Genomic DNA, 72,089 nt, shown 5'->3' with positions numbered 1-72,089 from the left:
CTGCGGTTTCTTCTGCAGTGCAGTGGGGCGTGCGAGTGCGAAGGGAGAGGCATATTTAGGATTTTTCTTGTTCCTGAGGGCTTGACTTCTAAACGTCGGAATCCTAAGGTTCAGCCCTTGGACCTCTTTTATTCTGTCTGGTTCTCTCCTTAGGAGACGATCCAATCCTTGGCTTTAAATATCATCTATACGATAACGACATCAGAACTTATATCTGCAGCTCTTTCTTGCGCACCCAACTCCACTATCACAAACCTTACCTGGTCAAAATAAAACTTTGCATGTGTGTGGGGTTTTTTTGTCTCTCTGAAACATGGCCTTCTTCAAGATGTCCCAGCAATAGCACTCTCCTCTGTTACTCATTCAATAGCAGTATCCACATGCTTGTTCAACGTACAAATTCAGGAGTCATTCTGGATTCTTCTTTCCCTCACTTCTCATGTCAATGATCAAGTCCAATGGACATTACCGGTAAATTATACCCCAATCTACATCCTTCTCTCAACGTGACCGATATCCCTGTGGTCCCAGCAGAGTCATCATCTCCCCCTACCCCTCCCCGTGCCTCAGCATAGCCTCCTGCTAATTTCCCCGCTTCCTGTCTTGCCTCTCCATAGCCCATTCTCCACCCAGCAGCCAGAAGGATACTTTAAAAACAGACCATTGCACCCCTTCTTCTGCTTATCATCCTCTAATGGCTTAGGAATAAACTCCAAACCCGTAGGGATCTGGCCCCAGACCCCCTTTTACTCTCATTTTTATGTTCCTATACTCTGGCTTTCTGGGACTTCCTAACTCATTCCTTCCTCGAGCCTTTGACTTGCTATTTCTTCAGCCTGGGAGACTTCTTTCTGTTCTTAACCTGGTTGGAATCCTTCAGATGTTCCCTCCTCAGTGAGTCCTCTCCAGGAGGGCTGAGCATGGGCAGGAAGAGGGATGATGAAACTTCCTCTACTTCCTTCAAAAGAGTGGTGTCCTCTCTCCAAATAAGTCTTCATAAAGAAGGAATTCACGTAGGAGCTGGAAGGAAGGGAAGGCTGAATGCTGACAGCCCCATAACGTCCGAGTGGCCAGCAGCATCTGTACGTTCAGTGGTAGCTAATGCGTCGCAGAGCAGCCGATGATTACAACCCACTGCTCAGACCTTGTCTGTGACTCTGGGTCCTGGGTCCTAGACACAAAGCATTGCCGTGTGTTGAGTTGTGCCATTCTTTTAAGACAGTTCCAAAACCTCCTCTCTCTTTGCTCATTAGATGATCTCTCGTTCCGCGGCATTTCTGAAGCACATGGGCTCCGATCTTTCTGAGGAGAGGAGGTGTGCATCTTGCTTCTCTCTCCTCCATGCTTGGCACTGTGCCTGCACGCAGTAGGCACTCTGTATGGCAGTGGTGCGAGGCTGCTGGTTGCACGTGTGATTGTGACAGTAAAGATGAGGAGTGCATTGAGGTCAAGACGGGGTCTCATCTGCCTTTCTAGGTATCCTCATGATGCCCGGAACAGTGCGGCATACTTAAGGGGCCTCAACACATTTCTGTTGATCTGCACTCACCCCCAAGGGGTTCAATCCATAGTCATTCTCTCAGTTTAATGAAAAGGACCAGTGATGATAAATGCTGGGTCTGTGTCTCCCAGCAACTTTGCGTCCCAGTGAGTAAAGAGGTAGCTGTGGTCTTCTGACATTTGGGGTGGAACAAAGGGGACAGTTGATATGGCGTTGAAATCTACTTTGGAGGTTTCCTCTCGAGAAGTGAGAGTTTTCTCCTTTTATTGACGATACCAAATGAGGCCTGGCATGAAACATGGATTCATATTTTTGTGTGTGTGTGCAAACAATATGTCCATTATAGAACAGTTTTATATTTCCTCATCTGACTTGAAAGGGTGGTGCTTTGTATAAACCACATTGTTTGAGCTGAAAATTGAATTCTACAGATTTCATTTTGATAAGAGAATTCTGGCTTCATCGCCAACCAACATTTTAAGAAGTCACATAAAGAAGCAATGCCTTAAAAGCATTTTCTTAGCATGCTAATTCTGGTAGGTAGCATCGTTCTCCACACATGCTTAACTTGCTGCCTCCTGAACATTCTTTGTTTAATCAGAAGAGTGTGCCGGCCAAGACAACTGTCTTGGACTAAATACCTGTTTTTTTTTTTGTTTCTTTGTTTTTGATGGCAGCTTCCATGTGTGTGTCACACAGGCTATGTCAATGATGCCAGAACCACCACCATCATCATCATCAACATTCGCACTCATTGAGATCTCTCTATGTGCTAGGCATCTTGTTAAGCACTTTATATGCATTGTCTTGTTTAATACCTCATAAGCCTTATGAGGAGATTGCATTCTTATCCCCATTTTACAGATGGGGAAATGGAGCCCAGTGGGGTTAAATAGCTTACCCAAGGTCATTGGAGCTGCCTGGGCAATGCAAAGCATGCACTCTTAAAAAAAATTTTTTTTTTAATTTATTGATTTTACAGATAGAGGGAGGTGGAAAGGGAGAGGAAGAGAGAGAGAAACATTGATTTGTTGTTCCACTTATTGAGACATTCACTGATTGATTCTTATATGTGCCCTGACCAGGGATCGAACTTGTAACCTTCGTGTATATCAAGATGACATTCTAACCAACTGAACTACCTGGCCACAGCCCAGAGCATGCCCTCTTGAGCACTGCCTAGTATGCAATACAGTGATGAACACCACCCATTCTCTGGGGGCTTTTGATCCTCTGCTTTCTCTTTGGGAGACACCCTGGCATGGTGGAAAGAGCATCAGTGCTGAAGTCAGGCAGACCTTGATCCTATCCCCAGCACTGTCACTGATATCAGTTAGGTGACCTTGGGCATGTTGTTTAATGTAAGGGAGTTTTGCTTTCCTCATCCTTAAAAGGAAGATAAGAATAATATCTGTGAAGTATAAATGCCTGCAATACAGTACGTGCCTAATAATAATATTCAGTTATTGGGCACTTACTATGTGCCAGACTAAGAACTTCATTTTCATGTATTATCCCATTTAATTCTCAAAATTACTCCATGAAATTGGTGCTTTTATTTTATCTTCACTTTATAGATTGGAAATTGTGGCTGAGGGAGATTGTTACTCGACAGATACCAGTGTTTTAATCCTCTTCCAAGGACATGTTTCCATTGATTTTTAGAGAGAGAGGCAGAGAGAGAAAGACAGCGATGTGAGAAACACTGATCGGTTGCCTCCGGTACGCACCCCAACCGGGGATCGAACCTGCATCCTAGGCATGTGCCCTGAGCAGGAATCAAACTGGCAACCTTTTGGTGCATGGAACAACGCTCAAACCAACCAAGCCAGGAAGCCAGGGGGACAGACACCACGTTTGGAGTGAGGTAAACCTGTGCGTGAAAGGTAACTTCGAATTCTCTGTTTCTTGAGCTTGAAAAAAATCTCTTTACATCTCTGAAGCTCAGTGCCCACACTTGATACATGAATTACTACCTCGTTTGGGTGTGGTAGAAACGAAGTGACCTGAGTTAGGTAGTAGTCAGAAATGCTCATTTCTTTCCCTTCCCTCTCACGGGATGCCCGCCACATCACCTTCCTCTGAATTCCATAGTTGCTTTGTCTTTCTCATGTCCAGTGCTACCAGGGGCCTCCAGTGTTGGGTTCTAGTCTCTTAGGAAGAGGGGCTGTGTCTTCTCTGTCTCTGGGTCCCTCGCCACACCTTTCACAGGAGCTAGCCCATTACAGGTATAGACTCACGAACATTTGAATACATGAAATTAATGTGTGAACAAAGAAATAAGGTGGCTCCCCAACCAGGAGGCCCCATGGCTGAGCCTTCGCTGGCTTAGCACACGGGCAGTGGCGTGGACAGAAACCTGTCTCTCCATTACCACTGCTGTGCCCTTACAGCAGGGGGAAATTCTAGCCAGTCCCCCGCCCCCCCCCCCCCCCCCAATAGGAAAGCAGTCATAAAGCCTGAGAGTCCATGTGCCAGAGGAGAAATGATTCACAGTCGTTGCATCGTGTAGGAAGGACGAACTGGGAGGCAAACTGCTAGCATGCTCCAGGGTTTGCCTCTCGGTAATGTGAGCTTTGCAGTCTGGCCAGGAGTGAGCTTTTTACCATAAACATTCAGGGCATGCTGCTTATGTTTTAAAAGTGACGTGTTTTAATTTCCAGCCAAAAATACTATATGTTTGGATTGCAGTTTCTCAAGTTGCTAAAAAATTATTCTGAGGAGATGAAAACCTGCCATGCGGTGGAGGAAGCAGCCTGATGTTTAATGCAAAGGCTAAATCAGTTCTCTGGGAAGCATGGTGTTCTCTTTGGGCCAGACCATGACAGTGAACTGGTGTCATCTCTGGTCAGCTTGGATTCTCGAGGCCATAAAGCAATATCAAGACAAGTTGAATTATTTAATTTGTTAGGGTATACACATATCAGATAAAATAGGGTGGATTAAGCTGCAAACAACTCCCAATTTCTAATGTCGTATGACAATAAAGGTTACTTTCTTGATCACTTACGTATTGCTCAGAGGTTAGCAGGAGGCTCTGCTCCATGTCTCCTCCTAAAGGACCTTGTCTGTGTGGTGGAGCAGCCGCCACTTTGAATATTGCCAGTCACCTCAGCAGGAGAGAGCTCGGGAGGACTCACAATGGTGGCTGAACAGTTCAATACTCTAGCCCAGAAGCCGCATATGTCACTTCTGCTGACCACTCATTGATGAGGACTGGTCACCTGGCTGCATCCAGTCACAAGGAGCCAGGAAATGCAACTTTATTCTGTGCCTGGAAGGAGAACCACACAGCAGCAAGCAGTACCACCTTGTTCCACACTGGGTATTTAATGCACATGAAACCATGGTGAGCGAAGAGAGAAATCATAATCACATCTCTGCGGAAGAGACAGCTTGACTCTTAGATATTTTTTTTTAAATCCATTTTGAGCTGGATACAAAATTATTTTTCTCTCTCTTTCCCTTAACTTCTAAGGAATTGTTTATAAATTTTCTCTGTACTTGAAAAACAACTAAGCCATTAGAGTTGAGATGGATTCTCTAGTGTATATATGTATGCATGTGTGTGTGTGTGTAGTGTAGCTAGTAGACCAGAAGACAGAGACAGAAAGTCCTTCAGTCTAGTGTGATCCAAAACTGTCCCTGAGCCACCCAAGGACTAAGAGGTGGCTGAAAAACTGGTAAATCTGTAATGTCTGGTCCAATGGTTTGGTCTTGAATAGGTTCATTATAGACATTCTAAAACAGAGGAGATTCAACAGACCTTGTGGTTGGAAGTAGTTCGTTCAGTAACGCCTGGGCCTCAAAATATGTCCAAGTTAGACTTCAAGGCAGGCAGTTCACACATGGCACACCCCCTTTCAGGAAGAAGAGCGGTGAGGCCAGGTGGCATCAGAAATAATACCAACAAGAAATACTACCTCTTCCATCTGTTTATACCCATAATTTAGTCCTCCCAACAACTCTCTGCCATAGACTGAGCATCATCATCCCCATTCCTCAGAGGACAGACCTGAGGCCCAGAGAGATAAAATAATTTACTCAAGGTTGCCTGGTTAGTAAGTGGTGCAGTCAGGATTCAAACTTAGGCATATGGGTGTCAGGTCCAGCACTCTTTTCACTGCAGTGTCTACGGGAGCTAAGAGCCTACTCATCTCTCGTTCACTGTTATAAACTAAAATGTCTGTGTCTTCCCCAAATTCATATGTTGAAGCCCTAACCCCTAAATGTGATGGTATTAGGGGGTGGGACCCTTGTAAAATAATTATATTTAGAGGAAACCATCAGGGTGCTACTCCCATGATGGAATTAGTGTCCTTATTAGAAGAGGAAGAGAGACCAGAGCTCTCTCTCTTCACCATGTAAGCACATAGCAAGAGGTGGCTGTCTATGAGCCAGAACGAGCTTTCACCAGGAACTGAATATGCCAGAACCTTGATCTTGGACTTTCTAGTCTCCAGAACTATGAGAAATAAATTTCTGTTGTTTAAGCTACCCGATCTACAACACAGGCACACCTCGGAGTCTGTCCCAGACCACCACAGTAAAGTGAGTATCACAATGAAGTGAGTCACACAGATTTTTTTGGTTTCCCAAATATAAAAGTTATGTTTACACTATACTGTAGTCTATTATGTGTGCAATAGCATTATGTCTAAAAAAGCAATGTACATGTTTTTAATTAAAAATACTTTATTGCTAATCATCATCTGAGCTTTCAGCCAGTTATATTCTTTTTGCTGGTGGAGAGTCTTGCCCTAGTAACATCAAAGATCACTGATCACAGATCACCGTAACAAATATAATCATGAAGAAGTTGCTAGAATTATCAGAATGTTATATAAAGACACAAAGTGAGCAGATGCTGTTGGGAAAATGGCACCGATGGACTTGTTCAACATAGGGTTGCCACAAACCATGAATTTATAAAAAATTCAGTATCTGTGAAGTACAATAAAGAGAAGAGCAATAAAACAAAGAGTGCCCGTATTTTGTTATTACAGCTGGAGCAGACTAAGACATTCACCTTCTTCTTATGAACAGCCTAAAACTCAGACACACATACTAGGTGTCAGGAAAACGTTCATTTTTTGTCCTATGTTCTTACATGCAGAGATGGCCTTTACATACCTTCACTAACCAGTCCCCAGAGGGGGACTGATTTATTTGATGAGCAAGCTTCAGAGAAGGAACCAAGCATGCTCAGCTCAGCCTTCTCTGTATTTTCTTGGATCCACCGTCAGAGAGTTTGCATTTAAGATCTAGTACTGGGTGGTAAGTTTGCCAGAGCAGGCTTTGCTCTGTGTGGCAGGCACATTGTGGTCAGCCCATTTACTGGATAGGTAGGTTGATACCTGAGGTGAAGTACTGTGAAGCCCACTGTGGCCATAGGTCTAAAGCCATGTTCTTCAAATCTCCTTTAAAGATAATATTTTGATTTCCATCTGTGTCCCAAATCTTATATCTTGCTTGGTTCCAAACTTACTTATGGAAGGACAGAACAGAGGGGCATTTGTGGTCATCTCAAAAGTCTGACCAGAAAATGATCACTCAATTATGAATGGATGAAGGTTGGGGTTGGATTTTTTCAGTCCTGTTTTCTTGCTTTTTCATGATTAAAAAAAAAAAAAAAGTTGACTGATTTCCAGAGCTCTGTGAAAAGGCCTGTGTTTTATTGATGTCTGAATTCCTCATGCCTAATACATGCCATGATAGATCCATGAGAAGTGTTTGTAGACTAAATAAAGTCCACTGTTGGCTCAGCGAGCCAGGTCAGGACAATGGACAGGGAACATGAGCCAGCCTGAGCAATCCTGACACCTGGACTTTGGGACTTTGGCAAGAGACAAGGACAGCAGTTCTTACAAAGTCTCTGTGTGCAGTGAGCCACGAAGACCCGACCCGACTCACCAACCAAGCCCCGATGACTGATCTTCCTGTCCATGCAGGTTTGGCCCTAAGTGCATGTCTGTTTTGTGTGAGACTCCTTATCAAGTAGAAAGAAAGCTTGGCTGGGGAGCCCTGCTCTAGTCTTGTCTTCAGAGGAGCATTTGGGGCCCAAGAGCAGCATTATTCCCACCTGGGCCCTGCCCCCGCCACACGCACACACATTTCCCCAGCCTATAGCACTCTGGGGTTTTAATGCAATCCCATCAGGAGGAATTAACTGGCCTTCAGTGGTTCAGGCCTTTGCTTCTTATTTTAGGATCCCCAGCCTATTAGTCATCCTCACCCCTCAAATTATTTCTGGATGCCTTACATGCAGTCAAGAACAACTGTAGTCACGTGGATGTGGTCTCCACCTATTTCTTCCTTCTCTGATATCCACGACTCAAGGGGTTGCTGGTTAAAAGCTTTTTGAGCACAGAACAGAGTCCCTGACACATAGTATGTATGTTAGGGTTTTCCAGAGAAACAGAACCAAAAGGAGAAATATGTAGATTTATTATAAGGAATTGCCCATGTTATTAAGGAAGCAAGATCTGCAGCTGGCAAGATGGAGACTCCGGAAAGTCAGTGGGGTAAGTCTGAGGGCAGAAGGTCGATGTTCCCGCTCAGTCAGGCAGGTGAATTTTCCTCTTACTCAGCCTTTTTGGTCTACTCAAGTCTTCAAGTAATTGAGTGAGGCCCTCCCACATTAGGAAGGGCAATCTTTGCTCAGTGTATCAATTCAAACACTAATCTAATCCAAAAACACCTCCGTAGGTACACCTAGAATAATGTTTGACCAAATGTCTGAGGACCTGGTGTCAACTGGCATATAAAATTAGCCATCACAATAGGTAGCCAGAAATATCATTTAATTAATTAACTAGTTAATTTATTAATGAGTGAAACTGTTATTGCTGTGAGGTCCCTTATCACCATAGGTGCAGGCTCCTGTCGATGGTCCCAAAATTGTCTTGAGCCAGCCTCACACTGTGCAGAAGCAGCCCTGATAAGAGGAGGAGGATATTGTCACCCTCACAGTTCCCTGGCGCATGTCAGTGTGAAGCCAGCTACATGGTTTGTGATGAGCCCTAAGAGGGCTCCCCTGGGCTCCCATCGCCTCACTGAGATCCTTTCTGCCAGCCGCATTTTAGCTTCTTCCTGCTGCCCATCTCTCTAGGACTGAGATCTTCATGGGTGAGGGCTGGCCAGGGCACACATCTACAAGCATGATCCAGAGAAAGTGTCCTCCTTAAGCCCCTCCCACTCAGGGCACACATTCCCTCCAACTACCCCACCCCCTCTTTGTTAATTCACCCTCCTCCAGGACTCTGTAATGAGCCCCTTCACCATTAGACAGTGCTGAACCGAGCTTTTCATAGACATACATGGAACATATGAATCCAGTGTCAGCAGGGCTTTCAGTAGCCAGCTCATCTTGTCTGATACTTCTGTCATATTTCCCAAGGTGTTTACGGGCTCACTGTCATGCCTGTGTGGGCAGAGTGAGGGCCCTTCCTGAGTCCTCTGTCCTCATCACCTCTGTAGGTCACTGTTAGTGAGTGAGCTGTCTCTGCTCATCTCCACTGGACTAAGTCCAGGCTGTTCCCAGTGACTGGCTTGATGACTGTCATTAAAAACTGGATATTTGTGCGCTCTCAAAGTTCATATGTTTAAACCAAATCCCCAATGTGATGGCATTTGGAGGTAGAGCCTTTGGGAGGTGATCAGGTCATGAGGGTGGAGCCCTCACCAGAGGATTAGTGCCCTTATAAAAGACCCCCCAGGGAGCTCCCTTGACCCTTTCACCATGCGAGGACACAATGAGAATATGGCTGTCTATGAAACAGGAAATGGTTTCTCATCAGACCCCAAGTCTGCTAGCACCTGGAACTCGGACTTCCCCGCCTCCAGAACTGTGAGAGGCAAATTTCTATTGTCCATAAGCCATCCAGTCTGATATTTTTATTATAACAGCTTTGAACAGACTGAGGTGTGTTCCTATGAAGGGCACTCTGGATTGTGGCAAAAGGAGGCAGATTTTATACCCTCCCCTGCAACTCAAGGCTTGAATCTGCTTTACAACACCTTTACCACGTGCTAAGCCTTTGAACCTCTGTTTACACATGTCCAAGGCAGGGGCTCTTGTTACTACCAAACGCAACATGTCTCATTGCTAATAGCCCTGGCAATAATAGCAATAGTACCACTATGATAATAATTATTATACATATCATCTATAGAGCACTTCCATATGCCAAGTGCTAAGTACTTTACGTGCATTATCTCACTTAATCCTCTCAAGAACTCCATGAGGTAGATGCTTTTATTGTTTCTGTTTTATAAACATGGATGCTGATGCACAGAAGCGCTAAGGAACAGCTAAGTAGTGATTCAAATCTAGATTGTGTAACTCCAAGGCTTGAGCATTTAAATATCTCATTGCATTTTATCTTTTTCTCTTCTATCTCTTGGCTCTAGGTTTGCTCTTTTAGAGCCCACAGGCCAAGTCTTCTCACTCTTTCTTATAACACCCCTTCAGAGTTTTGCAAACAGCAATCATGTCTCTGTTCTATGTATGTTTCCATTCTTAAGGGCTGCAATGCAGATCCTTCCTTCTTCTTCCTATGACATGGCTTCCAAACCGACCCCCCCTCCCAGCCCCCATCAAGTTTGCCATCCTCCCCCAAAACTTCAGTCCTTTGAAGAGTTCAGAAGTGAACGTAGGCTCAGATAATAGATAAGGACAGAACTCTCAGATTTCTTATTTGGGACACCGGGAACCCACATCTAGAGTACTGACTCTTTCTTAGCTCCATGGCAGTAAAATCCTCAGTGGGAATTTTCCCATCAGCTGTAGCTGCTAAGTCTCCTTCTCTGTCTTGTTCTTGAGCAGTTTTGTTGTTGTTTTTTTTTAACCCAAGAGCTGGACCTGACATTCATGTCTATTAAAAATTTTAAGCAATGATAGTTCCACTAGGGATTAGACTCACAAATCAGAGCCAAGCTTTCCAAGTGACTGGTAGTTTTGCACCCTCCTTGGTTGGCAAAGTCATAGGATTTGTAAATCTCAAAAAGTGGAGTTGCAAAGGAAAAGAGATAAGATCTGAAGTCCGAAGGCCTGAGTTCTCATCCCAGGTTTGAACTGTTAAACTATCTGAGTGACGTGGGGCTAGCCAGCATCTTCCCCTCTCAAGGGCACATACCATCAGTAACAGGTTAAATTTAGCGGTGTCTGGGATGCACCCCCTGCAGCCCAACACAGGTGTGAATCCTGGATCTGCTGCTAAGCTGTGTGACCTTAGGCAGTCTCTCTTTGACTCAGTTTGCCCACCTGCAGAATGGAAATACTAGGAGCACTACTTTAAGAGTTGCTTTGAGGGTCAGCTGAGTTAACAGATGTAAAGCACCAAGAACATTACCTGGTATGTAGGAAAAGCAGTATTAACTTACCACTTACACTTATGTTTTTACAATAATTTTGCAAGATAAAAGTATAGTGAGAGTGAATGTTATTTATTTAGATTAAATAACAATATTTGTGTAATAGAACATGTGATACAGCATATAACCAGGGAACAAGGGTCAAATTCTTGAGGTTATACTTACTAAAATAAAAATGATTTAGAAACGTATGTAATTGATCAGGGTCAGTTTTTTTTTTTTTTTTTTCACCTGCACACACCCCTCCTCAACTAGCTAAGATTTGCTGGAGTAAAGTGGCTTGGGGGTACGGAGGACAAAGGGGAAGGGGAACAGAAAGAAGAGAGAAAAAGCAAAAGTATTAAATGATCTTCAGGTCAAAGCAACCCTATGCCCTTCCCTTTACCCCACCTAGACCCCTAGACCGACACTGAGTGGTGGGGGTGATGGCAACTCCTGATGACCTTGGGGGATTCAAGGACAGAGAGAGCTCTCGCCTTGCCTCTGAGCAGAGCCTGGAGGAAACAAATCTTGCAGGATTTTCCTGCATGGTGGGGAGCAGTTGACTAGAGGTGGCTGTGCAGAGAGACAGGAGAGAGGACCTGAGAGTCTCCCAGAGTTCTCTGTGGTCCAGTAGGGCATCATGGAAGACACTGAGCAAGCCAGTGTGTATGCCATGGGCTGATTGGCCTAAGTCTGGTTTAGATCAATCATCCCTGGAGCCGGAGAGTGGAGTAAAATCACAGGCTATTGCACAATGGAGGGTGAGTGGGGTAGATGTTGGAATGATAACCATGACGTCCGTTTACCTTCACTTTACACCCTGGGGTGGTATTAGGTGTGATTTAATGGTTGAGGATATGGGCTTTGCAGTCATGAAAACCTAGGTTTGAATCCTGGTTTCACCGGACTTTGACTTCAGGGCCAATAACACTAAGCTCAGTAAGTGTTGTAAGGAGGAGACACTGTGCCTGACCCTGGGCAAGAGCTTAAAAATGGGAGCTATCAGCCTTTTGGTTCCTAGATTGTAACCTACTTGAGGGCAGGGATTGAATGCATCTTTGAGTCCTCTGACCTCAGCCAGGTGCCCTGCATGGAGTAGGTCTTTAGAAAATGCATGTTTGGTGAATGGGTCAACAGCTGCAACCTCTCTTACTCAGGAGGGCACCAGAGACAAATAAAATTCTCCTCTGTCAAGTGATTTGGCCCTCATGCTGTTTAAGAATGGAAGATCCTTCACGGTTCTCTGTCTAGAAGCTTCCAGAAGAGATAACTCTGGGCACATTCATGTACTATACAGGAAATGGGCATAATAACAACCTCTAGTCATAAGGCTGTTGTGAGGATTAAATGAGCTAGTACATATAACAGCTTAGAACAGTGCCTGGCTTATGGTGAGCGAGCAGTAAGGGGTAACTGTTCATGTCATTGCCAAGGGACAATGTATTTAAGGGCACGGATTCTGGACCCAGCCTGCCTGGGTTTAAATAGCAGGCCTACATGAGAATTTGGGCAAATTACTTAATCCCTTGTACCTCAGTTTTTTAATCCTTAAAATGAGGATAATAATAGGCTCCATCTCATAGGACTGAAATTTAAATAAGATACGTAAATCAATTAAAATGGCATCTGGCATCTAGAAAATGGTATATATACTTAAACATTTTTACCGTTGAAATTGTTTTTGTAAGTATAGCAGCCTTGAAAGGATTCTTCCCAGGAATTAAAATGCCTCTGATCACGGAAGTCTGTTGAGCAAAGGGGAGCTCTCATTTGATCGGTACCCAGAGGGCTGGCTGATCCCCGCCATGCTCAGAATTTCCTGGGTAGGACAGGAGTTGCTGAGTCTCAGTTTGCCACTGATGTTACTGGGATAGTTTCTTTCTCCTATTAGTGTCTAATTGGCCCAGTCATAAAAGAGTTAGTTAAAGCCAAGATTCCTTTCAGCCGACCAGCCTGCGAGGCCGTGGCCGAGTTTCCTCCAGGGAATTCGGCTCTAACACAGGCTGGGAGGGAGCCAAGTCCTAATGCAGAGTTCTTTGAAGGTGCGCCCAGCTTCACCATTTCAAATGCAATATGCTTATTGCCCGTCTGATTTTTATTGGGAAAAAGCAGTGGTGTACTTTCCAGGTCCCCGGGGTCTGAATTAAAATAAAGGAAGTACTTTAAAAATCAAATCCAAATAGCAGGCCTTCGAAGCATGCTGTTAGGCAAGGGTATCACAGACCTTCCGAAGCTGCTTGCACACTAAGCCTTGAGACAAAGCCCCGTGGTAATTGCATTTGGAGGTCCCGGAGGCATTGGTAACAGGGGCCAGCTTCTCTCAGAGCCCTGCCTGCGTTGTCACGCAGATCTATTCCAAAAGTTACAGCTCATGGAGTGCCTCCAGGTGCCAAGTCCTGTGTCACATTACATATGCTGGTGAGGTGGCCACTGTCTTCATTTTACAGATGAGGAAACTGAAGATCAGATTGCTTTTTAAAAAGCAAGCAAACAAAAATCTTTCCTATAGTTACACTGGTAGTAAGTGGCAGAGGTAAGGATTTTTTTTTTTTAATTCCAAAATCTATGTGCTTTCCAGAGGCCAGTGTTTTTCAAATTGCTGGCTGAGACCTAGTAGTGAGTCATAAAATCACTTCTGTGGGTTGCAACCAGCATTTTCAAAAATGAAATAAAATAGGATGGAAAATATGACTACATTCCATGGGGTAAGGATAACTAGTATTTTATGACATATTATGTGTATATATAATAGTATATAGTGTATATATACACACATGCCAATATATAACTATAACATATATGTTCCTATGTTTTGGATGATGATGCAAAATGTATTTCCTATTGTGGGTCACAGACAAAAACAATTTGAGAAAGCCACTGTTTTAGGCTATGCTGCTTTTCATTTAGTAAGAGCTAACATTTGCTAAGATTTTACTATGTGTTTGAAATGTGTTATATATGTGGGCTTAATCATTACAACGACACTACAAATTAATATCATCCTTGTTTACAGGTGAGAAGACTGAAGTTCAGAGAAATGAGATTATTTGTCCCAGGTCACAACATTGATAAGCAGCAAAGCCTGAATTTGAACCTCAATGGTTTGGCTTTAACATCTGTGTGCTCGATCTCTCCCGCCATGTCTCTGCTCCAGGTGCCGCGAGACCTCCTGACCACCAGCACCATACTGTCAAGTTCACAGGTCTGTGAAATCTGATGCCCTTGGAGTAACTGGTTCTGTTCCCAGCTTCAGGTGCCTCCGTCTCTCACTTGCTATTTTCATTAGCAAGCCAGGTTTACAGACCTCTCTGTTGAATCTGTAGCTTCAAATTTCTCTCATCCTCCTATATTTTAGATTAATTAATCTCCTAATTATTTAGACATTCATTCACCAACTTGTGTGCAATTCAAATCTATTACACTTCAGGGGACGTGTCTATATCGTGTGTATTCTGCTGCAAATCCCACGTGGTCAGAGAAGAAGTGGAGGGGGAAGATTTGTAGAATCAATTTTTAAAAATTCCAATGTATTTCTGAGGCATCTGAAGTGTTGATGAGATAGCTGGGGTTCTTGGGTGCTTGACTTTTAAATTCACATTTCTGAAAAGCAAGATACAAAATTGATTATACAGTATGATCTCAACTGTGTTAAAAATGTATATAGAAAGGATTGGAAGGAAGTGAACAGTGGTTGCCTCTGGGTGGTGAGGTGTGGGGTGATTTTGATTTTCTCCTTTTGTGCATTTTTTACCTCTCCAAATTTCTTGCAATTGATAAAGAGTGTGTCTTTAAAAATTTGCTTAAGAAATTCACTATGTAAAACTTAATTTCCAGATAGAATATGGGATTGTATGTAATTTTGAGGAATAAGTGCAGTTTGTAAGCAAAATGCATTATGCTTTTGGTACCGATTAGGAGGTGTCAGAGCAGCTCACAAGTAGGGTCTGAGTCACATGGCATATCATGTGACATGGTGACCCTGGCCGCGTGACTGCTTCCCACTCTTTTCCTGATGCCTCACTCTGCTTTGGAGCAGCTAGGCTGGAGCCCAGATTCTGCCTCTGACAGTCAGTCCCATGGGTAGGGTGAGGACTAGCTGCTCTCAAGCAAACCATTGCAGAGTATAAACTCCCACCAGACTGTCCAGTGGCCCTGGGCTGATCTTCTTGTCTTCGTGCTTGTATCCCCTAGGGCCGTGCATGGTACCTGGCCTGGGAGGGATAATAGTTGTGTGAGGAGTGCGTGAGTGTGTGAGGCTCCATATTTGAGGCTCTGCTTAATTTAGAAGGACAATGTGGTTTTGGTTTTGTGTTTATTTTGAATTATAAGACAGAGTGACCCTGGACATACGAGAATAGCTTGTTCCAGTGCTTCTCCTGAGCTGCCTTTGGGGAGATGCTGATCTCCTTCCTGGTGAAGGGTGGGAGGCAGGGTAATGGGTAGTTAAGCAAATGAGCACTGGAGTTAGAATGCCTTTAGTTTCTCATATAAAATAATGACAAAACAGTAGTGCTGACCATCAAAGGTGGTTCTGAAGATTAAATGAGATAATACATAGAAAACTTTTAGAACAATGCCTGGTGCATGCTAGGTGCCCAGAGAATGTGGATGATGATGATGATGGTGATGGCAGAGTGATTTCTTATGGGTGAAATGTTGTGACTGGCAGGGCTAGAGTCACATGTACACCCCTGAAGCGGGGGTGGTGGCAATATCTGGCCCAGAAGGCCTGAGAATAGACGAGGTGTGCTTTCCAGAGGAAAACCAGAAAAGCGTTACTAGAAGATGGATGAAATAGTGGTGTTGGTGGGTGGGGTGGGGTTGGGGGTTGGAGTGGTGCAGTGGATATGTGAATTCGTTGCCTTGGAAAGAAGAGAACATAGGATTTTAAAGTGGCAGGAGACCAGTCTTTGAGTCCCAGATCTTCCATGTATTATACTATCTGAGTAAATCCCTTACAGTTCTGAGCCTCAATACTTTCTGGTCAGGCTTAACATTCACCAATGCCCCTACTTCCTAAAGAATTCACTCAGATTTCTTATCCTGGTGTACAAAGCTTTTCCTCACCTGGGCCCGAGCTTTCTCTGCCTCACATATAATCTCTAATCTAGCCAAGAGCAGTTAGTTTGGGTTCTGCTAACATTTCTTGTACACTCACACCACTGTGACTTTGTATATGCTGAGCCTTTTAACTTGAATATTTTTTATTCTTTTTACACCTGAAGTTCCTGCTCTTTCTTCGAGATAATGATGGTTAACACTTACTGAGTACTTGCTATATGTCACACTCATTTTTAAACACTTTACATGTGATAGCATATTTAATATTCACAACAAACCTAGGAGTTGGGTACCATTATTATCTTTATTTTATGGGGAAACTAAGGCCAAGGTCATTTAAGTGACTTGCCCAAGTTCACACAACTAGTAAGCAACATACCTGAGGTTCAAACCCATGCAACACTGATGTAGAATGTCCTTTTTAGCCACTGTAACACATTGCCTCTCTTGCTTTTAGACATTCATGAAGTTCAAGGCCAGTCACAGGAGACCCAGAAGTCTGCCAAGCCCTCAATCACAGAGAGTAACAAATTTAAATTTTTGACTGTATTTCCAAGTGAAAACTTTATTCCAATCACATTGTCAGGACTGAAAGAGGAAGATGTTTATCATGTAGCCTTAGTTTATGTCCTTGTACTGGGCCACCCTATGTAAAGTGCACAACAAATCAATATGTTTCCATAAGCTTGAAATCATCTTCAGGCAAGAACAATTACATTGCATTCTTTCACATATGCATTACAATCATGCGTTAAGTATAAACATTTATAGCATACCAAAATTCTATTAGTTTGACTTTATGTATTTAATATACCAAAGCCTTAAAAACAGAAGTGAGTTGGGCCTTTGGGGCTCTGGGAGAGCTCTGTTTAAGTTACCTCCTGCCTTGGATTCTTCTGCCTTCTGTTACCCAACGCTCTTTACTACAATAGAAGGTGGACCTTTCTTTCTTTCTTTCTTACTTTCTTTCTGTTAAATATTTTATTTATTTATTTTTAGAGAGATGGAAAGGGAGGGAGAAAGAGAAGGAGAGAAATATCAATGTGTGAGCGATACATCGACTGGTTGCCTTTCACATGCCCCCAACTGGGGACCTGGCCTGCAATCCAGGCATGTGCCCTGACTGGGAATCGAACCGGCAATCTTTTGGTTAACAGGCCAGCACTCAATCCACTGAGCCACACCAGCCAGGGTGAAGGTAGACATTTCTAAGATGGTACTTAACATGTCACATTGAGCTTGAATATCTGTAGTGCCTAAAGGTGTAGACTTCACAGCCAAATTGCTCAGGTTCAAATCCTACCTCTGCCATTTGCTAGCTATGAGAACTTGGGAAATTCCGTTAACCTTTCTGGGCCTCAATTTCCTTATGAGTAAAATAAGGATAATCACCGTGCCTGCCTCACAGAACTGTTGTGAGGATTAAATGACTTCCTGCTTATGAACTGCTCAGACAGTGCCTGGCATGCGGGAGAGCTCAGTGATGTTAGCTCTTATTAGGACGAGCATGGTGATTTCCTCCTCTCTTGTCTTGGAGTTTGTGCTCTTTGAGAAAGGGAGTCCCATTTTATTTATCTTTCTACCCCCAGAATTCCCAAGAATTGGGCCCAGAATATGTACTCTCAAAATGACTGTGAAATAGATAAAAAAATAACTCCATAAAAGTGGGCTGACAGTACCTACCCTGTAGGGTTGTGGTGAAGATCAAAAGAAAGAAATGGTGCTAAAAGTAAACTGTAAAAATCAGACAGATGTTCTTTTTTTCTCTTGCCCCACCCTTCTTCTAGACCCAGGCCACCTTAGCAAGGGTGCTTACTTGACAGTAAGCCTGCTCATGGACAGCACCTGACCAATAAGGCCAAGCACCACCAGGCAGGTGGATGCTGACCAATCACCATCAAATAGGTGGATGCTGACCAATCCCCAACCTGAAAGGTTATTCTGACTAGTTACAAGCACAGGTGACAAACACTTTTGAGAGAAGGGCACCAGAAGCAGAGAGGCTCAGGTCCAGATGTGTCTGTGGCTCAGTTGGTGCCTCAGGGAGGCCCAGGCCCTATGTTCAGAAACTGGGGGCCCTGTAGTTGGAGGGGACTGGTCCTCCCTCAGCCTAGGCCCTGGTCATCCTCAAGTTGAGATTGCCCTTAGGGAGGAGAGGTTGCCAAGGCAACGGGCCTTCCCTCACCCAGCGCAAGTGATGGAGTTATTGCCCTGCTTCATCTTCACTGACGGCCCAGTGCTGTCGGAGCAGCATCGCCAGCACGCCCCACTTCCCACCTATTTATGACACCTTTGGCTGCCCCTGCCCTGTTGCACAAGAAGGAAGCTGGAAGAACTGGGAAGTCACCAGCAGCTTTAGCCTGTCTGACCCAGAACCGTGTTCAGGGTGGAGATGCAATTCCTATTAGCCCCCTGCCTTGATGATGGTGTATTAGAGCAGGGAGGGGGGCAAGGGAGCCTGGGTGGGCCTTGGACTTGACTAATGAATCCCAGGAGTGCTTCTTTCTTCTACCCTCTTGAACTATGCTTCTAACGATCTGTCTGTACTCTCTTACCTGGTCTTCCTTTCATTGGAAGTACCACGTTCACAGCTTCATCTTCTTTGTCCCCGGGGTGTTGCCAGCAGGCACCCAGAACGTGCGTGGAAAAGAAACCCGTGATATCCCACAAGCTCTGCAAATTTGACTAGGTTGGCAGAGACTTGTGGGCCCCTGTGGTTTTGAAAAAGTGTTAACATTTGTGACCTGTCCTCTGAGTTTTTTCTGTTCGTCTCATTCTCAGAGGTTTGTTTATTCAGATCTCAGAGAATTAATCTATTCCTTCAGTCACTGGGAACCCACTACAAACTTGGGATGGCCACTGTAACTCACAGGGGTGAATAAGATAGATTGCCCCCGTTGGTCTGGAGGCTGCCATCTGGGGGGAGAGCCAACTACAGCGCACTCCTTAACAAGCCAGATAACATGAGCACTGATTGGAGCAACGAGTTGTCTGTTATAAGAATCATAGAGGGCATGAATGTTATTAATGAATATTATTTTAATAAGAGCTAGAAGTCAGGGACACCATATAGAGAAGGACTTCTGTGAAGCGGACTTTGAAAGACAAGGAGGATTTCAGTAGGAAAAGGATGGGAAGAAAACCCTTACCAGAATGATTTTATTTATTTATTTATTTTTTAATTTTAATAGAGAAGGGAAGGGAAGGAGAAAGGGAGAGAAACATCAATGTGTGGTTGCCTCTCACACACCCTAACTGGGGACCTGGCATGGAACTCAGGCATGTGCCCTGACTGGGAATCGAACTGGTGACCCTTTGGTTTGCAGACTGGCACTCAATCCACTGAGCCACACCAGCCAGGACTCAAAATGATTTTTAAAACAGGAAGAACAATGGTAGGCTATTTTTATTATCCTTATTTGAAAAATATGGTGTTTGATGAGGAGATAGATTAAGAAATAAAGGCATGCCTCCCATATTTGAGGACAGGAGAAGGGAGAAGAGGACAAGTGTGTGACGTATGGTCAGTGTGCTGGTGCTGTAATCATGGCACAAATGAAATATTTTGGGACCACGGAGAAGAGAGATAATCACATGTCACAAAATAGTTGGCATTTAGCTATATTTCTCTTTTTAGTTTCTGATTAGTTCATGATTTCCTGGAAAATGTCATCTTTTTCTCTCCCCTCATCCGCTGATCTTCATGCCAACATCTTTTCAACAAACAGATTGCAAGGCAATTAGTCTATCTCATACTAACGATAACAGCTACCACTCATGGCCTGGCTATTGTACACAGTACCTATGAAATCCTCCATACCACTGTGCTAGTTACTTATTGCTGCATAGCAAGTTGTCCCAAAACTCAGTGCTCTAAAATACTAAGCAAGGGAGAGGGGCAGAGAGGGAGTACAAGCAAGAAGGAAATCACCATCCCTTGTAACTGATCTCAGAAGTGACATCCTATCACTATTGCTCTATTCTCTTTGTCACTAGGTACAGCGGGCACTTGAGGGGAGGAGATTTCATGACAGTGTGGATACCAAGAGGCAGAGTCGTTGGGCAGCATTTTAGAAGCTCACTACCGCAACCGCTCTATGGGAGAGGAGTTCCCTCCTTTTGTAGATAAGGAATCAATCTGAAACTCAGAGACCTTCCTCAGGCTCAGGCGCTGTCTGATGGTGTAAATTTGAACTTGAACTAGTATTTTCTCTAAAGCTTGACTCTTCCCATTACTGCCTCTGGTGGCTGATTTAAGTCTCTGAGCGCATCCCATGCCCAGAATACCCTGTTCGGGTGGCTTGGTTGACAGCAACGCAGCCTCATGCTGAGGCATAGGCTGCCAAGCCTGCATAACTTTTTCACTCTTTCTCGTCTTGAAAGCATTTTTTTCCATTCTGGTTTGAGACAGCAGTGAGCTACAGCAAAGGCCAAATATTTGATGCCCTGTGAGTAGCTACTTTCATGAAAGCCTTGGCACTAAGTGCCCAGGGGCTTGTTGAAAGCCTGTGAGGGAGAACGTGCACCCTACAATAATGTCCTTTTCACAGATGAGTAATCAGGAGCATCCTCGGATGGTCTGGCACAGATGGAGGTAAGGGAGAGAGCCGGATCATAAATCCAAATAAATTTACAGCCTTGCCATCCGCCCCATTATTACATCAGGAAGGCTGTGTTTCCCTTTAGTTCTGGAAGATATGGAAGAGGTTTTGCATTTTGAGGACTCAGTACCGAGGGGCTAAATCCACCCAGCAGCTTTCTGATCGGGCATAAGCAATGGGCCATCGTTTTGGATGAGCTTAAGGAATTTGCCTCTGTGGATAGGAGCAATGTTATCAAAGTTTCACAAGAAACTCTTAAGGGACTTAATACATGCGGCCTTAAATTGTAGTTCTTTCTTGTTTTCTATTTCCCCGTCTGTTTAGAAACTTCTCAAAGATTACCATCTTTATATCTGCACATCTCCAAACCTATCTTGCTCATGGTAGGTACCCAATAACTCTCTTTTCAGAAAATATGTAACCATCTTCTAAATGCATTTAAACAGCTCTTGTTACATTAAATTCAGCTCAGCCATTTTTTTTTTTCCCTCCGAAGCCTAGCGGGATAGAACCAGATCCCTGAATTCACAGCAGCTCATGTCTACAGTGCGTTACTCCGTCTATCTGGCCAGGAGGTGGTGTGCATGAATTTGCTGTTTTACATTTACTTACGCAATGTTCTGAAGAGACTGTCTTCGTGCTGAATCTGATTCTTGTCTGGGTCCTGGGTCTGCCCTGCATGAGACTCTGAACCCCTCTCTCTGCCATCATTTCCTTTTGTTCAAGGTTGGGAAGTATAAGCCATCTCTATTTTATGATGAGTGAAGACAGAGAAGTTTTTCAGAAAAACAAAACAACAAAACAAACAAACAAAAAAAAAGTGAAACACTGGCCCAGGGATCATATCTTTGTATAAAAGCTGCTTTGTTTCTGATATTGTCCCTTTTTTGGGTGGTGGAAAGAACAGTTATTTTGTTCTGCACTTTCTTGCCACATGTCATTGGTCCAATAAAATACATTCTAAACCTAACTTCACTTATCTCTATAATGAGACTATTACTGTTCTGCTTACCTCACAGGGTGAAGGTGGGGATCTCTAGAAATAATGGATACAAACCACTCCATGATATGATATTGATGATGACAGTAATGATTGCAATAGCTATCATGCACCACACAGTTACTATGTGCTGGGAAATGTGCTAAGTGTTTCACATAAATTACCTCAGTTAATCTTTATATAACAAGTCCGTGAAGTGGATAGTACTAGCCCAATTTATAGATGAGGAAGCTGAGACCTAGAAAGGTTAAATGACTTGCCCAAGGTTATACAGCTAGTAAGTTCCAGAGTAAGGATTCAAACCCAGACAGTTCAACTCCCAAACCCATGACCATTTTTAAAGTATATTTTGTTGATTATGCTATTACAGTTGTCCCAACTTTTTTCCCTCTGCTCCCCTCTGCCCAGTACCCCCTTCCCTCCAGCAATCCCACCCCCCTTAGTTCATTTCCATGGGTCATGCATATAAGTTCTTTGGCTTCACCCTCTCCTATACTATTCTTAACTTCCCCCTGTCTATTTTGTACCTACCAGTTATGCTTCTTAATCCTTGCACTATTTCCCCATTTCTCCCTCTTCCCCCTCCCAGCTGGTAACCCTCCAAATTATCCGCATACCTATGATTGTACATAACACTGTCTCATACTGTATAACAATGGATACATATAAGATTATATGAAACACCCCCACTTTTATACAAGTGTAAATAGTTGCTATTTTATTTTTCATATTTAGTCAAAAAGTACATTGAAATCTATTGTCTTTCACTATATAAAAAGCATGTACAACTTTTAACATGGGTGTCAAAACCATCCAACGGGAAAAAGACAGTCTTTTCAACAAATGGTGGTGCGAAAACTGGACACCCACATGCAAAGGAATAAAGTTAGACCCTTACCTTATGCCACATACAGAATTAACTCAAAGTAATTAAATCCCAAAACATAAAAGCCAAAGCCATTGAACTTTTTGAAGAAACCATAGGGAAAACCTTCATAACATTGGATTTGATGATGACTTTTTGTATATAGCATCAGAAGCATAACAACAAAAGAGAACGGAGATAAACTTCTGTGTGTCAAAGGACACCATCAAGAAAGTGAAAAGACAACCACAGAATGGGAGGAAATATGTACAAATCATATACCTGATAAGGGATTAATATCCAAACTATATAAAGAACTCCTACAACTCAAAAAAAACACCAAAAAAATCCAGATCAAAAACAGGCAAAGGACTTGAATAGGCATTTCTCCAGAGAAGACATACAAATGGCCAACATGCACATAAAAAGATGCTAAACATCATCAATCGTTTGAGAGATGCAAATCAAAACCAAAATAAGACCCCATTTTACACCAATTAGAATGGCTAGAATAAAAAATAGAAAATAACAAATGTTGACAAGGACATGGAGAAATTAGAAACTGATGCATTGTTGGTGGAAATATAAAATGTGCAGCTGCTGTGGAAAACAGTTACTCAAAAAGTTAAATACAAAATTATCATATAATCTAGCAGTTGTGCTTCTAGGTATATACCCAAGAGAACTGAAAGCAGGGACTCAAACAGAGGCCTGCACAGCAAATGTTTGTAGTAGCATTATTCACAACAGTTCAAAGGCGGAAGTAACCTCAGTGCCCATCAACAGATGGTACTTGTGGTATGGCGCAGGTCCTAGACGCTGCCTTCTCGTGAATATAATGGGATATTGTTCAGCTTTAAAAAAGAATGACATTTCCATTCTACAACATGGATGAGCCTTGAAGACCTTATATTAAGTGAAAGAAGCCAGATACAAAAGAACAAATAACGTATGCTTCCACCTATATGAAGTACTTAGAATAGGCAAATTCATGAGACAGAAAGTAGAATAGAGATCAGGGGCTGGGAGAAGGGGGAAATAGGAAGCTCTTGTCTAATGGGTACAAGTTTCTGTTTGGCATAATGAAAAATTTCTGGAAACAAATGATGGCGATGGTTGCACAACACTGTAAACATACTTAATGCCAGTGAATTATGCATTTAACAATGGTTAAAATGACCAAAATTTATGTTATATGTATTTTACTACATTAAAAACTTTTTAATTTTAATTTTAAATTTATTTATTTTTATGTGTATTTTACATTAAAAACGTTTGAATTTTAATTTTAAATTTATTTATTTTTATGTGTATTTTACTACATTAAAAACGTTTGAATTTTAATTTTAAATTTATTTATTTTTATGTGTATTTTACTACATTAAAAACGTTTGAATTTTAATTTTAAATTTATTTATTTTATGTGTATTTTACTACATTAAAAACGTTTGAGTTTTAATTTTAAATTTATTTATTTTTATATGTATTTTACTACATTAAAAACTTTTTAATTTTAATTTTAAATTTATTTATTTATTTATTTTTAGAGAGAGGGGAAGGGAGGGAGAAAGAGAGGGCGAGAAACATCCATGTGCGAAGAGAAACATGGATTCGTTGCCTCTTGCACGCCGCCAACTGGGGACCTGGCCCGCAACCCAGAAATGTGCCTGACCAGGAATCGAACCAGCGAACTTTGGCTTTGTGGGAAGATGCCTAGTTAACTGAGCCATGACAGCCAAGGCTGAAAGCTTTTTTTTTTTTTTTTTTTTTGGAAGCATGTAAAAGATCTTCCCTTGATATATTTAGGTCTTGTTACTTTAATTTTTTGTCACTAAAAACCCTTTTATTATATTTTGTGTTACTTAAAATAGTAACAGTTTTTTGAAGAAAACAAAAAATACAGATAAACCAAAGTGGGAAAATAAAAACATGCATTATCCTAGACAGAGTCACATCCTTCCAGATCATCACTCTCTGTCACTTTCCCTCTTTTATCCCTTTTTGATGCGGTTCTGCACCCTTCTGTTCTTTAGGAGATTTGAGGTCATTTTCCTTTGTGAGTTTTCATCTACATTAGAATTTGCACTTACCCGGCCAACGGGTAGAAAAACACTTTTTAAAACCATGAGAAGTGATCATACACTGAAAAGGAGCCAAGAAATGTGTGATCAGAATTCTCTGATTCATGCTGAGACCATTTGGAAGTTGCGTTGGAAAGGACAACTTTTAACGCACTCTGCCCCAAAGTCTCTGAAGGCATGTGGCCAAAGTAACGATCTGCATCTTTGACGTACTCTATACAACAGAGAAAAATAATGTTTTTAGCTCCTACATGTCTTCCATTTTAGCCTCTTTATTGGGTTGTAAGGCAAGAACAACAAATGCAGAGCTGTGTTCTTGGTCAAGATATTATTTATTTGCAGATAAAGTCCCTGGTCTTCCTGAACAGGAGCATGAATTAACACTGCCCTTACCTTTCAGATTATGCATAGGATTCTATCTGGCTAATTGCAGTGTGGATTTCTGTTATTCTCTATTTGCGTGTGTTACATGCTGTTGAGTTGGCTCCAACTCCTTGTCGCTCTATAAATGAGTGATGTTCACAATGTCCCATCCTCAACAGCTCTGCTTAGCTCCTATTCTCATGTTTATGACTTCTTTTGTGGAGTCAATCTATCTCATATTTGGTCTTCCTCTTTTTCTGCTGTAGAGAACTCCACCTTCTCAGGATGCACTCAAGATTGGACTGCTTTAGTTTTGCCACTTTTGCCTATTCTCTACTTTCCATAATATTCTCTATTTACCATAATATCATAGATAAGTTGATAAATTCCTTTGTGAAGAGCAAAGGAGCTTTTGCCACATGCCAGGGTAGTAGGCTCTGAACAGGGAATCATCAGATCTACCTTCTGTGGTCCTAAGCTGTCCTGCTCCATGTGATTGGAAGAAGAAAACATGGCTGGAGCTTAGATTTTTCTTATAGGGTCAAGAGAAAGAGTGAAAGAGAGCCTGGTGTCTAGGGGCAAGGCAGCTGTGCTGCTGATTTGGTATATTCCCTCCAGGGCCGTCTGCCTCACTTCTCACATATAGTTTCAATCATACAGTGAGAACCTAAATCCAGAATTTCTATTTTTATTACTTTAGCTTTTAGTAAGAACATCTAAATTTCCCATTTCCTCTTGGCTCTTGATCTCAGTTCCACACAGTTTTGTCTACCTGTGTCTCTGGGCCCTGAGGCCCACTGGGCTGGCTTATTTTTGTTTCTATTGCTCTTCCTTAAATCTTGCCCTGTACAGGACATGGCAAGACTGTTGGGTCTTCTGTGAGTCAACACACCGTTTGGTATGTTTTTCTTCTGGGGAACATTCCAGATGGCCAAATTTACCTCGATCCTCTCAATAGTTCTACTTAGTACTTAAAGCCATTGTAATGCTTTCCCCAAATAGTTCTTAAAGATTCATTAATTAACTTACTCCTTCAACAAATACGTATAAAGCACTTACATTCCAGGGCCTCTGTTAAGCACAGATGATAGATTTATGAATGAGAAAATCCCTGTTCCAGAATTCAGTTGAAATGAAGAAATACTTAGATTTTTAGCACTTAACACAAAATTCCTTGTGGTGCTTCTTAGACTGTGAGTATAATCTCAGTGTCTAGGGGACAGAGAATGTAAGGTAGTTCTTCCTTTTCTCTCTTTCTTCCCCTTTGGTCCTAAGATATCATAAACCTGACCATCTTCCTGCTGTTCTGACCAACCGTTCAATGTTGATATTAGGATCTTATCCTAGGTTTTCTCCTCTCCTTTTTCTTATCGTACCGTGTTTTTTGTTTTTTGTTTTTTTCTGGATAATTTTTCCCTCCAGGACTTTAGTTACCACCAATCACTGATGAATTCTCAATCTATTTCTCCTGGTGGGGGCACCTGTCCTGAGCTCCCTCTGCCTCTTGTCTCCTGGCTATGTGTCCACACGCACTTACAGTTCAGCATATGGAAGTCCTCATCTTTTTCTAAAACCTGCTTCTCCTATATTGACCCTTCTAGTCCTTCAAGCCAGACACCTAAAACTCTAGCAACTAGTCTCGTAACTTATTACTTATGCTCCTTCCCCCCAACTGAGAAGTTGATTCCTAACATTCTGCATATCTTACGTTCTCTCTAGATTCTCCTAACTATCCTTCGCCCTTAGTCCAGGCCAGTGGCTTTCAAACTGTTTTACGGGAGTCCTTTCAGGGGCTCCTGAAGTTGGACTGGAAAGGAGTATTGAGCAGGCAGGAGTTGGGGCAGAGCAATTACATGTTTATCTGTTTTGTGTATCGTTTGAAGAGCAATCAATGGCTACAAATTTGAAAACCACTGGCCTTAAATCCTGACCATTTCTTTTTCGGATTATTGCAGGGCTGCCACTGAGCATGCTCTCCGTCCTGTCACCCATCTATCCCAGTGGTTCCTAGCCTTTTCTTGGCTGTTATGCATGCTGGGCACACTTCCTGTGGTTAGTTATAAACACCTGATGTACATACAATGAAGCGATTAGAATGCATGTGAATGAATGTGGTGCTATTATAAGCATCACCTTGAATCCACTATAACTTATTAAAATAAGTAAATCCTCCTTGGTCTTTACCTACTCTCTGTGATAAATGACTTGCCACACATCTCACATATGATCCTCACTCAGCTCTCACCCGCTCCCCACACTGGTAGCACCTGCCGCACGTGGGACATCTCAGTCACTCTTGCTTGACCCCCTTCAGTGATTCCCAATTGACTCCCGAATGGATGTTAAGCTTTTTAGTGTGACTGGCAAGTTCTGCTGGGATCTGGTCCTTACTAACCTTTGCAGCTCTTGCTCCAGTCACGCACGCCCCAGCCATCCCACCCAGCACACACCCAGGTAGCCGGGCTTCTGGGTCTTGGCTCATATGGTTCCTCCTGCCCATCACTGTTTCCCTCCTCTCCTCTCCCTTCTGCCTGCATGTTGAATTCCAAATAATTTTTTAGACAAAATTTTTATTTCTCTCAATAACTGCTACTCATAGGCTCTCTCAACCTCTTCTCCCTTTCTCGCTGAGTAGCACGGATATTTCGTCATATCTTGCTAATTTTTCAGTCTGTATTTCTTTTCTTTAAAGATTTTATTTATTTATTTTTAGAAAGAGGGGAAGGGAGGGAGAAAGAGAGGGAGAGAAACATCAATGTTGTGTGGAAGAAACATCAATAGGGTTGCTTCTTGCACGCCCCCCAACTGCAGACATGGCCCACCACCCAGACACGTGCCCTGACCAGGAATTGAACCAATGACCTTTTGGTTTGCAGGACAACGCCCAACCCACTGAGCTACACCAGTCAGGGCAGTCTGTTTATTTCATAAATGACTTCTTCCTGTGTTACTCAGTCCTGATGTTTTTTAGCTATTCATTTTGAAAAAAAAAAAAAAAAGTTAAATGAAAGGGAGAGAAGCAATGTACCTGGCTTCACCAATTGTTCGCTTTTTGCCACTTTTGCTTCTGTCTTGTCCTCCTTTTCATATATATGTATGTGTATGCATTTTTTATGCACACACTCATATTGTTATTATTATTATTTACTTAATCAATTGAGAGTAAATTGTAGATACCGGCACCCCTTATCCAGTAGAAGATCTCCAGGAACCCTTTTTCACATATCCATGATATAATACTCAAATTCTGGACATTTAACATTGATAACAATTCATTATCTCATAAGAGAGTTCATATTCATATTTTTAGTTGTCTGAATATTATTCTTTATAGTGAATATCTTGTCTCGTGGCCCTGACCACTTCCTTTGATCTCATGTTACCTCTTCAGTCTTCCAGCATAATGAATGTAACATTTAACCTTGTTTCAGTCTTTCTCACCAGACTGAAGACTTCTTGAGAACAGAGGCCATATTTTATTAATCCCCGTCTCTTTAGTGTCTATTATCTAAATGAATTCCGTACTGAGTATTTCATGAATAACTTGGACACTTGAAACCCTGGGTGCCCGGTGACACTTTGTGTTTGGTGTCTTCTTCTCCCCTGACTCATTTAGGAGCAGGTAGGATGGTAAGTGGGCTGGGACGGTGGAGCCTGCACCACACAGAGCATGGGAAGGCCCTGCTCATAATCCCACCCAGTAACGTGGCCTGTGGCAAGTTATTTAATCTGTGTGAATTTCAGTTATTTTTCTGTATTATGAGGTTAATATTACTTGCTCTGCCTATCTCACTGGGACATTGGGAAGATCAAATGAGAGAATGAATGTAAAAATGGTTCAAAATGGTGATGTTACTCCAGAGGCAATATGGTGGTCTGCCCACTAGGAATGTTCTCAGTTACAGGTCCTTTGGGATCACTGTGTTGCAAAACCACCATACTCCAGGGTTCTTGCCCTGTCTTCTGAGTTGCTGTAAGAGCTGGGTTTTGTACATGAAGCACAGAGACCAACAGTGGGTACAGGCCTCTCTCAAGCTGGGTTAACTGCATGGGTTGCATAGTGTGCCTCCAAAATTCATGTCCACATTGAATCTCAGAATGTGACCTTATTTGGAAATAGGGTCTTTGCAGATGGAATTTTAAGTTAAGATGAAGGTAGGCCTTAAATTTAATGACTGCTCTCCTTGTAAGAAGGCCATGTGAATGCACACATGGATGAAGGCCATGTGGCAATGGAGGCAGAGAATAGAATGATGCAGTGACAAGCCAACTTGGTCGTTGATAGCAACTACCAGAGACCAGGACCAGGCAAGAAGGGCTTCTTCCCCAGGACCTCCAGGGGAAGCATGGCCCTGCTGACACCTTGATTGCTAACTTCTAGCTTCCAGCAATGTGAGAGAATACATTTATGTTATTTTAAGTCACCTCATTTGTTATGGCAGTCCTAGGAAACAAGACAGGGACTTTCTCCTTGCTACCTCCAGGCCACCTGTTAGCAGAACCTTCCTGCTAGAGTTGAACCATTGGACGAGTGGACGAGGTGGGGAGGGGTGGAACCAGGTTACTGAGGGAATTCAGTGCCCAGCTGTTCCTCTCTAACCCCTGTGCAGACTATAGTCCTGTGGCAGGTTCACTCATCTACTCAGGGGATAGAGCAGGAGGGGCTCTGGTTGGTGCCAAGAGTATGCCCTCTCTTTCTTCCATAGTTTCAGGAAAATGCTCTCCACCTCGGGCCCTGGCATCCTCAGGCTCCATGGTTAGTTCCATTGGCACCTTCATCTTGTGAGCTTACGGAACATTGGGAGGCTTTGCCACAGCCTCAAGGGGTTGGCTCGGTTATTGGTGGAGCCTGGAGTTCGGGGCCTGTGCCTGCTGGTGCCGTCTGATGCTGAAGGAGATACTGTATCTGTGATCTGAGTGTCTCCTCTCCTGTGCCAAGGCATGTCCATACCAGGGCTGTTCTCCCCTGACCAGGAAAGCTACACTGCATACCTCAAGGTACCCTTGTGGGCGACTGGCCCCTTGCCTGTCTTCTCCGGGAGAATGGCATCTGGATGGGTGTCACCGCCCTAGCCCTGGCTTGTGGGTGTTAGAGGGGAGGAGGAGGGGAGGAAGGGAGGAGGAGAACGGGAGGACACATAGCTGAGAGTCTTTCCCTCGCATTGAAATAAGCTCCGGGGGCCCACCCACTACCATTATTATGATGTCACAGAAAGGAGCAGCCGCAGCAGAGGCAGAAGAGAGTCGTGAAATCACCTGGCTCATTGCCCTCTTCCATCTTTTATGCCACCAGGATGGCAAGAGGTTGGCACATGTTCCTGGCAGCTGAGCTCTTGAATACCCAAGGCCACACCGTGACAAAGTCGGGGGATGAGCTCATTGGGCCGATGCCCAGCCGCTCATCTGGGAAGCTCTCCTGGGCTCTCACTTGTAATCAGCAAACCCAGACTCCTCACCTTAGGGACTATCAGACCAGGCTTCTCCCTTGGGATCATTGAAGATGGCTGATAATAAATGCAAAAACGATGACTCACATCATATTTAAGCAAGACTCTGGGTGTGTGTGTGAATGGGAATTGCTCAAAATCATGTTGGGGTGCTGCGGATTGCATCAAAGCCTCTGTGTGTGTGTGGGGGGGTGCGTGTGGGGAGACCTTTTCTGCAATTGCAAATTTTAATACTGACGAGAAACAATGACCTGAGAATATATCTGGAGAATGGTGGTAGGCGGTCATAATTGATTTTGCCCTCATACCCTCTGGAAAACGCTCAGTTGTTCTCAAAGTTCTTTAGGGAGAAAAAGTAAGAGAGACTTACCTTAGCCTTATGTAAGCATCAAATAGAGCCTAATAAAGTTACAACATCAGCAAGGAAAAGTTAGGACCAGAGCTGGTCTCAAGAGAGGAAGGAGGGACCACGCTCTGGCCTGGCCCCCTCCCTTCCCCCAGCTCGGTGGAGTTTAGCACACTGTCAAATGTCAGTTTGATCCTAGTCAGAAAACTCCGGAGGATGACCATGGTTGCTCTGTTAGAAGAGCTTCAGGACACCCCAGCGCTATTTTGTACTGAGAGCTGCTCTAGCTGATGACAGATGGATTTACTTCTTTTTGCTTCAAAATCACGATACCCCTTGTAGCAATAGCTAAGGAAGCCAACCAGAAGCAAGCGGTTTAGTTTGTAACCTTGTTCCTCTGTCCTTTGGGGGAAAAGGATGGGTCAGATGTGGGAAGTGGACCAAATGATTCCACGTTCTCTTCTATCTCATATGGAGAGTAATTATGCTGTAACTTCACGCTGAGGCTTGGAGGTCCCCCTAGCAAGAGTAAACTTTTTCCAGTTTTTCAGGAAGAAAATGTACTGTGGCAGATTAGCATTCGGTCTAAAGAACCAAGGCACTGATGCCATCGAGGCCAAACCATAGTCCTCTATTTCTAGCTGGACATCCCGGAAAACCTCACATATCCAGGCTTTTAGAAAGTTTTAATAGCAGATGGGAACAATCCAAATGGACCTATTTTAGGGTTACCTGGGGAAGGTAAAAGGTAAAGCACAGGTTTCAAAAGACATGACCCCAGAAGCTACAGGCCGAAGGGAGATGCTGGAACTTTGTTTCTATGGAGTAGAAATGGAAGGGAGAGCTTTGGGACACAGAACACAAATACTGGGCTTGAAATAAAAGGTCCTGGGTTCAAGGCTCAGCTCTCCTGCATACTACTAGCTGTATGACCTTGGGCAAGCCATTGCACCAAAATTTCCCCTTTGGTAAAATAAAGTATTAAGTCCATTAAAAAGTGTTACACGGATCGAATGCTATATTTGAAAGCACTTTTGTGTTGTAAAGCGCCATGCAAGGATGCCGCGTGGTGATCCACACTGTGGCCCTGAATATGGGCCAGAGGTCACGTCCACACCACAAACGGCCGAGAAATTGGCTGGCCATGAGTGCTGGGTTTAATCATAAGATCTGCCCTTTTCTGAGAACAAAAGTTCTAGGAATATTTTTTACTTGCAGGTGGCTGGGGATACTTTTTCTCAGGCCTTTCTAGCTAAAAAGTCTTTGGTCTGACATTGCCACTTACTGAAAGTCCTTGGGTGACTCTGCCCACCTATTTGGGACTTTGTTTCTTCATGTCTGAGATGAAGGGCTCGAATACATTTCCCCAGTGGTCCATTTCTGCTCTACATCTGTATAATTTCACAAACCTAGAGGAACACTTTTGATTGAGTCAAAACAGCTTTATGGAACACACACGTTACATAGAAGGAAGTGTGCAGAGTGTGGTAGGACTCCATCGTCTTTGGTTTTCTAGAAGTTGAGCTCACAATCTAGTGAGGACGCCTGTGTCCAGATAACTGGCACAGCGTCAAGAAAGGGCACAGCACCTCAGAGTGCCACCAGAGTACCACGGCAGTTCAGAGAAAAAGGCATTCCTCATCAGAGAAGGGAGAGGGAAGGGAGAAGCAGGGAAGGAAGTGGCCTTGAGCTGGTTCCTGCCTGATGAAAAGGCCTTTCAGGTGCAGCTTCACATGCATAATGAACAGCCTGTGCAAAGGCTCAGAGGTAGGAACCGGCAGGTGGCATATTCTGTTATTCACCTAAAGTTATAACAAAAAGGAAAATTAACTAGAGACTGAGGGTGGGGGAGTTGCTCTTATGTTCTGGGTACAAGGGCTAACCCAGTGGTAACTGGTGCACATTCTTCAATTAGTTGGCCTGAGTTTATCCTTTCTGCTCTCCCTATTGGCAAGTGTACTGGGTGCAAAGCTAAATCCTGGTAGGACTGGGTGCCCACACCCTGCGTGCACAGCCCCCTGGGTGGAGGCCACTTTCCTGTCTGGGCACTGCCACTGTCTATTCATTGCACACACTGGTGTTTTGACATGTTAGCGCCGGGCCTGTTAACATGGAATAACAAGGGAGAGCACCCAAAGGCGGTGCCTGGCTCCTGAGCGGGCACCAGGCCAGGGCCGCCTTGTTTCGCTCCTTTCCCTGGGGTGGCAGGACGGCAGCTACTTAGCAGTTCCAGCTACTCTGCGTGCTTCCAAACCAGAATCTCTCCAAGTGTCAGGGAGGAGGAGAGTTTATGACTTTGTCCTTTTATGATGTGCCTTTCAGGCCAATTATTTCTAGAGCTAATAATCCTAATACTTCTCTGAATTAGGCACTGGTAAAAGAAGGTATACATTTAAAATCCATGAAATTACAAGAAGATTGAGTGACTCAGTATTCTGGGAGGACACTTTATAGTCTGTGGTTATTATTATTATTAATATTAATAAGTGTTTATTCACACACACACGCCCATAGGGCACTGGGCTGAGCTCATGGAGGACTCAGCCTCTGTCCTCGGGGATCCACAGGAGGCTGTCTCTAAGACACTGCAGTAAATCACATGAGTATTGTAACTGTCAAGGTTTTAAACACCTAAAAATCAGCACTATCATTAGCAATCAGTAATCACTGTTATAGAAGAATAAATCTTGTAATCTCCAAATTACCTGTTTGCACCAATTAGAGTTCAACTGATGAAACATACCAATCAAAGGGGAATTTACTTGAGGCACCCAAGCTTATCTAGTTTTTTTTTTTTTTTTTTTTTTAAAGAAAAGGAACCTGCTGAGCTCCCGAACTGATGTTTCTTAGCCCAGTCTCTGTTAGAGAGGATTTTCTAGAAACAGAGCTGACAGAGTACCCCCAGGCAGAAGGGAGTCCATTATTCATTTATTTGTTTATTTATTCATTTATTCCCTGCCTACCTACAAAAAGGATTCAAGGTAGGTCACAATAAAAACACATATTCATAAGACAGCTTTAAAAAAAAAAACTGAAAGGAAGGTTGAGAATCTTAAGGTGGAGGAAGGGGCATTAGGCTGGAGCATTTCATTTCCACTAATCTTTGGTGCGTCCCTTTGCCAAACGCTGTGCTCAGCCCTGTAGGAGCAAGAGGAGAAACACACCCTCTATTGCCTGTAAGGAACTTATAACCTGGGGTGAGACACAAATACTGAATTTAGTTCTGAGTTTCTTAAAAGGCAGAGCACAGAGGAATCTGTGGGTTGTCTAGTTCTCAGCGTGTAATAAAAGTAAGCGGGTCCATGGAGAGATAGATTCCTGCCCCCACCTTTGTAAATACTGAAGAAATATGGAAGTGGCCCAGTGCGGAAAAATCCCAGTGTTTTTATCAATCTCCCAGGGATGGGTCGTTTCTTAGCTGGAGGTGGAGGAAGGAGGTGAAAATGTGGAGCCACTGAGTCTCCCCTGGTTTGCTCCGGAGTTCTGAAAGCCTAGGTCTGGTGTTTGAGGCAAAGCCAGGGAGTCAGGGCTGGTGGCTGGGGATCGGAGTTGACAATGACCTGGAAGGAAAACCAGTCCTCTAGGAGATTTGGCTCGGGAATTAGGAAGTGAAATGAATGTCTGAACCAGCGCGACTCCTCTTAGCAGCCCCACTCAGCCCTGCACATGTGCCAGGCTCCTCCTAAGCGCGTCTCCCCATACGCTGTTACCGGCATAGTCCCAGCGTCCCCGGGCCGGCCCATCTCCGGATTAGATCACAGCACCATTTTCCCGGCTTCTAGCTGGCTTCAGCGCTTCTCCTATGTGGTTTTGCTTTATACTCCATCTCTAGGGAATTATGTCATTGTCATATTAGGGCTCACTTGGTCTGCCTGTTTTGTTTTGTCTTTTTGTTGTAAGGTTACTCTGTGTTCACTCTGATTTCTGCCCTGAACGTAATAATGGTGCTATAGTGGCAGAACCGTTTAAGTGGTACCTGAGAGTATCTCTAGAGCACACCCTCTGCTGGTAGGCAGCTTCCGCGATGGCTCCCAATGGTCCCTGCTACCTGGGACCCATGCTCGTGTATAACCCACCCGCCCTGACTCAGGGCTGGTCTGTGTTAGACACTGTGCCAGGTGCTACGGACAGGACAGGCATAGCCTTGACCTCATGGAGCTTACAGACCTTGCAGCACAGTATATAATGGGGACAGCGTGGACTCCGGAGCAAAATAGAACTGGCAGAATCTCAGCATAGCCACTTGGCTTTGTGATGTTGAGTGAGTCCTTTAACCTCTGCGAGCCTCTGTTTCCTCATTGTTACATTAAGCAAAGTCATATCCACCTTGGAGTTTGCTGAGGATTACATGCGATGGTGTGTATAAGGCACTTAGCCGTGTCCAGATTTTGGTGGCTACCCCACAAATGTTATTCCCCCAACTGTGCCAGGCGCTGAGACTATAGTTTTGAGTGGGAGGTCATCTCTGCCATCAGGGGCTCAGAATTGAGTAGAGGGGACAGATAGATACTTGCTGACATTCAAGGCAGACTGTGACAAATGCTGTAACAGGGGTGGAGAGAGCAGGCAATGGGAACCCAAAGGAAGACAGAAAAAGCATCATGGAGACTGGGTGACATTTTAACAAGCCTTAGAGGGGAAGTAGAATTTTCATCGATGGAGTAGGGCAAGAGCATTGCAGGCAGGCAGAGGAAGGCCTGGGATATCACGAGGTGTAGAGCCTCCTGGTGTAAAAAGACAGTAGATGTGCACGAGCTGAGTACTCCTGATGCTGTCACCTCCCCGCTATGGGCTGTGGTCTCTGATCTGTAGGCTGCAGCTGTTGAACCATTGTCGGGAGTCCATGTTTCTTCCAGCTAACATATTCCACAAGAGTGGGGAGTGTTGCATTCTTCATTACCAGTTTCCAGCTCCTAACACATGGTCGGCACTCAATAAATATTTATTAAATGAGTAGGTATAATTATATGTGTGAGCAGCTTGTCCCACATGAGAAAGTCAAGGAAGTCTTCTTTCCATTTACTTGACGTAAGTCACTTCCTTTGGGCACCTACATGGCGGTTGTTAATCTGACTGCGTCATGCTGCCACGTTTTGTCAAAGTCCTTCTACCACTGAGTGCCTTTGGTTTCCTGGCTGCGCCTCCTGTTTCTTCCTTATATTCCAGAGTCTTGCTGTGGGGTCCTGCTCCAACTTTGAAGCTACTGACACTTCCCTGAGATGTCTTTAGTGCTCAGCTCCATGTCCTCAGTCCAGGTGGGGCAAACCCAGCCAACGTTGAAGAAGCTTCACGTCTTTTCCTTCGTTTAAATTCCATTTCGGTTTTGGTGCCCTTTGAAACCAGAACTCAGTGGAGAATTTCTAATGCCATCGAACTACTGTGTGCAAGTCAAAGGCTGGCTAGTGGGGGAACTGCAGAGAGGGGCATAGGCCTTGGTGGTCCCCCACTTCACCTTGTTTTGACTCCACTCCTCTCCCCAGGACAGTGCTTCAGACCCTCATGTTTTTTTGTTTGTTTGTTTGGTTTTTGCCTCCACTGGAACTCCCATAGTACATTGTCTCCTGGGACTTACTCTGTTCCAGATCACCTTGTTCTTTCAAAACTCATTCTGGGTTCTATTTCCTCAGAGAGCTGATGTCTTCTCTGTTCTGGGTACAATTCAATATACAGTCTGATGCCTAACTTGTGCCTAGATCAGCCATAAGCTCACAGGGTGCAAAGATGAATGAAACATGATTCCTGACCCTGGTTCTGCTTTCTAGGATGGGAGTCGCCAAGACGACAAACTGAACTGTGCCAAACTATTAATGGACAGTCCCTTTTCAGTCCCTAAAAAGATCTGCATTTACCGAAGCTTTTTGAAGACAGTGGCTTACCTATAATTTTTTTTTTAATTAAAAAATTTTTTTTAAAAACAAGGAAACCTTTAGAGCAATACTTAATTGTTGAAAACTTGGAAAGTGAAGAAAAATAGAAGGTAGAGCACAAACTTTTTAAGGATCTCACTATCCAAAGGCAAACCAATATTGGCATATTTTCTCCCATCTTCTTTCTTTATGCATTTGAGAGGCCATGTTTACATAATTTTGCGTACCTCCTTTGTTGCTGAGCACGCTATCCCAACCATTTTGCAGTGTGACCAGACACTGAAGAGGGATGCTAACGGCAGGAGTTTGTCAGCGAGTCAAAGTGCTGAATTTATTGGCACGGAGACTAAGGCTTGCCTCTCTAAGAACATACCCTTTTCTGCCAGGTTCTGAGACAAGCCCTGCGTCCCTGCAAGTGCTTCCATAGCATAGCGTATTTGTGACTTTGCTGGTCTGCTCAGCCCTTCTCCGAAGAAACGGGATCCTGTGCTGTAAGGTGTGAGCTTTTCCAGTCTTCAGATTCCCCACCTCTCCCCCTCAGTGAGCGGTAATATCATTCATCTGAGCCTCTCTCCCTGCCTCCAGTGACTGTCTCCCCTGATGAATTCTCTCTGGGTGACTTTGGCATTTGCATATTTCCTCGCTGGGATATTCTGAGATGTTGGAACCGGAGACCAGGTTGATGCGATCGGTTACTTAGCGGAATGAGGCTTTCTTGAGAACTGCACAAATATTTGGAGTCGGGTGTGTGCCAATAGGCAATTAATTGAAATGTGGACACAGCATGCTTCTGGAGGAAAGAGCCCCAAGTTGAGAAATTAGCCGTGGGAAGCAATCCTCTGCAAGATACAGAACAGCAATTTGGGAATTTCCTTTACCCCAAACTGAAATAGATCTGGTACAGAAAGAGAGAGGGAAACAAACAAACAAACAAGCAAAACAAAACAAAGGACAAGTGGAGGATCAGGGTTGACTCCTGCATTCCTACAGCTGGAAGGTGTTCTCACTCAACACTGGTCTGACCCTCCAGAGACAGAGGAGAGCCCAAGGTCAGTGGCAAGTCGGAGCAAATTCAAAACCAGAAGCAAGATGTCCTGACTCCAGTCCAGGGCTCTTTACATTTTATAAGTTGATTGTCTACCTGAAGACCTAGATTATCAATTCAGGAGCAAAAGGGCAAGGACTGTGATTTAAGCCTTTTCCTGTCACCAATGACTTCATGAATACATTTGGTAAACAAAACCAAGGTACTCACTGACTGTACTTAACTCAGGAATGGAAGCACATCTGACCAACCTTGACGGAGGGAGCTCCTGCTTCATGTTTGGCTGCCTGTGAAGCACTGGGGATGGAGGTGATGGCAGATAGGGCCCCTGATCCTCCCTTATGATGTTCACCTGACCCAGCAGGAGCCCAACCTCCTGACTATCCTCTTCAAGAGCCGGAAGCCTCTGTGCCCACTCACACCTCTGTGTCTTCCAGGAGGATGGACCCATCTCCTTAAGATTTTTCTGTATGACATTGAAGAAAAGAGGAACTCTGAGCATGATGTTGCTTTAGGATTCAGTTTGTTTTAGGGTGATATGAAAACCATCTTTTTGTTGTTCAGGTCCATGGGGCCAGAGTGATCATGTTTAGGCTTCCCCTAGGACATGGTTCTCAAAGTGTGGTCCCTGAACCAGAGGTATGAGCACCACCTGGGAACTTTTTAGAAATGCACATTTTCAGGTCCCACCCGGCCCTACTGAATTGGAAATGCTGGGAGCAGACCTCCATGATCTTCATTTTAACAAGACATCCAGGGGGTTCTGACACACAGTTTTGAAAACCATTGCCTTAGAAAATGATAATTCGGAAATCTGGGCTGCTGCATGCCAGCACAAGGGAAGTAAACTGTTTTGGATTATTGGAACCTTAAGAATAAACCCTCTTCATTTCACAATGCCCAGCTGAACTGTTTCTGTACATTGCTAAGCATTAAACTGGAAAGAATTTCCAAGTGATTCTTTGACATTTAACTGACCAACACAGTCAGACACAATTCCAGTAGGTACAATATTTCCATACTTTAAAGTTTCATGGAGTGACTAAGTTAATCGATTGCTTAATCTGTTATTTTCAGAACTTCACTTCCTTACCTCATGTGAAAGTTTATTCAAATGGGAACATTTTATTACCCCAAAATGTTTTCCTGTATACTTTCACATGTTGCTAAGGAAACCAGTTGCAACATTGCGGTGATATTGTTGCTCAAACGAATTAACGATTCAGCAATGTATATGCCATACTCTACTGTTTTTTTTTTCTCTCTAGAAAATTTCACACTTATTGAATTTATACATTTATAATACAGGACATTGGAAGCGACGGGAGTAAAGCTGTAAAAAGAAATCGGATTCCAGAGTGACAGAGGATATTTCTCTGGGATGCATTCTGTGCTGTTGGAGCCGAGGCAGAACTAGGTGATTTTTCATGCCGCATTAGGAGCCCCTCTCGGTGGGGAAGCTGAGGGGGAGAGGGCAGCCACCTCACAAGGAGACTCTGGTGTTGAGCCCTGGGGGGCTCTAACTGGAGAGCAGATCTAGGGGGGCCCGAGACTGGGTGTGTGGTGCAGAGTGTGCTAATAATCACACGTTTAAGGAACCAAACGACATGGAAGCACAAGATCCCCTGAGCGACTGAGATGGCACCAGGAGATGGGGGGAGGGGGCGGATAATGCACAGTGGGAGGCCTCCTGCTTTTTCTTTCTTGATGGGGGAGGAGAGGTTATTAATGATGGGATGGATTAGAACAGATGGGTACTTTTGACACATTTTCCCATGTTGCTATTTTCCAATTTCCCAACTTCCCACCACCTAGTCATGCGCCTTCCTCTTGGTTAGGAGTGAAAGCATCTGACCTTCTGAAGAGAAGCCTCCGGAATGGGAGATGGACGTGCAGACATCGCCATATTGCTCTGAGGGCATGTTCAGTGATCTGGAAAGTCTTCCTGAGGCCTTCGCTGGGAGGGGAAAGGGAGAAGCCACAAGGCACACGTGATTTTGGACGCTGTGTTCAAAGACGAGCCATGTGACTTTCCCGCTGACGCGCTCTCAGCTCCGCTCCGTCCCAGCAGCCATCCCTCCCTTCCTTCCTGATTGCAGGTACCTTTCTGCAGCCTGGAGATTTGCATTGTAAATGGTGTTTGTTAGGCCCCTGAAATAATATTAATCATTGTAAAACAATTAGGTTGCATAATTTGTACATAAAAAGAGAGAGAATGAACCTTTGGCTTGAATTAATATTTCCTTGTCTGTTTCTTTCTCATCCCCACAAGTAATGAGACCCTTGTCTGCCCTTCTAAGGGAAGAATGACTTTGGTAAAGTAAAGCTACCTACCTTTGTATGGATTCTTGAAATGATGTGCGTTTGTCCACAGCCAGGTAGCTTATGCAATGTCGGGTGGAACAGGCAGGGCCTCTAGGAAAACAGGCATCTGAGCATCCCATCACTTGACCCTTCCTGCAAGAGAAGGGACAAAAGGATGGGCACCGTGGGGTTGGCAGTGTGAAGCTCTGGAGTGCAGGGCAAGGATTTGGCAAGGCTCTCTTCCTGGATCTCTGCCTGTACATACTCATGTCCATTTATGGGTAAGCAGCCGTCAGAGACCAGATACCTCCGGGAGCTGGGACCCACCCTTCATGCCCACTATAATGGGTTAAACAGAGGCTCCCCAACAGTTAAGTCCATGTCCTAATCTCTGGAACCTGTAAATATGGCCTTATTAGGAAAAACGGTCTTTGGAGATCATCTTGTATTATTCAGGTGGGCCCTCAATCCAATGACAGGTGTCGTTATAAGAGACAGAAAGGAAGACACAGACCTATTGGAGACCCTGCAAAAATGGAAGCAGAGATTGGGGTTTGCAGTCATAGCTGAGGAACTCCTGGAGCTGCAGAAGCTGGAAAAGAGAAAGAAGAGTTTTCTGCCGAAGCCTTCAGAAGGAGCGTGGTCCTGATGACACCTAGATTTCAGGCCTCTGAACCCCAGAACTATAAAGAATAAATATCTATTGTCCTAAGCCACTAAGTTTGTAGTAGTTATGACAGCCCTAGGAATTAATACACGTACCATGCCCCGCCCCTTCCCGCCACCTCCCACAGAGGCCCATTGGCTCCCGTTGTGAGTTTATGGTAACATTCTCTGTCTGCAACTGGCACCATTGCTGGGGGCCCCCTGGGGCACACCTGTGCTTGTCAGATTGTTGTACTGTCCTGGATCCGTGTCCCAGGTGACTTTTCCCAGGAACTCGGACACCAAATATTGATTGGGAAGAATCTCACTGGCAGGCCACTCTGATACAAAGTTTAAGACTGGAAATAAGGGTCTGCACATGAGGCAGGATTGGGGAGGCTTCAGTAGCTACCATTTTGGACTCTCTGTTTCTTTATCAAATCTCATTGGCTCGTGACCAGATTTAGCACCCACTGTCCAGGACAATATACACTTATCAGGTTGGTGTAAAAGTAATGTCTGACTTTTGTAAAAGAAGGTTTTAGATAGTATTTATTAAATTTGTACCTCTTCTTATAATTTTTTGATGCCCCTGTAACTGATTTATACCTTATTTTTTCAGATTACCAAAGTATTGTTCATAATCATTCGCAATATTTGCACCCATGTTCATTCCATCTAAAGACCACATTAGAAATGTTTTACTCTATGAGATTCACAAAGGTGCCAATGTAAGTACAGCAGCAAAGTCTATTCAGAGCACTTACGGGGACAATGCAGTGACTGAAAGAAGTTGCAGGAGGTGGTTTTCCCGTTTCTGAAGTGGGGATTTCAGTTTGAAAAATGAGCCAAAAGAGGGTCATACAAAAAACTTGATTCCAAAGTGTTGGAAGCTGTTGTCACAGAAAACCCCACTGCTACCTCTAGGGAACTTGCAGAACAATTTAACATAGCCCATACAACCGTGCTACGCCAACTGAAAAGGATCAGAAAGGTTTCAGTAGTTGGAAAATGGGTCCCACGTGAACTTTTCCAGAGAGTCTGCAACAGCATGATGCTCGTTGTGAATCATTGCTTTCGCGACACCTTCAGGCACCATTTTTAAGTAGTCTTGTTACAGGTGCTGAGAATTGGTCCTTTACCATAATGTTAAATGCTGCTGATTGTGGATCAGTTGCAGAGGAAGAAGAGTTCAACAACCAAGAGGAGGACTTCATCCAAAGAAGATCATGTTGAGTGTATGGTGGGATATGGAAGTAATTGTCCATTACGAACTGTTAGACAACAATCAAACAATTACTGCTAATCTTTACTGTGAGCAACTTTGTCGTTTGCAAGCACCTTTGAACCAAAAGTGGCCCTCCTTAGTCAACAGGAAGGGTGTCATCTTCCATCACAATAATGGTTGTCCTCACACAGCTCGACTCACCAAAAATTTCTTGAAAGCGCTTGATTAGGAAATATCGCCTCATCCTCCATATTCTCCTGACTGTGCTCCTTCTGATTATCACTTGTTTCGGGGACTACAGAACCATTTTGATGATCTTAGGTTGACATCAAGAGAAGAGGTTGAAAATGAGTTGGATTCATATTTTGCTTCAAAACCTAAAGAATTTTACAAGCATGGCATTTATAAGCTAGTTGACAGATTGAATGAGGTTCTAGAAAGCAAAAGAGGTCATGTTAATGAATAAATATTTTCATAATCATGGGCTTTTTCATTTTTATAATAAAATAGACCTTGCACCAACCTTATATATATTTTTAAGACTTACTTTTTATTCTCATTCAAGAGAGAGAGGAAGGGCACATGCCCCGACTGGGGATTGAACTGACAACCCAGACATGAGCCCTGATCGGGAATCGAATTGGTAACCTTTTGGTGTATGGGATGATGCTCCAACCAACTGAGCCACCTGGCCAAGGCAGGACAATATACACTTTAAAAATATTAGTATTTTGCATGAGTGCATACATGCCAGCCACTGTGTTTAGAATTGTACACTTATTATTTTATTTATCCTTGCTGCAGTGCTGCAGGTATGTAGGTGTGGTTATCCTGATTTTACAGATGAGAAAACTGAGGTCCAAGGACATTTGGTAATACTACCAAAGTCAGGAAGCCAACAGTTACAAAGCCAGCATTCAAAGCCTGGGTGTCTTTGATTCCACAGCCCATTGTACTACCACTTTGTTCCAGGAGACGCAGCCCAGTAAGGCGACATTCCTCTGTGCCTGCTCTGGGCACTGAGCCTCAAAGAATATAAATATTTTTGTAATTGAGGCCATTCAGCTTGGGCAGTTCAATCACACTGCACATTTTTTAAAAATTGGGCCTCCAGGGGGGCATTTGGGGACAGATCCCACACTGAACTGTACCCTCCAAAAGATGCATTCTGACTTGGTTAGGGCTCTGCCTTCACACTCAGGTTTATATACCTGAACATTGTATATAAGGCTAATCATGGTCTGGCCCCCACGTGCCTCTCTAACCTCATCTCCCTTAAAATCCTTCTCTCTCCCTCTTGCAATTGACTTAGCAGCTGTTTGAGCTACTTTCAGTTTCTCATGTGTCTCACCCCTTCCCTGGACTCCTGTCCTCTGTATAAGCTACTTCCTCTGCTTGGAATTTAACCTCCCCCCTGCCCTCCACGGTCACCCCATCTCTGTCCCTTGACTCTTTTACTTGGTTATCTCCTGTTTACCGTCTGGGTCCTTGGCTGGTTTGGCTCAGTGGATTGAGCGTCAGCCTGCGAGCTAAGTGTCGCGGGTTCGATCTTCCAGTCAGGGCACATCAGAGAAGGAAAACTCTGACTCCAAAAAACCTCCGCTGCCTTGCGGCATACCTCTTCAGGGGAAAGGCTAAGGGAGTAAACCCCGACAGAAAATCCGGAGCCGGAGTCCCTAAGGCGGTTTGACGTTGTAGTCAACACCGGCAACTCCTGCGGCGCACCTGAAGCCAAGCTGTATTGACTCCGTCTTTCCCTTGGACCCTTCAGCTGCGAAGAGAGGGGGGGTCTGCTGCATGGGCAACAGCAGACCCTCCATATCACCCTGCCCAGGCTCTGTAGCTTCAGCTTCACTGGAGAGGACATTCCAGCGTCATCGCAAGATGTCGATTCAACACGGGAGGAGACAGATACCGTGTCACTCCCGAGTCGGACTGCACAGCCATTCTCGGCGGTGCAGATAGACTCTTGAGAAGCTACACCATCGTCTCTCGAGACGGATGGCTGCCAACGACCGTCTGGGTCCCAGCTTAGCAGTCAGCCACTCCAAGAAGCCCTCCTGGATCTTCTAAGCTTGGTGGGATGCCCTGCGTGGAGCTCTCAAAGCATCCTTTATCTCCCATGGCAAAACCGATCACTTTGTCTTATAATTGTATTGTCTGCATCCCTCACGTTGCTGCGGGTGGAGGGGTGGAGGGCAGGACTGTGTCTGCTTCGGCCTCCATTGTGTCCCTGGCACTCGGCCCAGGGTCTGTCACAGAAGAAGTGTTCAGTAAGTATTTGTGAAATGAATGGGCTAAGAATGCCAGAGATGCCTTCCTGGACCATGAGGCTCAGAGTTATGCCATTGATTAGGACACCGGGGAATGTTATATTAAAGGGCATAACTATTTGGCCAGTTGTCAACCTCAAAGGTTAAGGATGTTCTCAGAATATTCTAGATCATTTTGCAAGTTGCTACCCACAACTTCATCTCAATCATTTGGACACATTTTAGCTATGAAGGAGATGGTATTATTTGATGTCTTCAGTTTCCTTCTTTTTTGTGAGTATATCTTTAATATGACCACTTAGAGTAATGAATTGCAAAAGGTGACCACCCACAGCAGAGGGTAACAATTTCTACATTGTTTCTTTTTTAAAGAATTAAATTTATTGGGGGTAACATCAGTTAATAACAATATATAAATTTCAGGTATACATTATAATTCAACATCTGTATACTCTATTTCATGTATACCACCCAAGTCTGGTTTCCTTTTGTTACTATATCTTTGATTCCCTTCCCCAGTGCCCCTTCCCTACTAGGTAACCACCATTCTACTATGCTGTTCCTAAATGGACTCCTCCAAATGTCAAAGGAACCCCTAATTCAAGTACCTGAGGATGGCTGAGTGTGGCCTTTAAGTCCCCGTAGTGACTGTGGATTTGAGTCCTGCCCCTTCTGAACCTTCTGACCATGCTGAGTAGGGCTCATTTCAGCCTGTCCCCCTGCTCTTCCTTTGTTTGACACAAAGTCGCTGTCCTTTAGGTTCTTTCTGGCTCTCTCAAAGGGCAATGACTTTGTTCGGAATTAGAGAGCCTGGTGAAATGTGCTGGGTTTTGAGAACTGTTGTACTTGGTGATTTAAAGATGGATGCTCTATGGCTGGTACAGGAGAAGAAGCCCTGGATTGGGAGTCAGGGGGCCTGAGGTTTTGCCTGGCTCTGCTCTGTGGCCTCTCTGGGCTCCAGTCTCTTTTATTTGTTTGTTTGCTTTTTATTTATTGTTTTTTCTATTACAGTTGTTGGGTGCCAGTCTCTTAGTGAGTGAAGTTAGGATCATCCTGGTGAGAATAAAAAGAAATGAGAGATGTGAAAGTGGACAGGAAGGTGTACAGGTGTGAAGGTGGGCAGCAGATAGTAAGCACTTAGCGTCCGCTGAAGGGTGTGTCCCGTGTCTGCGGATGATTGGCATTCCTACCTGTGCAGCCAGACGGAGCCTCCTCTTTGGCTTTTGAGAGCGTGGTAAGCAAGACACTCTCCCTCTGCTGCCTTGTCTTCTCATTGCCTTTCCTCTCCCTCCCTAAAACAGTGAGGACAAAGGGCCAACTCCACGGCATGGTTGGAATGGAAAGGCCCATTTCAATTTTTTTGGCTTCTTGTCTGGAGCCCTGCCTGCCATTGATACCAAAATATCTTTTGCAAACAGAGAAAATGGGGGGTCCACGATGGAAGCCAGTGGCAACAGACTGTGAGGATGACTGAGTCAGACAGAGGAAGGAAGGGAGGGAAGGGGGGAGGAAAGAAAGAGAAAGAGAGAGAAATGAAAAAAAGGGGCGGGCGGGGGGAACACGCAATAGAGTTGCAGGGCCAGTCATTTGATTTTATTCCATGACTGCCTTCCCCAGTTGCGTCGTCCCTGTGGGAGGAGGGACTGCAGGTTGAAATGATGGATTCTCATTAACCTCTTTCCCTCCCTTGTTTCCTTTGGGTCATTGCAATCATCACGTCTGTGATGTGTGTTTGAGCACAAGGTCCCCCCACTCCAGCTGATGGGGTTGGCATGGACCACTCCCTGCAGCTCTGTAGGAACGGTGCTGACCTGGCTCCGACAGCAGCCTGTGCAGAGCCAGCCTTCCACGCCCAGGTTCCTCACGTTCTATATGCAACAGAGCTGGCTTGGTTTTCAGAAGGTAAAAGAGTGATGCATTATGGGATGCTCTTATTCACCAAACGGCATGGGAGGCTAGGCCAGCCTGAAAGTTGTCAGAGTTGTGGAAGGAAGGGCAAGGCGGGAGACACTAGCTTTTGTGGGATTCTGGTCTAGTTGGGATCTTACTGAATGGGGAAGTCTTGCTTGCTGCCACCGCCTCTCTGACTTTGTCAAGGCCCTGTTCTGTGATACCTGGCCCTGCTGCAACCCTTGCTCTGTGTTAGTGAACTCTTGCTTGGGTTACAGATTTAGATTTTAACCTGGGCCTTCTGGAGACTCAAAATGTCCCTTCCCATGAGTGACTCTGAATGCGGGGCCATCACAGCATCACAGAACAGCAGGGCTGGAAGAGATGGCAAGACTGAGGCTCAGCACGTAAGTATGGAGCCCCTACTCCATGCCAGGCACTGGGTTGGGTGTGGGAAGTACAACGGTGATTAAAGAAAAATAATAATAAAACCTACCCTTGTGGATCTCATACTCCGGAGTGGGGGGGAAGCTGGGTACTAGCTATTCCACAAAGAATCATCTAGCTAGAAGCAAAATTACAGCTAAATATTTGATAAGTGTTTATGAGAGAGAGGTACATGGTGCCATGAAATCACGACGAAAACTGAGACACGAGGCAGTTTTGTGGGTGAGAGACTGTGGATGTGGATGTGACCTTTGACCCCCTCTGCAGCCACACCTCTGTTTTCATGGAGGGGAACTGCACCCTGCCAGGCGCGGGGCTCTCTGTGCGCAAAGGAAAGAAATGACCTCCTCAAAGCTGTGGAAATGCCAAAGAGAAGCATATTGTGCTTATTTTACTTATTCCTTTATTCATCCACTTATTTGTGCATCCAACAAACATTTATGGAGTAAGTTCTATGTACTGAGCTACTGGCTAAGTGCTACAGACACCCATTCAAGTCCCTTCCATTGAAGAACATACAGTCTAGCCAAGAAGATAAACACATGAACAAGCAGCTATAATCTGGTGTAATAGCGGTATAAAAGTAGAGGTAGGTTCAACCTTCTTGCCTGTCTCAGTGTAATCCCATCGAGAAGGGGAAATTCAGGCTCAGGCTTCAGGATGAGGCTGACGGCTATGTAGAGAGGTGGGATGGCTGCTGCGAGTGGAGGGAAATCCAGCGAGGGAGCACCCTGGTGAAGATGGGGGGAATGGGAAGGTTCGTGACACATCTGGGAAGTGGCAGGTGAGTTCCATGTGATCAAGAGGCAGAGTGCAAGAGTTGAGAGTGCTGGGGTTCTGGGATGAAGAAGACCCAGTTTCCATTTTTCCTGTGAATCCCTCTCCCTGGTTACTTGGGTAAGACAGGCTGTCATTTCCCACTGTCAAATTCTAACCAGTTATCAAGGCTGTAGAACTGTTTTCGGCTAAATGCTGCCCTTTTCCTTAAACAAGCCAAAGTTTGCCCTGGCCGGTGTGGCTCAGTTGGTTGAGTGTCATCCTGTAAGCCGAAAGGTCGCCAGTTTGATTCTCAGTCAGGGGACATGCCTGGGTTGTGTGTTCAGCCCTTGTTGAACGGGGTGCGTGTGAGAGGCAACCGATCAATGTTTCTCCCCCTCGCTCTCTCCCTCCCTTCCCCTAAAATCAATAAGCATGTCCTTGGGTAAGGATAAAAATAAAAATAAAATGAACAAGCCAATCTTAAGGCATCACAGGGTGGGACCCACACCTCTCTCTCTCCTTGGTCCCACATCCTAAGATATTATAGCAGAAAATGCCATGGACTGTTAAATAAGGCAGACCTGGGTTTGGAGCCTGCCTCTGCCATTTACCAGCTCCGTAGGTTATGGCAAGTTTTTTACCCTCTCTAAGCCTCAGTTTCCTCATCTGTATAACAGGGATTAAAATCCCTACTTCGTAAGACCCAGAAAAGTGCCAAGCACATAGTAGGCACTTAAGAAAATTTCTCTTTGAGATCTTGTAACTGGGGAGACCACAAGTTACAGGCCAAAGGCAGGAGTCACGGTTGCTGCCAGGGGCAGGCTGAAGAAGAGCAATTTCCTTTTCTTTTAGTTTGTGTCTTTAGAATGATCCAATTCAATGTCTTTCTAGTGCGATCCCTTTACATGAACTTGGCTGAGTCTTTGATTAGCACCAACACTTCAACTTTTACTTTTAGCTGATGTCTCCCCTCCCCCTTTAACACTGAAGCTCTCAAAATGTTCTTTGTTTCCGTAGCAAAGTGTCTGTGTGTGTGTTGGCAAGAGGGGGTACAAAGAGGCAAGGTGTATTTTTAGAACTATAGAGGAGCTGGCAGAAATTGAAAATAAGGTTTTCAAGTCCGTGTGTTTATGCTTTAGAGGAGACGTAGGGGAAAAGCTCAGTGGCCATTTGTGTGTCCTGTTCAATATCTAAGAAGCTTTCTGTGACATGCCTTCCAGCATTCTGATTAAAAAGCTGCCCTGCCATTCCTTGGCAGCCTCCCTTCTCTTCCCCTCCCTGCAGCGGGGGCCTGAATTTCCCAGGTGGGTGGCCGTGCTGGAGGGGCGGGGAGGAGTTTTTTGTGCAAGCCTCACGCCTGAAAGAAAAACCTGCTTACTTGGGTTAGCGGGGCCCAACAGTCAGGGCAGATTAATCCCAAGGGGTGGTCGGTGCGCGGTTAACATTGTTGCCTCTTATTTTAATTAAGAAGGGCCAGGGGATAGGGTGTTAGCATGTCTAATGGGACCGTGTGGCACGTGCTGACTGCTGGAGGAGTTTCAGTTATTAGCACTTGTTGAGGACTTTCTAGATAATTAAATACTACATTAATCATTGCTCCGAATGGACACAGGTTTTTATTTCTCATCTTGACTCCTCACATGCAGGAGGCAAAGTGGCTCCCGGACCTGGTGGTTCCCTGGCATGCAGGCAGGGGCTCACTCTGTGCGTGCCCACTTTCAGTGATTTCGTGGCAAAGACAAGATTCTCCCAGACATTCGCCTTCCTTGTTCTGACAGCTGAAGCTCTCTTCACAGGCACATTAACATGACCTCATTAGTTCCTGCATCTACTCTTCTAACCACATGAAACGGAGTGCGGTAGGAGCCAATCATGCTAATTACATCAGATCAGTTTGCATATTCATAAACCATTTTCTGTTTTATGGACAGCAAAAATAAACACGGTATCTCTTTAATAATTTTAAGTGGGTCACTTTCAGGACTGTATCTGTTTTAAATAAATTATCATATTGTTAAAGGCCACAGTCAAAAGTTATTTTTTGAGCAGCCTGAGCAGTGGGGGTGGGGGAGTAGGGCATGTGGAGAGGACACAGGATTAACGGGTTGGTCAATTTCCAAGGTCTCTTCTGCCAGAGAAAATCCAAACTTGGAAAACCTCCCTGGTTTAGTGAACAGGTACAGTGCAGCCTCTTCCTAATGACAAAATATATTCTTGTCAGAAATATCAGATTATCCAAATCATAGTCTTCAGCAGTGGGCGGGAAACCCAGTAGCATACCAGTTCCTGTATTTTCTTGGTAGTGTTTAATTTTAGGGGCTGAGTTTGACATTCTGGCTTTTTCTGGCGGGATGAAAACTAGGCATAACAATTAGAAGTCAACCGCGTAGAAACGGGACCTTTCCACCATCCCATTCGTGCGGCATTCTTTCCAGAAGTTGGGTCCAGAACAGGCCAGCTGAGGCCTCATGTTGTTCTGTTCTTTCAGTCAAGGACCCGTAACCATTGACAATGGAGCTGAGTTAGATGTTTTTTGCTTGAAGGGGTTAAAAATCTTTAACAAACATGTACATGATTTTCAGATTTATTCTCTTAGTCAAGAGAATAAACTGCTTTCAGGACTACCCAAAGACCTAGTTACATGAGACAATTAATTTGATAATTACAAATGATTCCTATTCATTCATTAAAGGAGGTCCTAGAGGACCAGTATCATCCTAATCTGATCGAGTGCTGTATGTATTTTAAGGTAATAAAACAGCATTTCTTTATTTAGAAAGAATCCTGTAACCCAGGCATTCCACTGATGCAAGCTGATCTTTTTTATCACGCTTAGTAGAGAGGTTGTTCCACATTTACATGCCGTTACAACACCACGTTTATTTCTAGCTCTGGATCTTGCTTCCCTTTCTCTTTGTTGTAAACACTCCTGGGAGAATTAATGTGGCATTTCTTGGTGGTAGTTCAGGCTATCCGCGTGTTGTTGTTTTTGAAATGCTGCTTCCGACTGAGGGGGCGTAGAAGCTGGAAAAGGCTCTCATTCCCTTTAATGCGTACATCCCTGACTCAGACTTCTGGAGGACCTTCTGCTCAACCTCCAAAAATGTTTGCATTTATTCACCTTCACCTTGGTTCCCGACTAGGTTAGTAGACTCTGAGCACAGATGCCTGCCCCGTGTTATTATCTGAACCAGAGCTGAAGCTTTGTATGTCAGCTGCACTGATTTGGAAATACCCTATTATTTGTGCAATATACCTTGGAATTACGGTTTATAATTTCATGAAAGCCTAACATATCTGAATGTTTACAAGTTCTATCCCTTGGGGAAATATATAGTGTTCATTTCTTTTGTTTAGTCTATTTAAAGTAGGACTAGATACAAAGCAGGAATGATTGACAAATTAATGCTCTCAGCTCCTACTCGAAAGTACTTGAATTATTAGTACAAAAAGCATGTTACAAATTGTAATAATTTTAACTCCATTTCATTGCTAAAAGCTAATAATAATGAAAACAAATGAAAATAGTAATGCAATCTAACACCAGCCAGAATGGAAGCAGTCACAGAGTTGGGACTCAGCAGTGAGATAATTAGTTCCATTAAAACTCAGGAATGGGTGAGCCTGTTCATTTATTTTGGATTCAGTTCTGTGGGGGAAGAAAAAGAGGAAAAAGAATGGCCCCCATGCAACATCAATCAGACCTAACCTTCCTCCTTTCGTCCTTCTTCCTCCACAGCCCAGGGACTGCATTTCCACGGTGATGCCTCCACTCCCACAGCAGAGGAGCTAATGGGTGGCACCAGGGAGTGGGAAGTCTCTGCTGATTGCAATTAGAACAAAGGAAGACACCGGTCCCACCTGCAGACTGTGTCAGACATCTCAGGGGCAGGGGAAGAGCTGTGCTTGCTAGGGAGAGCGAGACAGAGGAGCCGCCCTGAGCAGAGGACACCAGTTAACAGGAAGAAGCTCCCTCTTCCTTAGCCTTTTTGTTCTATTGGGGTCTTCAATTGATTGGATGAGGCCCACCCACACTGGGGAGGGCAATCTGTCTACTCAGTCTACCAATTCCGATATTAGTTTCCTCTAGAAACACCTGCACAGACACACCCAAAATAATGCTTGACCACAAGTCTGGGCACCCTGTGGCCCAGGCAAGTTAACACATAAAATTAACCAACTCACTTGGGATCCCTAATCTGAATTCATCTTGGTTAGGGTATCAGTTATAATCTGTGGACACAAACCAAACCACTCAGTGTGGTTCTTCTGGTTTGGGCTGTTAGACCGATGGCTGCCAAACTCACTCATGCAGCTGCAGTCAGTGGGTGGGTTGGCTCTGGCTAAATGATCTAGGGTGGCCTCACTCACACGTCTGGGGGTCGGCAGACTGTCAGCGGGGGAAGATAGTCCATGTGCTTCCCGTCATCTAGCAGGCTAGCCAGGGTGTCTTTTCACAGTGGCAGTCACATGGCTCCAAGTGCAAAGTGCTTTTCAGGTCTCTGCTGCCATTCACATTAGTGCCTTTGGCTAATGCAAGTCACATTGGCAAGCCTCATGTCAGTGTGGGAGGGAACTACCCAAGGGTGTGGGTACAGGGAGGTGTAAACAAGCTGGAGACCATTCTGCAACAACCTATTACAGACAGTTTCCTTGTTCCCTAGATGCTCTCTCTGACCCAGGAATGGAAGGGCAGGTGTAGGCAGACATGTATGTTTCTTCTCAATCTGTTTTGTGGATTCCTTGTCCCCAACCTACCCTTTAAATGCTACTGATCTCTAAGGTTCTGTCCTTGGTTCCAAGTAATTAGGGTCATGTTGGGACATGCACCTGCACACCCAGCCTGGAAACCCTGGAATATCAGAGCAGAGCACTAAAGCAGAGTGTGCACATCAGCCTCAATGTCCTTTGTGTGGACACTGAAATATTATGTGGTCCAGGCCCTTGAGGAACGTTCTAAATTTCCCAGCAGAATGAAAGCACCAAAGGTGTTTTAGGAAGTCCTAGAAGGAGCTGTGTTCACATAGAGGTCAGGTCATCCAAGCCCAGCAGCTCTCCCATGTTTCTGATCACAGCTGGCTCTTGCCCTGGTCAGTATACCGAAGGTGAGTCAGTCTCAGTGTCCTGAAAACATCACCGTGGCTGTTTAGGGAGAAGCTAGAGGCATTTATACTTGGGGAAAGGAGGGGACAGAAGGAGTTGGGATTTTTGGGTCCTGCAGTCTTAGGCCAGGAGGTGGCTTGAAGTCCGTACCCAATGACTATCACCCACACTCCAGAGGGTAGCGGCACGCATGGCCGGGAGAGCCAGAGCAGCTGTGTGGTTTTGGAGGTGACAACGAAGGGTGTCTTCCCAAGATGTGAACCACTTGGCCCAGACATCCCAGGAATCTTGCCTTAGCCTAGTGACCCCAGAACTGACACAGCCTGGTAGCCTGGCATGGCTGGGCGGGTCACAAGCTTTCCTGTAGTTACAGGGTTGGATTTGGTGCACAGCCAGCAGCAGCCAAGACAAGCCGCCTACAGTGCTTCCCTTGTGTGTTATGCTTCTGCCTTTGGAATTCAAATATTGTGCAGAAATGCAAGTTTATTGTTATCAATCCCATCTCATGAAACTTGACAAATGCATTCTTATGCAGATAATTAGGAGATAATGTCAACTGAACAAAGCTTTGTCACTGAAATAATGGTTTCCTGCTGTGAAGTTTATGCCTCAGCAAAGTCAAGGTGTTTGTTTCCAAAGTATAACTCCCTATCCCTTTGACAACTATCTGTGACATCCTCCTTCAGCTCCTTACCCCTCCTCCCCAAGCCATGGCTACAGCAGAGCCAGTATCTGGGGACACCAGACGGGGATGAGAATTCTCTTTGCTGGAGTTCTACACTGGGACCGGAACTCCGGGCTCCCAGCACAAGCTTTTCTGCTTCCCCTCTGTGGGAGGCACCTCAGGCCACATGCCCCTCCTCACTCTGCCTTTATGTCTCCTCTTCTAGCATGAAGAAAACAACCTCTGATCCCCAGTCCAAAGTTGAATGCGATACATTTAATGACATTGGGATACCTTAGATTTTAGCAGAATATGCATGTAATGTAACCATTGGGTCTCTTTCCTGCTCCACCAATGTTGTATTTCTGAGAGCAAATGTATAAATGAACTCAAAAATGAAGTTAAAATTGATTTTAAGGGCATTGGAATTGGACACGTCAATTAAAAGACTCAACAAACCCTGTGTCATGTGTGCTCTAATGTGCTTTTCTTCTGTGTGGTCCGATAAGGAGTTAAGGAAGCATGTTACTCCACTACAAGGGTCAGAAATAGCCCCGGTCTTACCCAGGAGGAACTATCATGAGTCTGGAGGCAAGGGTGAAAATTGCACTAGAGAAGTGTAAGCCATGCTGCCCTAGAGCAGGGGTGAATAGGGTTAGGCACTGAGAGGGGTGGGCTGCTGGGGCTGCTGGTCCTGCCGGATGGATGCTCCACTCTGTGGCCATCTCCAGCAACGAGAGTGCGGGGCTTCTTGGGGAGCAATGTTGTAAAGATTCCAAGTCCATCTGCTTCAAATACTTCATAGTTTTGTTTCTAAGTGTCCTTTAATTATTCTGATTAGAAATTCATTACCACAGGCCATATGTGAAGATGAAAACCCCAATTTCTGTTCTGATGTGTTGGTGGATTTTTAAGTAGAACCTGACAACAGGCATGAAAAAGGGAAGGCACAGGGTTGGGAGTTTAGACCCAGGTTCTAATCCCTGCTCTGCCCTCCCTCCCTGAGTGGCCTTGGGTGAGCCATTTGAACCAGGTCTCAACAAGGAAGGGGCACCGGATGGTGTCTAAACTATCCCTTAGTTCCACGTTTTATTATCCTTACACTTAGGATTAGAGATGCTCATTGGGTAGAATTGTGTTATTGATCTCATGTTTGAAATATGTTTTTAGAATTGTATCAAAGTGTACTTTTCCTCAGATTTACATTTCTCCCCAGACTTGTCATGTGTATGATTAATCACTGGGAAAGAAGCCACAATTCCCAAAAGCTGATTACTAGAAAGGACCGCTTTCTTTAAGGAGAGAGTCTTGGAGGAGATTTCTCTTTAATTTTTTAGCTTTCCCTCATTTTTTCTTAAGGAGATGAGGGGAAATGGAAATCAATGATTTGGGTTGAGACTAATTTATGCCTATATTATAAACCCTAATGTATTAACATCAATTTCAGAGAACTGAGGTTGTAGTATTGTGTTTTTGAACACTAGGCTTTGCTAGGGTTAGTGCTTAAAATAATTACACTTAGAAAAAGATATTTTGGGGGAAATCCCATACCTGCCAAACATAGGCACACTTGGGAATTATATTTTAGGTTTTTATTTTATGGCAGGAAGGATAGGGGATAATAAGGAGTTTGGGGGTTTTCAGGACTTAGAAGAATTATTTATGTACTCTTAAGCTAGCTTCTTCTATGTGACAGACAGAAGGACATCCTCTGAAAATAGAAGGAGAACGCAAAGCAATATCTCAGCTGAAATTGTAAGGCGGGTAGAAGGTGAAAACAACCATAATGTTCTATATAATAAAATGGGAGAAAGGGAGTGGGGGTACTCCTGAGAGGTAAAGGACAGGCCGGGGGTAGGGTGGGGGGGTCGCGTAGGAGAGGTGTCTGAGGAGGGGGAGGAGGGGAAAAGGGACCATGGAACTAAGTGACATTCTATTAAGAAAAAGCTTTCTCACAATGAATTACATCTCTTTGCTGAGATATAAACCCATTTCCTTTAATAAAGTCTCCTGCACACGTGCAGACCTTTAGTAAGCAGGGGGCAGGGGAGAGGGTGTTGTTTTTGTTTTTGCTGCCATTCTATTTGTTGGGGGAACCTCCATTCCCGGCTTCGGTTCCATGGGGAAGGAGGGCAAGCTGTACTCTCACCCTGGGAGATGACCTGATGGGTGAGTTTGGAGAGAAACCGGGCTTGTAGCTTTTCCTCCTTCCTGGCTTCATTTTGGAAGCTGTCTCAGCAGAACGCTTAGCAGTAAAAGCCAGGGTGACAATTTTGCAGCCATCCTTGTGACTGACTAGGCCATCTGCCCAATCCTGGGATTCAATATTAGGAAGCCCATTGTCAACCCGTGACCAGGACGCACCTTCCAGAACCAGTCTCATCAGCAATAAAGCCAGCATTTCCAACGCGCCTTCCTGACTCCACAGCTTGTTCAGTTGGTCCAGAACTCAGGCAGGAGGGACAGAGGGAGACTAGTTAGTCCCTTAACTCCACGCACAGCAGCTCACACATCAGGCAATGGTAAATTTTTGTGGAATGAAAGTTGGAACCAGAGAATCATTGACTCACGAAGGCCAGTCCATAAAGAAAGTGGCAGACAAAGGAATTCACAAAGAAGTTAAAATTAGGCTGGCTCATAGAAAGTGGCTGGTTTTGATGGTCAAAAACAGTTGACAATTGGCGATTTCATGTGGCTTAACCTAATAATCTTCCAGGCCCAGGGGAGCAGTGAGGATCCTTCCTGAGCTCCCAGTGGCCTCATTCTGAAATAACCAAATTCTAGCTGTGGACTGACCAGAAAGGCAGCCCCCTGGGACTTGAAGAACAGCGGAGATGGAGACCCTCAAGGCCCAGGAAATATGCTAGTATTCCCAGGTCAAACCAGTTCAATCCTACCCCTTGGCACTCAGTACATATTAATCATATCATACTCGACTTCCTCAAAGGCTACAAAACACATATGCAACAACCATCATAACAATTCCACGACACACTACTATTGCCGTTTTACAGATTAGGACACTGAGGTCATAAAAGCTGATGCCTCTGGAGTACTGACTATTTGAAAGGCACTATACTGTGTGCCTTAAATAGAATATTTCAGTCTTCATGACAGAGTGCAGCGTACTACTGTTATTCCCATTTTACAAATGAGGAAACCAAGGCTAAGAGAGGTTAGGGATCTTGTCCAAGGTCACACAGCTAGTAAGTGGCAGAGCTAGGCTCTAACCTGAGCATGGGACTCTGGGGCCCACTGAGCTGTACCATTTCCCTGTTTACATCAAGAAAATTGCTCAAGGTGACACAAATCCAATAACCGAACTGAAACCTGAGGCCAAAATACAACATCATCATCTGTTCCCTAAAGGTATTTTATCAATCAGTTTTACCTTAAAACAAATGTTTTTCTAACTAACAGTTTCTTAGTTCTTAAGGTTGGAAGGATAATTAAGATTTGTCATCAAGACTTCCAGCCAAGATGGAGGTACAGACAGACACACTGCATCTCCCTCCACAACTAAGAAGGAATACAACCACCTCAAAACTAGAGACAACCAGAAGTTCCAGAAAACCAAAGTACATGGAAGTCCAGCAAACAAAGATATAAAGAAGAAATACTCATCCAGACAGGCAGGAGGGGCGGAGCCAGGGCGGAGAGGATGCAGAGTGGTGGCAGCAGCAGCAGTGACAGGTCGGCAAAAAGCACAGTTACACATTTTAAAAAGTCAGGAGGGACACCTGGGGAGTGTTCCCAGCTCCTCACCAGACCACGCAGCTCACTGTCCCAGCACTGGGGAAAATCAAGCCTCATTGCTTTTGACTGTGAAAACCAGTGGGTGTTGGGACAGAGGCAGAAACTGACAGTCTCTCAGCAGAGTCCGCTTGTTTAAAGGGCCCCCACGGTCCTAGAACCTCCGCAGATGCACACACTCTGGGAACGACAGCCAGGGAAGCAGCTAGAGAGACACCAGTCCCATATGGGAAGTGGGAGAAGTGCCTGGAAAAGGGGCAAGTGCTAAACAGGCAGCATTGTTCCTTCTCAGACCCCTCCCCCACACACAGCGCCACAACATGGAGAAACAAGTCACTCTGTACTGACGAATCCCTAAGGCTCTGCCCCTTACAACGTAGTGGGAGCGACAGCTCTACCTGGGACATGGAAGCAAACTAACACAGGAGACTTCTGGCCAAGATGGAGGCCTAGACTGACACACTTCGTATCCCTCCACAACTGAGAAGGAATACAACTACCACAAAACCAGAAATAGCAGAAATACCAGAAAATAAATGGAAGTCCAACGTATGAAGTTATAAAGAAGTGGTGCTCGTCCGGACAGGTAGGAGAGGCGAAGCCAGGGAGGAGAGGTCAAGCTGTGCTGTCCACAGCAGCAGCAGGGACAGAGGCAGGACAGTGGTAAGCACAGGCACCCGTAATTAAGGGGAGGCAAGAAGTGCCTGGGGAGCACCCCTGGCTGCAGACCAGACCCGTCAGCTTGCGATTCCAATGCCAGGGAAGGCAGACCTCCATTGCCTTGGACTGTGAGGCCCGGAGGGGGTGGGGATGGAGGAGGAGGCTCCTGGTCTCTCAGCAGAGAGTGAACAGAAGGAGTACGTCTTGGACCCCACCCCCACAGAAAACATCACAGTGTGGTGAGAAGGGTTTCCTGGTTGTGAAAAGTGCACAGGGCTCCACTGCCTATAGCTAGAAGGTGTGACAGCCCCACCCAGGAAACAAAGGTAAACACAAAATGGTCAGGATGGCACAGATCATGATAGAGATCCCGGTGACACAGCTGACCAGACAGCAAATATCTAATCTAATGAAGCAGCAGATAGGAAATCTTTCTGAAGCTCAGTTCAGAGCTTTGGTTATAAAAATGCTTACAGACCTGGCAACAGATCTTAAACAAGACAGGGAAGGAATGAAGGCTAGTCCTGCTGAAATGAACAAAAACACATATGAAACAAGTGGTGAGGGAAAGAAAACCAGGGATCAAATAAACAAATTGGAACACAGGAAGGAACAAACAGTCAACCAGTGCAGAAAGAGGAAACGAGAAGTGAGGAAAATGAGGAGAGGCTCGGAAACCTATGGGACAGCTATAAGCGGCCCAACATCCGAATCATAAGGCTGCCAGAAGGTGAAGAACTAGAAACTGAAAAATTATGTGAAAAAATAATGAAGAAGAACTTCCCAAACTTGGGGAAGGAAATAGACTTACAGGTCCAGGAAGCACAGAGAGTTCCAAAACAATTGAACCCAGGGAGAACCACACCAAGACACATTATAATCAAAATGTCAAAAATTAAAGATAAAGAGAGAATCTTAAAAGCAGCAAGAGAAAAGAAGAGAATTACATACAAAGGGGTCCCAATAAGACTATCAGCTGATTTCTCAAAAGAAACTCTGCAGGCAAGAAATATTCAAAGTAATGAAAAGCAAAAACCTACAACCATGATTACTCTATCCAGCAAAGCTGTCATTCAGAATAGAAGGGCAGAGAAACTGCTTCCAGGACAAAGTAAAACTGAAGGAGTCCATCATATCCAAACCACTGTTATATGAAATGTTAAAGGGACTTGTTTAGGAGAAAGAGGACCAAAACTATGAACATTAAAATGAAAACTATATGACAACAACCAACAACAGAAGCTAGGGAGCCGAAACAAAGGCAAACTAAGTAGGCAACGAGAGTGGATAAAGAATTATAGGTATGGGGAACATTATGTGGGGAGGTCAGCAGGGAGAGGGAAGGAAGGAAAGGGAGGGAGATGGTACAGGAATTAAGAAGCGTAGTAGGAGGGAGTGGAGTAGACAGGAAGATGTTGAGAAGAACTATATGCACAACCAATGGGCATGGACTAAGGGGGGGGGCAACTGGAGTGGGGGTGTCACTGGGTGGAGGGTAACAAAGGGAAAAGGAATTGGGACAACTGTAATAGCATAAACAATAAAGCATATTAAAAAAAAGATTTGTCATCAATAAATAGAAAACATTACATAGTCTTAGTAATAATTCAAAGAGAAGAATGAAATGCTATATGGAATTTTGTATGTAACTTTCTATACTATAAAGTTTCTAATATATGTAGGAATAGGTCGAGATCATGATTATTGGAGGAATGGCCCCCAGCCTTGGAGCCAGGGCTTTGATCTCAACCTTGCCACTAATGATAAAGTCTCTCACTTTGGCCCAACTTTAGTCAGGCTCCTCTGAGCCCTCTTTTTGACTACGTCTCATCCTTGGCTTTCTCTGTCTGTCTCTGTATAGTGAAATTTTAGCAAGAATTCTACTAAATCAGTTTAGCAAGAATCTCCTACCCTCATATCTGATCAAGAGCTTTATCCCTCACCTTTGATATCTAAGTCCCTGGCCTGTCTTTACCAAGAATTCTGCTACCCTTGATGTGTTTGCTCTTAGTAATTTTTCATCCACTGACCCCTCACTCTGCTCCTTGGTTATAAATCCCTAGCTGTCTTTGCTATATTTGGAGTTGAACCCAATCTCTCTCTCCTGTTGCAATAGTCTCAAGTCGTTCTTCCTGTTTTTACATCAGTGTCAGAATACTTTTTCCTTCAACAGTTATTACCACATTGGCCATCAGCAAGTCATTGACCTCTTTGCACTTCACTTTTCTTCCCTGCAAAGTAGGTTCAATAATTCCTGTTTGGGATTTCTCCCAGTACCTCTGGGAGAATCAAATGGGGTAAGAAATATTAATAATCTGCATAAACTGTCAAATATTAAACAAACCTATGTATTATCTTTGAGAAAACTAAAGGAACCATAGATTTATATTCTGCTCAGTTGAGGGCCTTCCCATGCTGTGCAGGAGAGGGTGCAATGGGGGGGGCTCCAGAAAGGGTCTGGCAAAGTGGAAACTAGGTGAACTGTGCCAGAGCACCAAACTCCACATGGATGCTCAGAAACCTCCTGTACTCTCTCAACATGCAAACAGTTGCAGTTCCCAACCCAAGAGATTTCACTGCCTCTGAAAGTGAGGTGTGATTGCACGTTTCCCATGAGGCTTCTTATTGCACGCATTGCACAGTCTGCTGCTTTGGGGTGTGTGTGTGTGTGTGTGTGTGTGTGTGTGTGTGTGTGTGTGTGTGTGTGTGGTGTATGTACACTTGTAGAGGGTGTCTGTGAAGTCTAAAAGGCCATATTGCACTCGCTGCTGCTCAGAACAGCTAGCACCTTCTGGGGAGCCCCATCCAGCATTGATGGGCTGAGTTGTAACAGACAGCATTCCATAATTAACGTGTGAATTTGTTTGCCATGGGTTAGTGGGGAAGTTTGCTGGCTTTCTCAGGCTTTCAGGAATAGTAGCCAAGCATAAGCTTGCTGGAATTGCCACTTTAGCTCTGCCAGGACACAACCATCTAGCCAGGAGCCACTTTTTTTTAAAATTTATTTTTTAATATGTTTTATTGATTATGCTGTTACAGTGGTACCAATTTCTTTTTCCTTTGTTACCCTCCACCCAGTGACACCCCCACTCCAGTTGCCCCCCCCTTAGTCCATGCCCATTGGTTGTGCATATAGTTCTTCTCAACATCTTCCTATCTACTCCACTCCCTCCTACTATGCTTCTTAATTCCTGTACCATCTCCCTCCCTTTCCTTCCTTCCCTCTCCCTGCTGACCTCCCCACATAATGTTCCCCATACCTATAATTCTTTATCCACTCTCGTTGCCTACTTAGTTTGCCTTTGTTTCGGCTCCCTAGCTTCTGTTGTTGGTTGTTGTCATATAGTTTTCATTTTAATGTTCATAGTTTTGGTCCTCTTTCTCCTAAACAAGTCCCTTTAACATTTCATATAACAGTGGTTTGGATATGATGGACTCCTTCAGTTTTACTTTGTCCTGGAAGCAGTTTCTCTGCCCTTCTATTCTGAATGACAGCTTTGCTGGATAGAGTAATCATGGTTGTAGGTTTTTGCTTTTCATTACTTTGAATATTTCTTGCCTGCAGAGTTTCTTTTGAGAAATCAGCTGATAGTCTTATTGGGACCCCTTTGTATGTAATTCTCTTCTTTTCTCTTGCTGCTTTTAAGATTCTCTCTTTATCTTTAATTTTTGACATTTTGATTATAATGTGTCTTGGTGTGGTTCTCCCTGGGTCCAGTTCTTTTGGAGCTCTCTGTGCTTCCTGGACCTGTAAGTCTATTTCCTTCCCCAAGTATGGGAAGTTCTTCTTCATTATTTTTCACATAATTTTTCAGTTTCTAGTTCTTCACCTTCTGGCAGCCTTATGATTCGGATGTTGGGCCGCTTATAGCTGTCCCATAGGTTTCTGAGCCTCTCCTCATTTTCCTCACTTCTCGTTTCCTCTTTCTGCACTGGTTGACTGTTTGTTCCTTCCTGTGTTCCAATTTGTTTATTTGATCCCTGGTTTTCTTTCCCTCACCACTTGTTTCATATGTGTTTTTGTTCATTTCAGCAGGACTAGCCTTCATTCCTTCCCTGTCTTGTTTAAGATCTGTTGCCAGGTCTGTAAGCATTTTTATAACCAAAGCTCTGAACTGAGCTTCAGAAAGATTTCCTATCTGCTGCTTCATTAGATTAGATATTTGCTGTCTGGTCAGCTGTGTCACCGGGATCTCTATCATGATCTGTGCCATCCTGACCATTTTGTGTTTACCTTTGTTTCCTGGGTGGGGCTGTCACACCTTCTAGCTATAGGCAGTGGAGCCCTGTGCACTTTTCACAACCAGGAAACCCTTCTCACCACACTGTGATGTTTTCTGTGGGGGTGGGGTCCAAGACGTACTCCTTCTGTTCACTCTCTGCTGAGAGACCAGGAGCCTCCTCCTCCATCCCCACCCCCTCCGGGCCTCACAGTCCAAGGCAATGGAGGTCTGCCTTCCCTGGCATTGGAATCGCAAGCTGACGGGTCTGGTCTGCAGCCAGGGGTGCTCCCCAGGCACTTCTTGCCTCCCCTTAAATACAGGTGTCTGTGCTTACTGCCATCCTGCCCCCATTGCCGCTGCTGCCACTACCAGTACAACTTGACCTCTCCGCCCTGGCTTCGCCCCTCGTACCTGTCCTGATGAGCACACTTCTTTATAATTTCATACGTTGGACTTCCATTTATTTTCTGGTATTTCTGGTTATTTCTGGTTTTGTGGTAGTTGTATCCCTTCTTAGTTGTGGAGGGAGATGAAGTGTGTCAGTCTAGGCCTCCATCTTGGCCGAAGTCTCCTGTGTGTGTTTGCCTCTGTGCCCCAGGTAGAGCTGTTGCTCCCACTACATTGTAAGTGGCAGAGCCTTAGGCATTCGTCAGTACAGAGTGACTTGTTTCTCCATGTTGTGGCGCTGTGTGTGGGGGAGGGGTCTGAGAAGGAACAATGCTGCCTGTTTAGCACTTGCCCCTTTTCCAGGCACTTCTCCCACTTCCCATATGGGACTGGTGTCTCTCTAGCTGCTTCCCTGGCTGTCGTTCCCAGAGTGTGTGCATCTGCGGAGGTTCTAGGACCATGGGGGCCCTTTAAACAAACGAACTCTGTTGAGAGACCGACAGTTTCTGCCTCCACCCCAACCTCCACTGGTTTTCACAGTCAAAAGCAATGAGGCTTGATTTTCCCCAGTGCTGGGACCATGAGCTGCATGTTCTGGTGAGGAGCTGGGAATGCTCCCCAGGTGTCCCTCTTGACTTTTTAAAACGTGTAACTGCTTTTCGCTGACCTGCCACTGCTGCCACCACCACACGGTTTCCTTTCCGCCTAGGCTCCGCCCCCAGGAGACACTTTTTAAGAAAGATTTAAGAACAGTAACATGTAAGACCATTGTTGTTATTACTATTGTTATAATTATTATTATTTTTAGCAGTAGTTTTAGTTGTAGTATTTTGCATGGATTTTGGCAACTGTTTAATCTTATTCTATGAAGGGTTAACAAATCGGACTGATTTAAGATTCCAAGATATAGAAACAAGGTGTTTCTTCCTTCCTTCTTTCTCTCCCCTGTCTCTACCTGGTCTTTCCTCCTGAAAAACAAAATAAAACAAAACAAACCAAAAACCACATTGATTTCACATTTCTTCTTTGGGCTAAGTGGCCCAAACCAGATCTGGGGTCTGAACTGTGATGAAGCTGTGACTCTTCAGTTAGCTCAGCTATTCCTAGGTATGCTCAAGAACCAGAAGAGTGAGCCATAATGCGCCTGTGAGCCAATACTTTCAACAGGAAGGGAAAGCGACATAAGCCTTCAGATGCCAAGAAGCAAGGCCCACTCTTAGCCCCAATGGCTTTGTTGGGGAGTGGCAAGCAGTTCCCCCAGCTTTGTAACTGCTTTTGTGACCCCTTTGTATCCAAGGCTGAGGACCCTGGGAAACACTAGTTAAGAGTCTCCAGGCAGAGGTGGGCTTTAGAGATGCTAATTTGTGTAATGGTTCGGAGTTGATTGACAGGCAGCGGGACAATAAGCCCAGAAATGTGAATGAACCAGGCTGAGCTGAGGCCGGGCCTCAGGGAAGGAGGAATTGAAGGTTTCTATCTAGGTTTAGATTCCTGGGAAGCTGACAATTTGGTTTCAATTCAGATACCTGCAGTGAGAACTCAGCAAATAAGTGCTAAGCATTTAGACTTTTTTAAAACCAGGGGGTCCATGGACGAGCTTTAGGAGGTCCCTGAAATGCAATGCAATATTTTATCTATGGGTGAATTTTTGGGGGTAGAGAAGAGGCAAACTTTTCATTAGATTGTCAAAGGCATTTCTGACTCCAAAATGTTTTTTAAAATTCTAAAATGTTTTAAAAAGCCACAGGGCCAAGATAGCCATAGGGAGCGGGCTCTCCCAGGAGGAATAGGTCTGAATTGCCAAATCCAGATGGGTGTGAAGTCCCCCAAATATGCCATTAAATTCATGCAGCCCCTCCGCCCCCAGTCTCCTGATTACAGATTCATTGCCAACCTTTAGTGCCTGTGGCATTTGACACTCTTGACCACTCCCTGGGAACTCTCTCTCCCCTGTGTCAGTGACACTGATCTTCCAGATTTCTTTTTGCTTCCCTGATTTTCTTGGTTTACCCTTTACTTGTCAGCCTTCTCCAGGGAGCCTTCTCTTCTCTTTGCTGATCCTACATCCATGCTCTCAGCGGCCTTGTCCCCAATCCCATTCCCTTGAAATTCCATGTTACAGCATCCACAACTTTCCCTCACCCTTTGCCTACCTGTCCTGTCCAATCTGGCCACATTTTAATATTTATAAAATTAAAAATTCATTTCTGCAGTCACACCAGCTACATTTCAAGTGCCCAGACGCCCACATGTGGCTAGAAACTGGCATATTGGTAAATTGTAGATCATTGCCATTATCATAGGAAATTCTCAGGGACAACACTGGTCTAGCTAACTCCTATTCAACCTCAGAAACCCAGCCCAATCACTTCCTGCAAGAAGTCTTTCCAGTCTAGGTTAGACACCCCTCCTCCCTGCACCCTTTAATCTGTCTCCATTACACTATACTAGGGGGCTCGGTGACTTCTCTGAATGCTTCACCATCCTGTAGGTTTCCCAAAGACAGGGACCATACTTACTTGGCTCAGTATCAGCAGCACCTGGCTCAGCAGCATCTGGCTCAGTAAGCATTTGCTGAATGAAGGAAGTTGTGACAAGCTGAGCTGAGAAGCGTAACCATGGCCCTCAACGTCATCCTCACCCATAGCCAGTTAGCTGATGAAGTGTGTGGGTTCCAATTGGCCTGTGGGGGATGAGAAATGAGAATGGGATCCCAAGATTGGAGGGGAAAGAGGAGGTCTTTATATTCTCTTGGCTGGTGCAATGGAGGTGGCCAAAGGCAACTGTGGAGCACTTTTGGTTTTCTGTGCATATAATCATGATCTGAATTCTGGCCAGCATGACTTCCTTCTCTCCTGTCTAGATAAGTCATACTCTTAGAGTCATGGAATCTTAGAATAAGAGACCTTAAACTCATTGTAACTCGAACCTTTACCCAATGAATTATTCTCCTCTGTAGCAGGGGGTCTCTGCTTGATTACATCCTCCTGAGTCAGGTTATTTCATTTCCAGGCAGCTCTTTTAGTAGAAAGTGTTTTTTAATAGTAAACTATCATCTGCCTCCTTATATCTTCAGCCCTGGTCCTTTGGATGCACAGAAAATGCATATGTCCCTGTTCTACAGTTAAAAGCAACCTGTGGGTGCAGACATTTGTCCCTTCCTCCAGGGACCTTTGGAATTTCTAGGTTGGATACCTCACAGGTAGTTAATTTTTATTAAACCAATTATTTCACAGCTTCCTACTTCCAGAGGTGTAAATCAGCAAACTTTCCTTGCCATGGAAAGGCATTGTAATATTTTACCCCTCTTAAGTGCTTGTTATGTATGAGAATTAAAGCCAGTTTTTGGCTGGGATGGATGTTCAGCGAGGGAGCTGAAATGACAAGTGAGTCACGCCCCTTTGACAGGGACTCTGAGATGGAGAGTAGATGTGAAATGGTTAACTGACATTGCCCAAATGGAGGCAGGTGTGTCAACACTCATAGCTGATAATTCATTATTTATAGATTATAGCAATAACAACAGCAACAGTCACTAACTTCTACTAAAAGCACTCCATGAGCCAGGCGTGGTTCTGAGCTCTATATATATTACATGTTTCAACAATCCTATGCACTATATCCTATTATTATCCCCACTTTGCAGATGAGAAAATTGAGGCAGGGAGAATGAGTGTTCTCAATCTTGATTGGCTAGTTTTCTATTTCTCCCCTTACTCATGTGATTTCCTAAGCTTGTCAGGTGCACAAAATGTATCATGCTCTAACAGATCACATTGACTTTCAGCTGACAGTGTTCAAGTCACTTATATCCTCACAGCATCCCTGTGAAGTGGGGTTTATTAGTTCCATTTAATGGTTGAGAAAAATCAAGGCTCAGAGGAGATAGGAGCTTCATCCATCACAGAGCTTCCAAGTGATGAGAACTGGAACTTCAGCGGGAATTCCAAAACTCCCAACCTAGTGCTCTTCCTACTACACCACCACAGCTTTCCAAATGACAGCAGGGTCCCATCAGTGATGTGATTCTTGACAATATACTTTGCATCTATATTTCACTGCCCTAAGACAGTAGGGCAGGCACCCTGACCCTAATATCATGTGTGTAAGAAGGCAGTGAAGATGGGCCTAGGACACAGGTGTTCTAGCTTCATGCCCAGGAATTTCTGAAGACTCTTTGACCTACTCAAGGATTGGCAGGCATATTCAGAGCATTTTCTAGCAAGGGCTTTGCTGTGATGGAAAGACACTCGGGGCTTCCTGGACAAGTGCAGGTGCTGAGAGGCTCTGAGCTTCCTCCCTTTGGGTCTCTAGACCCGCTCCTCTTGATGCATGTTGCCCCGGGCTGTTCCGGGCTCTGTTGCTCCTTTATAAACCCCACAGGAGGGCTAAACAGGGGATTTCACACAGGGCGGGAGGATGGCTCTAGAGTCATGGAGAGGCCTTGAGTTCTTCTTTTACCCTCCCGCTCTCTATGAATACAAACAAGCAATTTATTGTCCGTGTGCTTTAAATTTTTTTCAGAGCTAAGACAAAGACAATAATCTGGTTTTCTTGCGGGGCTGTCAGGAAATTCAAATGGAATACAATATTCACTTGTTCATTCATTCATTCAACAGTTACATAGTGTCCAGCATTCAGGTGCTGATGATGCATCAGTGAACATGGCTGAGTCCAGTCTTTATGGAGCCTCCATTCTGGAAGGGGCTACAGATTTTAAAAAGTACATGAAGAAAAAAATAAAGCAGGATACAGGGATAGAATATAACTGGGGTGCTATTTCATCTAGGTGGTCAGAGAAGACTTCTGTGAAGAGGTTACATTTAAGTAAAGAATTACATGAAAAGAGAGAGCCAGCCATGTGACTAGGGTGAGAACTGTTGCAGCCAGAGAAGGGCAAGTGCAAAGGCCCTGAAAAGGGAGCATGCTTGACCTGTTCAAGGACCCACAGGAAGCCAGCATGGCTGGAGTGGAATGAAGGAAGGTGGGAATGGTAGGAGGTGAGCTCAGAGGGATAGCCTGAGACATGATCATATAGACTCATAGAGCTCAGGAGTGTCTCTTAATGTAGGCTGGCAGCCCAGGCCACCCTCTGAACACTGGGTCCCCACCACTCTGGCCAGCTCAGGCCAGAGTTCAAAAGATTATGGCCAAAACTAGGTAGGGTCCTAGGGGTGATTTGAAATGTAGGCTGGATCCTGGATGCAGCTAGTTCAATTCATATGGAGAATCTGGGTCTAGTTCCAAGACAGTCTTTGCGCCCTTCCCTGTAAACAGCGACCTCCATCAGATGGAGAGAGGTGCTTTTTCTCTCTGCTTCCTGCTCTGCAACTGACCCTGTTGATCATCCCCATTCCTACCGACCACATTTCTGATTTATCTTGTAGTTGCAATTCTGTGTCTGCCTCCTGGGGACTCGGCAAGCAGGCAAGCCTCAGCTCCTTGTTTAGACCGAGGAATTTACTCAGAAGCGCTGATCCACATGCTTGGTAAGGATACCCAGTGCTGCAGGCACTGTAACACTTCTCTGCAGGTTACTGGGGTGGCCTTTTCTGTTCAACCTTGTATGTACACGGGTGCTTTCCAGCATCCCCTGCCTTCACAATGCAATTCCATGACATGAAAGATGGGCTTGCAAAGTAAAAGATGCTGGTATCCCTTGCTCCCCAGACCAAGTGTTTTTATACTATGATAGCCCTTTCCAGTCCTTTGTCACATGCAGATTATATTTGTGTATATTTGTCAGTACGGTGCAAATTTAATTGGTGGCCTGATTTTCAGTTGGCTTTCATACTGTTTCCCATGTGTCCACCTGGTCTTCATAGTACCCTTTTGTAAGACTTCATTGTGTCAATGTGCCAATCCCCTCTTGTGGGCATGTAGGCTCCTCCTCCCCACTGGCTTTTTGCTTTTTAATTAATTAATTTTCCAATTACAGTTGACATACAATAGTATATTAGTCTCAGGTGTACAACATAGTGATTAGACATTTATATACCTTACAGAGTGATCACCCCGATAAGTCTAGTACCATCTGACACCATGTATAATTATTGCAATATTATTGACTGTATTCCCTGTGCTGTACTTTAAATCCCCGTGACTATGTTTATAACCAACGATCTGTACTTCTAAATTCCTTTCCTCTTTTTCACCCATTCTTCCAATACCCCTCCCACCTGGCAGCCAACCCCTCTGGCTCTTAAGAAATAATTTTTAAAAATAAAAATAGGCCATGCCTCATTTGCCAGAAACACTTTCCTGTTCAGATAAACCCTGAAAAAACATTGTGGTCATGGATGGAATGCACCCCAAATGACTGGAGACTGTCTGTGCTAACTCAAGGAAGAATATGTGTAAAATGTCATCTTAAGCCTTGGTGTCTCCATGAAATATGAGACCAGGCAGTTTGCCCATGTGGCCTAAACTCTTCCAACTCCTAGGAAGCTAATCAGAGCACTGGTGGTGGAGTTAATAAATCCTAAGACTGAGCTGCGTGGGAAATTGCCAACAATTCTGCTTGGTATAACAGAACAATCATTTGGTGCATTAAAGAAAACTTAAATGACACAGAAGTAAGTCTAGGAGTAGCTTGCATCCAGGACTAACAATCAACTAGAGCCCTGGATGGGGTCGTGGAGAAATCCATTAAAAAACAGAATATACCTGCCCCGTTCCCAGGAGATTCTTCTAGAAGCAAGGGATCAAGAACACACACGGAAAGGTGCTGTTGGCCTGACAGTGAAAGTCATTAGAGTATGGCTGTGTTCCCTTGACTTCTTTATCTGGAGCCCCCATGTTTCACTGAACTCTCTCTCTCTCTGTGCTGGGTCTGCAGGGAGCTGGGGTGGCTGGAGAGCCACCATTGTGCCAGCCAATTAAACAAGAATGCTCCGATGTGACAGTTCCACTGTGAAAGTTTTCAAATAGTGTTTGGAATGTTTACATAATTGTTCAAAAGAGGCTTTTTCAATGTACCTGTTTACACTCTTTACTTTTGGAAAGTCTTTCAGCAATCAGGCCTTGGAGGGCTCTCAGCCCGTACTTGCCGCCCTTGATTGCGGAGGGAGAAATGAAAGGCCTGTCAGTGAATCACTGGGAAAACATTCCCTAATAAACGCCTTCTAATGAGGGGGTGCTGAGAACAGAGGGGAAGAGCTGGGGGGCCAGGCAGTGGGGACGGTCACAGTTTTGTTGTGGAGCCATTTGGCATAAGGAGCGCCAGACCACCGTGCCTTTGTGTGCAAATTTCCCACCAGGACCAAGCGACTTTCCACAATTTAATTAAGAGGCTTTAGAGTCCCGAAGTTGGCCTAACAAGCTACACTTCATGAATGAAAGATTTGTCCCCAGCAGTGGGGGCCAGCTGGAGACACAGTGGGCAGCAGTTATGGGCGCTCCAGCCCCACGTAACTGCTCACACAGCCGCCCGCCCCTCCCGGGAGCAGCTGGGGAAGGCAGCGTGGGGGGTGGCGGTGTCCCTTCTGGGATGCATCTCACCTAGCGCGCAGCAAATATGCCATCCATATGTCCAGGATCACAACCAAATCAGTTCCATCAGGCCTGGCAAAGAGGCATTTAAATTGCTAATATTGTACTGGGGAGCGCTGACAGCCCTGCCAAGGAGCCACAGAGACAAACCTGGGGGGTTCGGAAGGAGAGGAGGTGAGAAACACCAGGAGCTAACCGTCAGGAGGCAGGAGAAACCACGGCAGGAATGCACCCGGGTTGGAGCCCCGAAGCTGTGGACTGACTCAGGCCCCTTTCTCATCCATAAGAAGGGGCCAGCTGGAGTTTCCGTAATGGCTGTCCGGCAGGGAGAGGCCTCTCCCTCACCTTAGAACAAGATGGGTTTTCTGGAATGACAAAAACACTTGGCGTGCAGACTGGCGGGAGGAAGGGAGGGCCCGCCATCGCTGTGAAATGTTCCCTCAGTTATGGCTGTTGAGATCTGCGGTCTCTCTCAGCCACTTTCCAGTGGAGGGTTCATGGAGCATTTTTCTCTGACTGTATTTTTAGAAAAAATTATGATGACAGTTGTTAGGTCTCAGGCAGGCAGGCAGCACATTCCATTACAAAGTTAGCATGAAATCAATATGTAAATAACCCTTTCTAACTGGCAGCTATTTTTGAAGGCAGAACGCACCTGATGTTGCAGGTTTGTTCCAGTTCACTTTAAATGCCTCTCTGTCCTCTGGGTCTGTCTGTGGATGTGCTCACGCTCAGAAGAGCCTTTCCTCCTTTTCACTTGATCTTTGCTTCATCCTGGAGAGTGGTAATGCCACCATGTGCCTTGTCCTCAAACCTCCTCCACCATATAAAAATCAGATTGACAAGACCCACTGCATGCTGGGAGTGTTAGTTCTCCTTCAGCATGGTCATGTTTCAAAAACACAGGTTGGTCCAGGACCGGAAGGGGTGGCAGAAGCCTTGGCCACCTGCGGAAAGAATTAAAAGAGGAAAGCCCACGAGAGTGAGATCAGGGTGGAATCATAATTCAGACAGTCCCTGCCAAAATGCATAGAAGTCAATGACAGGGCTTCAAAGGTCAGAGGATCCCAGTCAGAGGAGGAACGAGCTTAGAACTCTGGCTGAAGCTCAATAGGAAAAAACAGATCGGTACATAAGAGTGAGCAGGACCTGAGACAAAATGTCTTTGAACAGTCCCTCCTCATTAGTGACAGTTGTTGTTGTTTGATTTTTCACTAGCTGTGCTAAGTGCATCTGTATTAAAAACAGTAATACTTTGAGGACATTCTATATCAGGCAAGGATGGTGCCAGAGAGCCCAGTGTGGCCCGTTGTGTGTGTATGTGTGTCTATTATCTGAATTCCGGCTGGGTCTAACAATAAGAATGATTGCTACAATTTGTTGAGCATCTACTATATGTCACTATTCTACGGGCTTTAATGTGCTTACACAATTCTAGAGTCTTTTCTTATAAGTGAGTTGAATCAACCTTCCTATGACTTATCCCCATGGACTTCCACCCTAAGCTTTTTTCTTCCATGGAACAGTAAGACCAGCAGTATATTCCTCTGAGCCTTCTCTTCTCCAGGCTAAATACTTCCTGTTGTTCAATTATGAGAGGCCCCTTCCCCAGATTGACTTCACTGGGACCATGTGTTACCTCCATGTTCTTCCATTTGGTGAGTGAGTCTCTGGAAGAAACTGGGGCCAGATATTCCTTTTGTGTGTCTAAATACCAAAGGAATGTCTCCTGGTTGAAAGGTACGCATTTTGGGTGAGGCTTAAACTATCCTAGTGCATTGTAGGCGTAGGCCCAGCGAAGGAGGCTTTCCAGGCACAGAGGAACAACATGTGCTAAAACCTCATAACAGGTGAACAAAATCTACTCTCTATATCTAAGGAAATAAAGAGCAAGGTAAGTATAGTCCTCCCAATGCTTCCTCTGGTTCCGAAAGTTACCCAGAACCCAGGGAAGTTGAGGAATTCACTAATGGAAGCACCCAAATGTTACGTGTGTGATTTAAACAGAAACATGTCATTGTTGCTGCCATTTGGATGAATCCCACAAAAAAGTTTCGTCAAAACTATCCATGGCTCCACACCCTACTTTGCACTACATGGGGTCATGAACTTTCTTCCAGGATGATATGGCTGGGGTGATGCATGATGCTCCGTGTGTAGATTCTGTCTTCCTCAATAAGGAGTGGGGGTGAGGGCATTGCCCCCTTGGCCTTTCTAGCTCAGTGTGTGCTATAGCTTGTGTCTCTAACAGTAATCATTTAAAACGCTGAGTGCATCAAGAGTAGCTTTAATATCCGAGGCTGTTTTATCTGTATTTGTAGAATAGAAACAAGTGCTCAAAAATAGGGCAATGGCTAAACTCATGATGGTCATTAATGCAATGGAATATTATACAGCAGTTAATAATAATAATTTCCATGAAAATGGAAAAGCTGGGGGAAATGTCTACAGTATAATAGTAAATGACAAAAGGAGCACATGAAAAATGATTTGTACAGAATGATTACAATGGCATAAAAATACAGCAGGTCCTCAAATAATGTTGTTTCATTCAATACTGTTTTATAATAATATTGATGGGGAAAAATATTGTTTTCCAGCAAGGGCCACTCTCTGTGGAGTTTGCATGTTCTTCCCACATCTGTGCGGATTTTCTCTGGGGACTCTGGTTTCTTCCCACATCCCAAAAATGTGCATGTGAGAGAGATTGATGTGTCCACATTGTCCC

The sequence above is a fragment of the Furipterus horrens genome, unplaced genomic scaffold (assembly GCF_987537825.1).
Source record: "Furipterus horrens unplaced genomic scaffold, mFurHor1.1.pri manual_scaffold_3, whole genome shotgun sequence".
NCBI lineage: Eukaryota > Metazoa > Chordata > Mammalia > Chiroptera > Furipteridae > Furipterus > Furipterus horrens.
Note: the sequence above shows the minus strand (reverse complement) of the source record.